Genomic DNA, 72,089 nt, shown 5'->3' on the forward strand with positions numbered 1-72,089 from the left:
TCTAATGGCTACATCTGGCTTCGTTTTTTCTCCTTCCTAGTTTGTTTTAATTTTATTGTTCTAGTGATTAATTAACACACAGCTCTATTTACAAAAGAAAAGACTCGTTTTTCCCGACAGACGCCGAAAAAGCGCCATTTTCTAATGTTTTATCTATTTTTACCTGTAGGATCGCGTTATACCACTAGAAGGCGACAAAAGCAAAGATATTTCAGGGAACGCTATGCAGTTTTTTACTCCTCAACAGCCACATTACAGGATTTACTAACTGTATTTGCAGAAAATATATCAGATAAGTTACATCAAACGTTTGCAAACTATAACTAAAATTTAAATTTAAAAAAAAAATTAAAAAAAAAAAAAAAGAGATTTTCAAAAAACATTAAAAATGTTACTGTACAGGGAGCTGATCAACTATTCTATTTCTCTTTTTTATGCTTATTTTCAATTTATAATGTAATGTATGCCATGTAAAGAAAGATAAAAGGCAGAGCAGAGAACAGAAAAAAAGAAAAATTATATGAGGCAGACTATTCAAAATGTATAAATACAGTGATTTCCCCACCACATTGCAAAAGATATTTAAATCAAATCTAATTACATTTTTTTTCACTCATTTAATTTACATATGTTGCATTATTTAATGATCATGTGTCAGAATAAACAAAAAAATATTAAAATATTAAAAATACTTTCCACATGGAAAAAAACGTCAGCATTTTGCAAGCCAGATTTTTTTTTTTTTTTTGAGAAGGACCCTGTAAGGTCACACCTTCCCAAACCTGTAACACCTCAAACCCCATGGCGCCTCCACCGGGGTCCCTGTGCCAAACCTGCTTCTGTTTTGCTGAATGAAGCAGCCCAACTCACTGGTGCAGGAAAACTGAGGAGCTCAAGTGGAAAACCTGCAATGCAACAGCAAGGTTTCAGTAATCACATTTTCACAAGTCATTATTCTGTTTTCATATTACGCAGCTTTCCGACGTAATTCACTGTGATTGGTGACTTGCGGCATTCTGTGGTCAACTATGATTTTATAATGTGGTATATATTAAGCCATTAAGTAGACAAATGTAATTCACATTAAGAATATTCCCAGTAGCCTATAGTGAAAAAGTAAAACGAACTCAAACAAAATGCTAACTCCATGTTGATCCATTCTAGTAGTGACTGACCTGTGCGCCAGTTGTGCACCTGCATGTGGCCTTTGTCTTTGACCTTGTGTGGTTTCTCTCCCTCCCACTGACTCTAATCAAATGTGTGACCTGCCATCTCTGACTCTCCACAGGTGCAGTTCACACTCAATACTAATAAAGAGCCTCACTCCTGCCCCCTGCAGCCTGATGTGCACCTGCCCCCTCTGCATTAACTCACTCCCGCCGCCTGCATGTTGACTCCTGTGAACCACACACAGTAGATCTTCTCCCGGCATAACCACAAAACTGCTCCACTGAAACATCACGTCTTATTTAATGTGTTGAATCCACCAGTTTGAGAAGATTTTAGTGAATAATGGTTTAAATTATTCACACAAAGCTATCGTGTAACTTCAAAAGACGCAGACTAGAACACATAGTCATGGATTTCTTTCATGATATGTATTTTGGACAGAATCACAGCTGTTGCGGTGAAATCTGTGACTACAGGTTGTTTTCTATCAAATATTTGTGGTAAAATGTGCACATTATTGTTGAAGTGCTGCAGAGAATCAGTGGCGGCGAGTGAGCGGTGCTGTAAAACAGGTTAATTTAATCTTTTTAGACAAGCTGCAAGAGTGCTTCAGCTATATTTCATTCATAATGGCTTTAATGTTACACTTTCTGGTGATGTCTTACCTCATTTATTTTATATCTGAAAAAGCATTTTGGTCCGACTGGAGCGGACACAGATAGAGGGCCATCAAATCTGTCAAGACAGCATGACAGATTACCAGCATTCTTTATAATTTATTTCACACAGAATGGCTTGAATGTTAGCCAAATTTACTCTGCTGATGTCTGACTTTCTTTTATTTTATATCTTAGAAAGCATGAAGAGCTGCAGATCAAGCAATGAATGAGGGCTTGTGGCAAAAAGGCCACATAAATTCAAGACAAAAGAGCAAAAATTAAACAAAGTATTACAGCCGTCGCGATTAAAAGGGAAAATTATTGAAAAAGTGTCAATTCGCGGAATTACATTTACATTTGCCGTGGCTTGCTGTTTTGTGAAGCGCTGAGCTCTACAGCCAATCAAACGTGTTTCTGATGAACTTAGCAACGCATTGGCCAATCAGAAATCTTAGATTAGTCAGCACTGAAAACGCCGGAGCTGTTGATGAGTGCGCACCTTCGCGAATTCCCTCATCAAAACAACACAGTCAGTGGAGATACGATGTAAACAAAAGATTAATTTAGTAGCTTCAGTTCTTATAACACGAGTTTTTACATAACTTGTGCTAGACTTGTCTAACCGACATGTCTGTCTGTGAGTGAAGCCAGAATGCGACGTGCTTAAAACGAAACTGTTGATACTGTTTTCTATATCGATATTAATGATCATTATTATATAAAGAGCAATAATCTACAATAATGATTAATATTGCAGCCCTTTGAGCTCCTCGTTTTTACATGTGCAATTTAAATACAATTTTAAGCAGTCTATTCTTATTTACAACAGTTTAAAATATTGATTAAATTGGGTACAGTTAAGTGTTTGATATTAAAGACAACATATAGTTTTTATAATAAGGTGATTATAAAAATCTCTCACTAATGTAAAAATGACCCTGAAATCAGTTACATGAGGCAAATATTGTCCCTTAATGAAAAAGTTATTTGAAAAAGGACTATAAGAGTTTAAAATCTCCTCTGTTTCACAAAGAATGGCTTGAATGTTACCCAAAGTCATTCTGGTGATGTCTGGTTAATGTCTGACCTTCTCTATTTTATATCCTAGAACACATATTGGTCTGGTGTAAACAGTTGTTGATGTACAGAACGGCCTCTGAGGAGCAGAACAGGGTACCAAAGTTTGTTACACCTTTCTATTTCATACAGAGTTGTTGTAATGTTACTAAAATTCACTTGATGTCTAAACTCCTCTATTTCATGCTCTATAAAGCATTTTGGCTTGATTTGAACAGACACAGATCCAGCAGGGTCACCAAATCCGACATACAGCATTTAAGGTTACCAAAATCTGTTACCCCCACCCCCACATTTGACAGACATAATGGCTGTAATGTTACTTAAATTCACTCTGGCGATGTCTGACCACTTCTATTTTATATTCCAGAAAACATTTTGGTCTAATATGAACAGACGCAGATGTGCATTGGGGCACCAAATCAACACAGCATTAGAGACTACGGACGTCTGTACTGAAATCTGTCACACAGACTGGCTTTAATGTTACCCAAATTCACTGGTAATGTCTATGTCCTAGAAAACATTTTGGTCTGGTGTGAAAAGCTGCAGATATACAGCAGGGTCACCAAATCCGACAACACAACATTAGAGGATACCAAAATCAGTTACCTTCCTTTATTTCACACAGAATGGCTTTAATGTTACCGCATTCCCTTTGGTGATGTCTAACTTCCTGTATTTTATATCTCATAATGCATTTTGGCCTGATGTGAACAGACACAGATAGAGCAGGGTCACCAAATACAAGAAACACTGCATTAAAGGTTACAGAAATCCATTACTGTCATCATTTTCACACAGAATTGCTTTAATGTTACCCAAATTCACTCCGCTGATGTCTAACCTCCTCTGTTGTATTCTCTAGAAAGCCTTTTGGTCTGATGTGAACAGATACAGCAAATCTGACAAGGTAGTATTAAATATGTATCTTAAAAAATATAATAGCAATCTAGTGACACATTTCTCCTGGTCACTGATGTCGGCACAGCAAATACCACAGGTTTTTTTCCATTCCTTCTGATGTTCCTTCACGTTTATATTGTGCTATAAACTTGAAATAGAGAGGAAAACACATTTATAATTTGTATTTCGTGATAAAACTGACATTAGCTGAGCTGTTATATTAAATGCAACAAAGCACAAAATGATTGCGATTACTGGGTGGGTGGCATTCTACAAATTATGAATGGAAGATGTTAAATATTATTTCCAATAATTTACTGTATTATACCGTGAATAAAACAGCTTGTGAATAGTCACTTAAATATCTCAGAAAAGACAACAATATAACTTATGTTACCGGTTTGAGCCCTCTTCAACCTTTAGAACATTTTATCGTTGTTTTTAATTAAATAAATGAGAGGAATGAAAGATTGGATGCCACAGACGTTTTTGCGGAGTAGGTGTTGAAAGTCGCACAAAGAAAACAGTATAATTTAATGAAACAGAGATCTTATTGTATTGAAAAGATGATTGATTCACATGAATAAGCCATCTGTCCCACCACATTAAAGAACATGAAAAACACATTATTGCAGATTAGATTTTGAAAGCTGAGACTTTGTTTTATATTAAAAGTACCAAAAGCACAAAGTTATTGCTATTATTGGGTGGCTGGCACACTACAATTGTCACACCAGGCCAGCAGAGGGAGCCTTGCCCCTCACTGACTGTTGCTGCTCCCTCTGCTGCTTCGCTGGTTACTTCCTGTTTGTCAGCCATAAAAGCCAGCTCAGCACACACACTCACCGCAAAGTATTGTTTTGCTCCAGCGGACTCTACCGAGCGTTTTTCCTTGTTCCCAGGTTTTCCTAGTTTCCTTGTTGTTTTTCTCTAGCCCTAGCCACAGTTCTGTTTTTGTTTTCTCAGTCTTAGCCATAGTTTCCTAGTTTCTTGTTTTCATTTCATTTGTTTACTTTGGACTGCCCTCCTGGATTTTGACCCTCGCCTGTCTTATCGGATTACGCTTTTGTTTACCCCGGATGTTCCTGTTTGCTGGTGTTCGACCCTGTCTGTCTGACAACGATCTTCATAATAAAGCCTTGCATTTGGATCCTCACTCTCAGTCGTCCCGCTTGTTACAACAATGAATGCAATCGAAGATGTGAAATATTATTTCCAAGCATACTGTCCCTCTGAGTATAACACATGGTATGATTTCTGTTAATAATCCCACATATATTCAAATAAATTCTAGTGCCCTGGCAACTTCTCCCGGTGCTCCAAATCTGGGCCATTTGCATGCGCAGGCTATGCTCTCAAAATGTTATAACTTTAATTGCTACAATTTAATTCTCGAAACATTTCGACTTTTTTTGCGAAACATTTAGACTTTATTCTCTAAACATTTCAACTTTATTCTCTAAGCATTTCGACTTTATTCTCTAAACATTTCAACTTTTATTCTCAAAACATTTATCCAAACATTTTGAATTTATTCTGCTAATTTCAACTATATTCAGGTAATTTCAACTTTATTTGCGAAACATTGCGACTTTACTCTCGTAACATTGCGACTTTACTCTCGTAACATTGCGACTTTACTCTCGTAACATTCCGACTTTACTCTCGAAACATTTCGACTTTACTCTCGAAACATTGCGACTTTACTCTCGAAACATTGCGACCTTACTCTCGAAACATTCCGACTTTACTCTCGAAACATTTCGACTTTACTCTCGAAACATTGCGACTTTACTCTCGAAACATTGCGACCTTACTCTCGAAACATTGCGACTTTACTCTCGAAACATTGCGGCCTTACTCTCGAAACATTGCGGCCTTACTCTCGAAACATTGCGGCCTTACTCTCGAAACATTGCGACCTTACTCTCGAAACATTGCGACTTTACTCTCGAAACATTGCGACTTTACTCTCGAAACATTGCGGCCTTACTCTCGAAACATTGCGACCTTACTCTCGAAACATTGCGACCTTACTCTCGAAACATTGCGACCTTACTCTCGAAACATTGCGACTTTACTCTCGAAACATTGCGACTTTACTCTCGAAACATTCCGACTTTACTCTCGAAACATTCCGACTTTACTCTCGAAACATTCCGACCTTACTCTCGTAATTTAGACTTTATTCTTGAAACATTTCGACTTTGCAAAACATTTTGACTTTGTTCTCAAGACATTTCGACTTTATTCTCATAATTTCGACTTTTCTCGTAACATTTTGACTTTACTCTCGAAACATTTCGACTTCACTCTTGAAACATTTCGACTTTATTCTCAAAATTTCGACTTTATTCTTGAAACGTTTCAACTTTATTCTCAAAACATTTAGACTTTATTCTCAAAACACTTCGACTTTATTCTCAAAACATTTCGACTTTATTCTCAAAAACTTCGACTTTATTCTCAAAACATTTTGACTGTATTTCTTAAAACATTTCGACTTTATTATATTAATTTGATTTTCAGGAAAACACAAAGCTTGAATGCATTGTATAAGGCCTTTGTCAAATGTGTGAACCTTTAAATGAATTTTTTTCACCTTTGCACATTCCACTTAAGGGTTTGGTTTCTTTTTACGCCTGTGACTGAGCAGCTATGGCACAAACCCAGTCATGTAAAAGTTGATTTATTATCGATTGTCTTCTTTGCAGTAGGTAAAGAAACCAAATATAGTGTTTCTAGGAGCCACAGGGCACGTTGTTGTGTGTATAAACAGAATATGTGTTTCAGGCCTGACGTCATCGTAACCTGTTTGCATATGTCCTTCTGTGTGCACTATACCTGCAGTTGATGCCCTGGTAACAATAGATAAGCAAACAGAGTTGCACAATAACCTGAAATTTTCTTTTATCTGTACATCTTAAGGTAAGTGAACTTTACTTGTAGAGTGGCTTTGTACAGATACAGATTTGATAGATAAAATAGGTTAAGCTCCAGAAATTACTGCTGTTGACACTGTCAACTCTATTTTTTTTTCAGTAAAACTGGGTGTGGTCTGCTTCAGATTTAAATCAGCTGTATTCAAGCACAGTCTTGCGTGAACCCTAACAAATAGATAATCGGCTCATGTGCCCCAAAAGTAAACTTTTCGGATAGGCGGGCCACCTTGTTTTAAATGTCAGTGTGACGTCGAATCCTCATGAGATCTGCAGACATATGCAAAGCAGACAGGCTCGATGGGTTTTGACTGCATGGAGATGTAATAGATGGCTTACCTCTGTCTATTTTATAACATGACGCAAGAAGCCAGATGGACTTTGGCCTCACTGTAGGCTAACAGGTTATACAGGTGATTTGACGAAGAACGACTTGGGAGTGTTTCTCAATTTTACTGGATTAATAGAATTTTATGAGGTAAGATGTTGTTCATGGTCTTATTATAATAACATTTAAGTTCACAGTCACAAAAAGAGCAGTGTGTATTTAAATCTGAAAGCTGGAACCTGTTTTACCGGCTGTGTACAAAAAAAAAAGTGTAGTAGTGTTGGTAATATAGTGTATGCTCATGATAAAACTGTATTTTATTCATATTTATATACACTCCAAAATCTGCCCCAAAATATTAAAAAAAAGGAGGCAAAACAGAAATTAATACTTTAAAACATCTGCATTCACCATTAAAACAGAAAATAGTTTTTTAAATTGCAAAAATATGTAATATTTCTGTTTTTACCGTATTTTTGATCAAATAAATACAGCCTTTGTAAGCAACAGTGTTTTTATAAATATTCTGAAATATTTTTTTGTTCTATTTTAATTTTGGTTAGAGTTCAGAGATGTCTGTATAGCTTTTATTAATTTATTAATTTCAGTTTTAGCTTTTGTTATTTTAGTATATTTATAAGAAAATAAGAAAATAATAATTTGTTGGCAACTATCTGAATTAAACAGGTGTGTATTTGTTATATTTCAGTTGAAGGTTTATTATTTCAAGTAATATTTTTTATGTTTTCAGTTTTACTAGTATGGAAGTCCATTTCCACCACTGAAATAAACAAAAAATGGTTATTGCGACTTTATCTTAACTCTGACCTTTTTTCTCAGAAGTGTTATACAAACTCTCAATTCTGACTTTTTTTTCTTAGAATTCAAGTTATAAAGTCAAAATTGCGAGATATAAACTTGCAATTCTGAGAAATGAAGCCAGAATTGCAACATAAGCAATTCTGATTATTTTCACGCAATTGTATCTCGCAGTTCTGACTTTTGTTTCTTGCAATTATAATTGCAAACCCTATTATGATTGCTGACCAGCTTTTTGCAAGTCTCCACTGGTATTTTTGCCCATTCATCTTTAGCGATGAGCTCAAACTCTTTCAGGTTTGAGGGTCTCCTTGCCATCGCCCTGATCTTTAGCTCCCTCCACAGACTCTCAGTTGGATTTAAGTCAGGACTCTGGCTGGGCCACTGCAAAACGTTAATCTTTTTGTCTGCTAACTATTACTTCACCACTTTTGCTGTGTGTTTTGGGTCGTTGTTGTGCTGAAATGTCCACTGGTGCCCAAGGCCAAGTTTCTCTGCAGACTGCCTGATGTTGTTGTTGGGAATTTTGATGTATTGCTCCTTTTTCATGGTGCCATTTACTGTGATTAGGTTCCCTGGTCCACCGGCTGAAAAACACCCCCAACATTAGGTTCCCACCACCATGTTGGACAGTGGGGATGATGTACTTAGGGTTGAAGGCTTCTCCATTTTTATACCAAATGAAGGGTACACCATTGTGGCCAAACAATTCAATTTTTGTTTCATCTGACCATAAAACAGAAGACCAGAAGTTGTCTTCTTTGTCCAGATGAGCATTTGCAAAGGCCAATTGGGCTTTTGTGTGCCTTATCTGGAGAAGTGGTGTCCTCCTTGGTCTGCGTTTGTGGAACCCAGCGGTTTGCAGTGTCCGTTGGACTGTCTGCCTTGAGATGTTGCCACCAGCAGAGCCCAGATTTATCAGGATTGCCTTGGTGGTGAGCTCGTTTGTCTTAGCCATGACTGTCCACCAGTGATGGGAATAACGGCGCTATAAATAAACGGCGTTACTAACGGCGATACTTTTTTCAGTAACGGGTAATCAAACGAATTACTGTTTCCCCCGTTACAACGCCGTTACCGTTACTGACAAAAAAAAATTTGCGTTACTATAACTGAGAACACTGAAGCGGTTTTCCTGCAAGCAGCATCTCTCTCAGCCACGGCCTCTCTTTCTCTGGGGTGTGTGTGTGTGTTTGTTTGGGGCCGGGGCGGGACATATAACCAATGATGATGATTGGTGTGTTTGTTAACGTGGTGTAACTGAGAACGCGATGATTGGCTTAGATTGAGTAAATTTCCATTGTTTGCCAATCAGAGGCAGAGTAGTACGAGTGTTCACACACAAGCGCGCGCACGGTTAGTCGCACACACACATATTCCACAACATCACAACGATGGTAAGTCCAACAAGTTCAAAGGTAGCTTTTGCAAACTGGAAGTATAAGCACTATTTTCCCTCCCTGAGGTGAAAGGCAAAATTATTTAAGTAACGTGCAATTTATGCCCAGTTAAAAAGAGTCTCTCTGCGTCGGTGACAAGTAATACAAATCTATAGAAGCACCTCGTCACGTGCCGCCACAAAATTAGTGGCTAAGAACGCAGTTGATAACGATATTTAAAGTTCTAAATCATCTATTGTGCTTTATAGTTCCACTATAGTAATGATAATATTTATAATAATATGTTGAATTTGATAGTTGTCTCTCACGTTGTCCCACAACAACATTAATATAGTGTAGACTAGTGTACAATGTTTTATATTTATTTTACAGTTATATTTAATTATATTTTTTTAAGTAACGCAATAGTTACTTTGCCTGGTAATTAGTTACTTTTATAATGATGTAACTCAGTTACTATTTGTGAGAAGTAACTAGTAACTGTAACTAATTACTTTTTTAAAGGTATGTGCCCAACACTGCTGTCCACAAACCAACAGCAGAGAGCTTCTCTTTTTCACCTGTTGAGTTGATTAAAACAGCTGTTCCCAATGAATCAGGGTAATTAGGATGCTTTAGAACAGTTTGGACTATTTGGAATGGTATAGAACTTTGGATTTTCCCATAGACTGACAGTTTGCAAAGGGTATGAATAATTTTGGACATGCCACTTTTTGTTCAAATGTAAATAAAAGCTGAGAAATATTTTTTTCCACAATGGTGCCTCTTGTACATCGTCTTATTATCTTTTGGGAAAAGCCTGTGTCATTTCCGGTCAAAAAAAAAACTTGCTGGTTCAATAAAAGTAACTAAGTCAGAAGTTGCCAGGGGTATGAATAATTTTGGGCTTGACTGTACATGGCAACTACGAAATTAGCTTCTTGCGAAAAAGTTTCCAGAGGTACGTTTTCGTCATGAGACCAGGTTGAATAACTCCCTACTGCATGCTATAAAGTCAGAATTGCGAGATGCAAACTTTGCAATTTTGAGAAAAAAGTCAAGAATCGTGAGATAAGAAGTTGCAACTACCTTTTTTTTTAATTCAGTGGCAGAAACAGGCTTGCATACATAAGTGACTTATTTCAAAAACAAACTAACAATACATGCTTCTGAAATTGAAACTCGACCTGTAGCGGTCTTTAGTTTAGATGCACAAAAGGCCTTTGATCGGGTCAGTTGGGAGTATCTTTGGATAGTTCTAGAGGAATTTGGCTTCGGAAAAACATTCATATCTATGGTCAGAACACTCTATACTAATCCTTATGCAGTAGTATCAACAGGTAACATTTTGTCAAAGTCATTTCCTCTGCATCGTGGCACCCGTCAGGGCTGCCCACTTTCCCCCCTACTTTTTGCATTGTCATTAGAACCACTAGCACAATCAATTCGACTTGATTCTCTAATATCACCCATAATCATACAAGGAACTCAGCATAAAATTATTTTGAGGAGCTGCAGTCTCGAATCTCTAATTTTATTTGGGATGGTAAAAAACCCTGTATCCGTCTTAGTACTCTTCAACGGATGAAATTGTCTGGTGGTCTTGCACTGCCTGACTTTAAATTGTATTATTGGTCCTTTCAGGTGAAATAATTTACAAATTGGTGGGACAAAGACTCTGTACTTCCCTGGCGTCAGATAGAACGAGAAATTGTAAGACCACATAGAATTGAAGATCTGTTATTTGCTGGACTTAAACCTAAATCTGCACATAAGATGTTTGGGCCAATTATAGGCAACTCTCTGCAGGTTTGGACAGCTGTTCAGAGTCAAAAGGGCTGCACTACTAAACTTTGTGATCGCTCCCCTGTATGGCATAATTATAATCTATTGCAGAAGTATGGTTCATATTTCAACACAAGTTGGGCCTCAAAGGAGTTTACACTCTGCAGGATCTATATGGACAAAATGGCTTAAAATAATTTCAGGACCTTCAAGAAACATGCTCTCTCCCTGGATTTTCCTGGTTTTTGTACCTGCAACTAAGGTCAGCTATCAAAGCTCATGGAGTTCCCTGGGACTCTCCCCTCTGTGCTCACCCTCTGAGTCTGTGGATTTATCCAGGAACATCGTGCAGTGGACTGGTGTCTAGAATATATACACAGTTAATCTCAAAACGTGATAAACCCCTGGGAGTGATTAAACCGTGGAATCATGAACTTAAAGAGAGAGACATGGAACTGGACTGAAACAATGTATGGAACAATCTGTTTTTTTCATCAAAGAATCCTGCACACCAACTAATCCATTTTAAGTTTGTGCAGAAATTTTACTTTTCCCCATACAGACGTTTTAAAATGAAGCTTACAGATACCCCAAATTGTGAAAAATGTAATTTGAATGCGGTTGGTACTTACTTGCATATCTTCTGGGACTGTCCAGATGTCTCTAAGCTTTGGTCTCAAGTGGCAGTTTTTCTTGAAGGTATATTGGAGTTCCCAATTCCTAAACGGCTTACTTTATTTTTATTTAACGATGATTCATTACTTATTATTGGTACTAATTTGGCTTCTAAGAAAATTATATTTGCAGGTTTAACTGCTGCAAAAAAAGACCATAATTAATTCCTGGTTTTCTTCTGGATCCACATCAATAAAAGAATGGTATAACTACTTCAGAGATATTGTTCTTATAGAAAGATCACTGTCTGTCATTCATAAAGCACGAAGTTCAACTTTAAATGTTTGGAACAAAGTTATTGTCGCACTTTTGGAACCACCTGTTTTTCCTCAGGTTTAATGCACAATTTAAATGGGTCTTAACAATGCCACAAATGGCATTTTATTTATTTTGCATCTATTACTATTATTATTTACTTTTTCTTTTGTCTCAAGGCTTTGGCAAATGTAAATAGTTTTATTTTTGATGCTTTATATACTTGGTGTATAACAACGCAAAATGTATACCTCATGTGGAAGTGAAATAAAAAGATAAATCACAACAAAAAAAAACTAACAAGAAAAATAGAATTATTTCATACTTTTTGCTGATAGTGAATAGTTTATAATTCTTTTATACTGATACTTTGACTCAGTGAGAGAATAAATGGATTGTCTGGAAGCATTTTAAAAATTACTATTTACCTAACAAGACAATAAGATACTTGCGCACAGTCTTCATGTCAAAGACACACCTACAAAAACAAAATAGGAATTCCTTACATGTGAAGACAATCAGCTGTACATACCGATCATTTCAGGGTTGTGTCTCATCAGTTGCTCTGCCTGTTTTACAATGATATGCGTTTACTTTAGGGTTGTGGATGCTGGTGTGACAACAACTGAAAAAACATGGATGTTTTTAGACTGGGTCTTTTTCTTCTGATAACTACGGGTGAGTTTTCATATTCACTTATTCACCCTCACGCATTGAAAAAAACTTCTTAGTGAGTAAAAATATCTAAATATCTTTAAATCAACACACATTTGTGATCCTGGACCACAAAACTAGTCTTAAGTAGCACAGGTATTTTTGTAACAATAGCTAAAAATACATTTTATGTCAAAATCAATAGGATATTAAGTAAAGTTCATGTTCCATGAAGATATTTTGTAAATTTTCTATCATAAATATATCAAAACTTAATTTTTGATTAGTAATATGCATTGCTAAGAACTTCATTTGGACAACTTTAAAGGCAATTTTCTCTATATTTAGAGCTTTTTCCACCCTCAGTTCCAGATTTTCAAATAGTTTTTCGACCCTCATGACTGGTTTTGTGATCCAGGGTCACATTTGCTTGTTTGTTTCACCCACTGACGAATAATCTTATAATAATAAAATAATATATATTTTTTATATATAATAATGTATCATAATAAAAATGTATTCTAAAATTAAATTGTTTGAAACAAGTCTCGCATGGATGAATGGACGATTGATTAAGTAAAACTTTTTTTGGAGTGTGGAAGTATGAGAGAATTTTAAAATCGTACAAATCGTATAATATTACAAAAGTATTTCTGAATTATTATGGGAATTTAGACCAGGGCAAGTTGTCGCACTATGTTCCAGTCAGTATTTCTCAGGATAGTTTTATATTTGATTTTGTCACATTATATCAATTAAGTAAAAAAAAAAATAAAATAAAAAAATTATTATATATATATATATATAAATTCAATTAAATTTGTAAAACTTAAATCATGTGTCAACTTGTCATTTAAGAAAAGTATTATGACATTGGTTGATTCACTGCTAGAACAAAAACACACACAAAAGCACCTAACTTGTGTAATTTACTAATGACTTTCAGCTTAAAATATCATATTTATTGAGATACAGCCATTGTGACAACTAGCCCCGGTCTGTATATTATGTAGTTTTACTCAGCTCTATGTTAATGCTCTTTTGTATTATTAAAAAAAAAAAAAAGTAGACCAATAAAATATTTCATAATTACCATGCTTTGAAAAACTGGATCTATACAAATCCAATCCTGTGGAAAGTGTTTTTGAATGATTTGTTACTTGTGTGTCCTTGACTGCAGTGGTGTCCGCTCAGGTGCAGCTACAGCCTCTAAATGCAGTGGTGCTCCGCGGTTCAAAGGCTCGGTTCAACTGCAGCACAACTAGGCCCCCATCCGTCATGAACTTCATTGTCAATGAACGCTTGGTCATGACCGTTCTGGAAGCAACTGGGCCAGTGAACAGCACTGAACAGCGCTTTTCTGCCGTAAATTTCACCACGCCTGGAGATTACAAATGGGAGTTTGTAATTAGCAATGTGCAGAGAGGAGATGCGGGTAAAATCACCTGTCTGGTTTTTAGTGAAACGTCTCAATTGGCCACACTGTCTGTACAAGGTGAGCAATGTTTGAAGTTCCATTGTGACTCATTTTCTCTGATGCATGCCACGTGACAGAAATGAGCAGCAAATCAGCATATTAGAATGATTTCTCGAGGACCATGTGACATTGAAGACTGGAGTAATGATGCTGAAAATCAGCAATAATATCACAGGAATAAATACAACTTCAAATAATTTTAAAATATAAAATAGTTTCTTGAAATTGTAATAATATTTCACAATATAACTGTTTTGTATGGAAGCCCGTTTCCGCCACTGAAGGATAAAAGGATTAAAGAATAAAAAAGGTTATTGCGACTTCTCACAATTTTGACTTTTTTATCAGAATTGCATGATACAAACTCACGATTATGACTTTCTTCTCAGAATTGTGATATAAACAATTGAGTTATAAAGAAAGAATTCCACGATATAAACTCGTAATTCTGCGAACAACTTTTTTCTCCTCAGAACTGGACTTTATAATTCGTAAATTTCAAGTTTATATCTTACGATTTTGAGAAAAAAAAAGACAGAACTGCGAGATACAAAATCACAAATGCGAGTTATAAAGTAAAAAAAGTCAGAATTGCGAGATACAAACTCACAAATGCGAGTTATAAAGTCAAAATATAAAGTTAGAGATATAAACTCGCAATTCTGAGAAACGAACTCAGAATTGTGTGATATAAACTCGTAATTCTGTGAACATATCAGTCTTTTATTTCTAAGAACTGGACTTTCACTGGATTTTCACAATTGCAAGTTTATATCTCTAACTTTATATCTCGCAATTCTGACTTTTTTTGCAATTGCGAGTTTATATCCCGCAATTCTGACTTTATAACTCACAATTGTGCATTTATATCTCACAGTTCTGAGAAAAAAGTCAGAATTGTGAGTTTATGATGCAATTCTGAGAAAAAAAAAATCTGAATTGTGAGATTTGACAATTGCGAGTATATATCTTATAATTCTGAAAAAAAAATTCAGAATTGCAAGATACAAAGTCGCAGTTGCATGAAAAAAGTTATTTTTCGCAATTATGAGTTTTTATCCTGCAATTCTGACTTCATATCTAGCAATTCTGACCTTATAACTCGCAATTGTGTGTTTATCTCTCAGTTCTGAGGAAAAAAAGTCAAAATTGTGAGATGTAAACTATTTACTAATTACCTTTTTTATTTTTTAATCAGTGGCGGAAACAGGGTTCCATAGTTTTTACTGTTTTTAATGAAAAAAAAAATGCATTGGTGAGCATAAGAAACATATTTGAAAAACATGCACTGACTCTGAACTTCAAGAGTTAATGAAAGAAAGAAAACCAAACGTTTATTAACTGCTTAATCCAGTTTTTTTAGGATTTAAGTAAACAATTAAAAGCAGACAGACACAAATGAATCATTTGATCTCTCTTTAGCTTTATAATTAGCTTTATTTTTCTCTCAGTTCCACTGTGTTGTTTATTATTCCTGGGTTGCATTTTGCACAGGATGCCTTTGGGTTTACAGTCAGTTTATTAAAAGGCTCTGTGTTCAACCTACTGCTTCTCAGATGCAAAGCTGCATCCTTAATGATTTTTGGCATGGGTTGAATGTTAAATTACACTCTTCAACAGTGCCTACCTTCTTGCTTTAGGCTTCGTCTTTGAGCCTAAGTGAGTTCCAGCACCTACATCCATATGCTGATCTGTTTTACAACCTTTAAGCATTACTCAGCAATTTTATGCATGACAGAGCGTAAAATTTAGCTAGAACATTCCCAGAGACTGTCTCCTTAAATACATCTGTACTAACTAATGCTCCCATCAGCACTAAAATAACCTTTGTGGAGCAAATAAACATCCATCAACTAAATAACAGGAGTAAGTGTTTCTCCTAATCAACAATGAAATTAAAGGGGTCATATGATGCGGTTTCTTGTTTTCCTTCGTCTTTGGGGTGTTACAAGCTGTTTGTGCATCTGTAAAGTTGCAAAGAGATATTTATTATAAAAGTTAAGATACCGCCACACCTCCCTAAAACGGCTCGTTCAAACATGCCCCCATTTGTCCACGTCAAGGGGTGAGTAGATTAGCATAACACTGCCCATATGTATATGGAAAGATATGTTTCATTGGAAAGCAAAAGTGAGAGTACTTTGTTTTCATTCCAAACAAGGACACAACTAGAAATCAGTGGTTAAGTTATATTTACAACACTGTTCTGGAACAGTACAATGCAAATATTTGAGTGGGTGATGCACATTTCATGGAGGACTGTTTCCTGAACCTGGGAGAGCAGCTTACAATTCCAGCTGTACACAAAGGGTTAAGGCTATAAAGTGGGGCAATTCCAATGTTGCAAGGACAGTCTGAGCTTCTGACTGACAGCCTGTAACTACATTTTCATATTTAAAGAATTCAGTACTGACTATTCAAACGTGAGTTTTGAGCAGTGTAGAGTAGTGCTTGTTGTTTCTCGTTCTACGACAGCAAAAGCAGACATGGTGTTATGTTTACGCGGTGCGGTGCAATGCGTAAAAAGATAGTATGAGACATTATAATCAGTAGTTATGTCCCGACTGGATGCAACAAATGCCTCATTTATAATGGGTTTTATTGTTCCTGTCTCGCCGCATTGAGAAACAGCATAAACAACATAAGGGGCGTAACATTTCCGTCACACACTTAAGGTATTCGGCCAATCACAACGCACTGAATAGCTGTGATGAGTTTTGTAAAAATCTAAGCGTTTCACAAAGGTGGGGCAGGGTGGAGCAACAATGTACAGTATGTGGAAAATATGTTTTTTGAACCTCAAACTGCATAAACACATTGCAAGGTCTGAAACTGAGGTAAGATTTGCCAAGATACATAAAGTCAAAGGTCTCAAAAGGAATTCAAATGTTCCCCAATCTATATGATATTCAAAATTACTTTAATAGCTCTATATGTATGTCTAATTTCTATCTATCTATCTATAAACATTAGTGAATTGATTTGAAGAAAACGTAGATGTTTATATGTGGGCGATATACTGATTCAAACGGTAATGTAAATTAAATTCTACATAATTAAAAATATATTTACACTACCAGTCAAAAGTTTTTGAACAGTAATATTTTTAATGTTCTGTTCACCAAGCCTGCATTTATTTGATCCAAAATACAGCAAAAGCAGTAATATTGTGAAAAAGTTTTACTATTTAAAATAACTGCTTTCTATTCGAATATTTTGTAAAATGTAATTAGTTTATTTTCAGCATCATTAATCCAGTCTTCAGTGTTGCGTGATCCTTCAGAAATCATTCTAATATGCTGATTTGCTGTTCAAGAAACATTTATTATTGTTATTATTATCAACAATTTTTAAACCAGTCATATATATTTTTTTTAGGTTATGTTGCTTATTCTACTTGGTAATATTTTGATAGTAAATTTTATATTATTATTTTTAATATACTGTGTTAGAATATTCAATATCAGATAGCTTGGAAATGTATCAACAGAAAGCCAAATTCTTTGATGCACTGTAAGCGAATGTAGTTTCGCCTTACAAGATCTGTCTGTGCTTTTATGACAGACCACAAAAAAGTACAAAGTGCAGCACAAAGCAAAACAAAACCTAGATATTATCAGCCACACCTGGGAGTCGCAGCTTTCACCTGTCCTGCTCTCCCATGGGAAATTATCCGATTACATCTCAAAGTGCAGATAATCAATAATAATCTACTTCTTAATTAAAGTGGACCATGTTTCAAGACAGGCCCAACCATCATTAAAGCAAACTCTCAAATCCATAGTGATTAAGGCCGAATGTGTGTTCAAAGAGATAATTCTCCTCTGTTCTTTTCCAGAACGAGGCAGCGTGGAGATCGTAGGTGGAAATCAGACCAAAACAGAAGGAACTCAGACGGAGTTCCAGTGTCGGGCCGTGGGCTGGTTTCCTGAACCCAACCTGACCTGGTCTGTAAATGGAGTGGTCAGTTATTGCAACTCAAGCTCTGTAGCACAAGGAAATGTGTTTAACTCCAACTGCACGCTGACGGTCACTGCTGTCAAAAATTCTTCTGTTCAGTGTCTGGTTACAATACCTGCCCTGAGCACACCGGACAGCAGAACAGTCTTTCTGACCGTCGGTAAGAATGCTTTTTATAAGTAACCAACAAACATAATTCTATGGCTTTAAAAGATTAGTTCACTTCCAGAACGAAAATTTCCTGATAATTTACTCACCCCCGACGTCATCCAAGACATTCATGTCTTTCCTTCTTCAGTCGCAAAAAACTACATTTTTTGAGGAAAACATTCCAGGATTTTTCTCCATATAGTACACTCTAAAAAGTGCTGGGTTAAAAAATAACCCAACCATAACCCAGCTGCTGGGTAACTATGGGACAGAACACGCGTTGGGTTGTTTTGACCCAAGTGCTGGGTTAAATCATTTGACCCAAAATGCTGGGTTGTTTATTTGACCCAACCAGTGGGTCAGATTAACTGTGTTGCTGGGTTAAACACTACCTAAATATTGGGTTATTTGTTGTCTAATTGCCTTGCTACCTTTATATTTACCAATAATAATATATAAATCACAAAAGAATGTAAAATTATTATTGTTTTCCTGTAATACAGTTACACAACACAAAAAAATGCATCTGTAAATGTCAATTTAATGAGTTTTCATATTTCTTTTTAATAGTTTTCAAATAGGTGCAGCTGTCACACATTTTGTCCAACCCTTACAGACACAAATAACGGTTTTAGTAGATCAGTTTATTTTAAACACAAAACTGTAAACAAGGCACAATATATTCCTATTCTTTATGTCAACATTGCAGCAGCAGAACACTCAAAAATGAATTATTACCACATTAGAATCATTCCAAACATCGTGCCATTAAAACTAAGCCAAACAAAGAGTCCACCAGACAATTCTTACAATTTAAAACATGTTACAAGTGGCCAAGAAAAAAAACTTTTGCCCTCAAAAACTTCACACATGAAGACTTATGTCCATCAATATGATATACTGCAAGCTGGAGAAATTCCCAGGCAACAAGTCCGCTTCAATGGCATGGCCTGGAACAATGGCGAAGGTCTAGAAATGTTGTTGTCTCATCCCAAGGCCCAAATCCACCATGTTGGTCCCCACCTGTTAATTATACGGCATTTAGTCTTGCAACATAACTAACATTTTAAGTTAAGTGTATTTTATGAACATAAACACAGAGGCATGAAATAAATGCTCATTTTGCTTCTCAACTTTTCATACAGTTGTGGTCAAAATTATTAGAACACTAGTATTTTCACCTGCTAAATAAGGTTTTAAGTCAGTGATTTCTCTTTTGCTGTAGTGTGTCAGTAGGAAATATCGGTTTACATTTCCATTCATTTTGCCATTAATTGTGATAATCCAGTGACATTTTTGTTTGCACAACAGCCAGTGCTCCACACAGAGATCTGATCTCATCATCATCCAGAAGAACTGTGACAGCGTCTCCAAGATGCTCCAAGAGACCTAACTGCAAAGCTACAGTACTGTTAAAAGTTTTAAGCACTTGTCTAAAAATGTCATAAAATGATGCTGTCAAAAATAATGCCATAAATAAATGTTCTTTATCAATTAACCTTGATTAACTAAATTAAATCAACATTTGGTTTGACCATCCTTTTGCGTTTAAAGCAACTTTTGCCCTACACTAGGTGCACTTGCACATAAGTTTTTCAGGTAGCTTTGCAGGTAGGTCTTTTGAAGCATCTTGGAGACGTTGTCACAGTTCTTCTGGATTTAGTCTGTCTCAGTTTGTTCTGTTTCTTCATGTCATTCCAGACGGACTGGATGATGATGAGATCAGATCTCTGTCTGAAGGATTGGCTGTTGTGCAAACAAAAACCTCACTGGATTATCACAATTAAAGGCAAAATGAATGTTTGGAAATGTAAACTGATATTTCTTACTGACACACTACAGCAAAAGATAACAAACACTGACTTAAAATCATTTTTTAGCTGGTGAAAATACAACAGTTATAATAATTTTGGCCACCACTGTGTTTATATATATATATATATATATATATATATATATATATATATATATATATATATATATATATATATATACATACACACACCCTTATTAGAGCAGAAAACGTAAAACAAAACTTACAGGTTGTACGTCAATGAATGGCCTCCGGGATTCCGTGGTTGTGGGTCTGAAGACCTTTTCTCCAGAGTGGGCAGGACTTTGAAAGCACTTTCCCCGTTAGCATCTAAACCATAGGAATAATATGCAAACTGTGAAACATATTTTATAATCAAAACAACAAACTGAAACACTTTCATATGAAGATTTCTTCATTCCTTTAAATAATGCAAATTAATTCCCACCCTCATTCAACTACTGCAGGTTAAGTATAGGTATGGGGTCAGATTCAGGGATGTAGAATATGCTCATGCAGAATAAGGCATCAGTATGTGCTTCATAAGTACTAATTAACAGCCAATATACAAGCTAATAAGCAACTAGTTAAGTGTTACTGTACCATTGTATTTACCAGTTGATGTGTGTCAAATACAGTTGCATATTGTTTTTATAGATTGACATATTATAAGAAAAAGCTTACCTTAATTCATGTCACCCAGGAATGTCCCTTGCTGAGCGCTGGCAAGAATTAGGTCTGCAACTGTAGCCCAGTCTTCAAAAAGTCTGCCTCTGGATATAGCTTCCTAAAATCTTGTGAAATCTGATCAAATCTGAAAAACAAATGTGGTTCAATTAGTTTAAGGTTTATACTGGTCTCCTAGTTTGTAATGCAACACAGGCATTCACTAAAACAGAGGAAGAGTAAGGGGCCGTTCACATGCCGCGCCTAAAAACGCGTGAAAACGCAAGACGCGTCGCTTTCTCATCAGTTTCTCATTCTTTCCAAAACGCAGCTTGCTCTCACATGGCGTCTGCCGTTGCTAAGCAACCATGTCCCGCGCCTGGAAAAAAACGAGCTTCCATTATGAGCGTATATTGGCATCTACATTTGAAATTACTAAAAAAAGGCAAAAAACGCGACACGTGAACGGCCACACACACCACGAGAGATTCAGTCTAACTTTACATACTGTAGCTAAGACAACATTACATTTAAGTAATAAACAATATTACATACCAGTCATATTGTGGTTTAACATTATTAAAGTAAGGGACATAGCGTTTTAGCTAATGCAAGTTACCTCAAGGAAAAAAGCGCGAAAATGCTCAACATAAAACATGGATCTATCGTTGGATTCGGCACGTCGCAGACATTTACTTGAAAAAATATGCCCTTAAAAGAACAATTTTTGTATGAAATTATCTAATTTTGACAAAACATTACAAAGCCATACATACAGTATGCAGACAGTAAAGGAACTTAACGTTACCCCCGTATTTCTGACCTACTCTATCCATAAGGCGTTAAAATAAAGGCCATATGTATACTGTAAGTTATACAAATAACACTACACACACACACACACACACACACACACACACACACACTTTATATAACAATAAAGCGATTGTTGAGGCAAAAAAGTACATCGCTAGGCTGCTTAAGTTACAACGGTCGTCATTCACGGAATAAAATGCCAACCCCGCACAGCGACATATCAAATTTGGCATTAAACAGTGAAATCAGTGTGCTCTAAAACACAACTTATTAAAAATAAAGGTAAATAATTATATAATCATATTATTAATTTACCTTATAATCCTGCTTGCTGCGAGGTGCGTGACCGCCTGGGGAGGAGACGAGTGAAGAATCCAGAATGTTCGATGAAGTGAAAAAAATAAACAAACCGGTTGGGTCAAAATAACCCAACCCAGGTGTTCATAGTGAAAGAACCCCTCATAGTCCATTTGACCCAGCATGATCAACCCAACTGTGTGTTTACAGTGCCTCAAACAACCCAATATTTTGACCCAGCACAATTAACCCAGCAATGTGTTTACAAAAATAAACCAGCACTTTTTAGAGTGTAGACTTTAATGGCGACCAATTACGTTTTTTTTATGGTTTTATGGTCCAAACGGCTTCAGAAGGGCTCTAGCAAAACGATTGCCCATTTTCTTTTTTATATATACTTTTTTAATGACATCTTGGGTCATTTTAAGGAAGTTTTCATCCTGGATATGAACTTTTCCTTTAGCACAAATCAGAGTTACAGTCAAGCCTGAAATTATTCATACCCCTGGCAAAATTTGACTTAAAGTTACTTTTATTCAACCAGCAAGTTTTTTTTTTTTTTTTTGACCGGAAATGACACAGGCTTCTCCCAAAAGATAATAAGACGATGTACAAGAGGCATCATTGTGGAAAAAAATATTTCTCAGCTTTTATTTACATTTGAACAAAAAGTGGCATGTCCAAAATTATTCACCTTGGATTAATAATAATAAAAAAAAAACTTGCTGGTTGAATAAAAGTAAGAAAAACTCAGAATTTGCCAGGGGTATGAATAATTTGACTATACATTCAGCGACAGCTAGGAGGCACTGCAAACACCAATCCAGCCACAAGTTTAATATTATAATCAAAGCCAATTGCATAACTTTGCTGTCTTGTTTGGCACAGGATGAAGAGAATGCCTGATTCTCTTATCTCTTTGTGTTCAAGAAAAGCTTGTTAAAACAGACTGGACAGTGTTGATCGCTGTCACCGTGGCCTTCAGCGCAGCGGCTTTATTGTTTCTAATCATCTATGGAATTGTTTTCTTCTGCAAGAGAAGGAAGAAAAGTGAGTATCTGTGGGGATGAATCCCAGATTATTTGCTTTAGTGCAAGCCTTTTAAATTATTGATGCAATTCTGGTCTTAATTTGTAATCAGATCGTTTTATTTCTGCTTTCCACAGAGTCGGGCTACCAAGAGGAGATCAGGAGGTGAGAAATGAGCTCCAGTGTGTTTTTTGCATTTAGGAGCAATTGAAAATGCAGTAATGTGAAATTGAGAAAACATTTCTTTCAAAGCTTTTATTACTGCTTTTATTGAGTGTTTGTTAACAGGTCTGGGCTTCCATTTCAGGGCACGAATCCAGTCCCAGAATAGGACACCTGCCACAGAAAATGTGCAAGGATGGGACAACCGAGGATATAATAGAGATGGACGTGACGGTGTGTTTTTATTTTCCTTTACTGCCATCTATTACAATGCAATGATTCAGGAAAACATGAATGAACTCTGTACTATGAACTATCATGTGCTTCTCTTTATTGCAGGACGCACCAACGGTGGAGTCTGGTACACAAACCATTCTAACAAACATCAGGTGATGCCTCAAATTAAGTTAAAGCTTCTTGATAATTTACTCACCCCCATGTCATTCAAGATGTTCATGTCTTTCTTTCTTCAGTCGAAAAGAATTGAAGGTTTTTGAGGAAAACACTTCATGAATTTTCTCTATGTAGTAGACTTCAGTGGGAGCCAAGGTCCAAATTGGGTTCTACACGAGGAAAAAGGGTCTTATTAGGGGTGGGCCATATGACCTAAAATTAATATCATGGTATTTTTCATCTTTTGAACGGTGACGGTATAATATCACGGTATTACTTTTTTTTTTTGGTACATTTTGGGAGGAGTAGCCTGTCCTGTCCCTTTAGTATGTGAATAAAGTTAATATTTGTATAATATAATAAGTAAATGGTAGGTATCCTTATCAAAAAGAGACATGGGAGAGTATTATGCATTCTCAACATATTTATTTAGCAAAAAACCTAAAGATCTTACTTAACAGTGTACAACAAAACAAAGATATTTTTTTATTGAAATTTAATTTCTGCAATATTTAAAACCTTTAAATAACTGGGGGAAATCAACCCATGGCAACAGTTTAAAAGTAGACCAATTCTGGGTGGAAAAACACGGACTTGGCAACCCTGCATCCAACACGAGCTGCTGGAGTTAATGTCATTGCACACATGAGTACGAAATTTTCGTCCGAGATTTTTGCATGTAAAAAAAAATACAGGTTATGTTAATCGAGTTTACACACTTCCTCTGAAACTTTCGTCCGTCATAAAAAATTTGGATCGTGTTTGATTTTCTGCATTTTCGCATCCATAATAAGCAATTTGATAAGGATGGCGAATATGAGAAAACTAATAAAAAATGCATACGAAAATCAGACTCAGTGTACAATGACCTTTAGATTTGAATGATCACGGGTCGAAAGTAAAGAGAGATGACAAAATAGACTGGAGGATTTGCTGCAATCTTGTGCTCACTGACAAATATCTATTATAAGATGTGCTGCTCCCTTTACACAGAGTGTGCGTTATCGCAAAATCGAAAGTAAAAGTAAACAGCGCGAGCACTCATTTAAAAGCGATTTCTATACCCTGCATATTGAAAGTGCGAAAATTATATACAATATTAGAATATTTGCGGGTGCGCCGATAAGAAAAAAATATGGAGCTCAACTAAATATCGCGCCAATTTTGTGATATGGCTATGTAGTGTGGGGCTGTATCCGAAATCGCCCCCTATAACCTATTCACTATTCCCTACATTAGTCCACTCATACAGTCCACTTGAAGGAGTGAATGAAAATGAGTGAGTGAATTCGGACACTAAGTGCACCGGAAGGATTGCCGCTTTTGCATAGTATTGCTATACTGTTTAACAATCATTTAAAACGGATAGTTCGAGTAGTAAGATTAAAGGATTTATCTTGAACTATGTCAAGGAGTTTACGTATAAACCTTGGTTAAACAATTTAATAATCAATTTACAACGAATTTGTACCTGTGTTGTACGCTGTATTACGCAGTGGACGAGCGCGTTGTAAAATGAACAGATGGATGATTCAGCTGCGGGCGCCATCGTCTGGAGAGACGCGGGAATTCAGTCAGCGCGCGACTCTCACAGTGCATTATGGGTTATCTCTAGCTGTTGAGCGTACATCGGTTGTACACTCGTTTTCGCGGTGCATTGTGGGATTGAATGAGTGCACTCGGGAACGTTCACTATGGTTTCGAACACCACTTAAAATGGCTGTCCCCTCAAATAGTGCCCTATTTGAGGGTATAGGGGGCGATTTCGGATACAGCCTGGGGCTCGGGTTGGGTGGGCCAAGCTTCTGATTGGGTGGCCCGTGGAGCCGGGCCTGTAAGGAACTAAGAGCATTCTAGAAAGAGCTTTGTGATTGGATGGAAATTTCAAGGACATGCAACTGATATAAATATTGGTTGGACGTTTAGGGGGGAGTATGTGGGAGTATTTGGCCGCTATTCACAGAGAATTTAGTAACGTCAATGATTCTAATAAGCTCAGGCCGGTCGTCCCAATTGCCACTCTGCCCCTGGTATAGGCTACAGGCCAGACCTTTCTTCACGATGTTTCACCAGTCGTTTAATGGCCACTCCCCTTTACCCTACCACCTGCAAAGCTGATACGAATATGTTTTACTTTTTTATTTACAAGATATATAGTATAAAGACAGGTATTCAGACCACAATTGAACGTTTGAAGAAAATGTAATGCCTTATTATTTTGAATTAGCTATTATTGATATAAATGCAACCGTTCAAGGCACTTAATTGATTTATTACGGTATTGACAGTATTTAAAAATCCATGTCGTGGCGCAACATCACACCGGTGATGACTATGATACCGGTGTAGTAGGGCTGCACGATTAATCGCACGATGTTGTGAGGCGCGTTTGGTCAATGAAGCTGGTACTTTGATTAGTAGTAAATCTCCATCACGTGCGTTCAGCTGGAGCGGCAATTAATACACAGAGATGTAAATCACTGACAAGCTACGCCAAATCGCGCTCAAAATCGCATTCGACATCGTGCGATTAATCGTGCAGCCCTACGGTGTACCGCCCACCCCTAGGTCTTATCTAAAAAAAGTATAAAAATTTATATACTTTGTAACCACAAATGCTTATCTTGGACTAGTTAGACCTCATGCATGACCTTGTCAATGATTACGTAATGCGTAAAGTCCCAGATGCGCATCGCAGAGCTCAGATGGGATTGTGTTGAGTCATTTGAAGCTCCATTGAAACTGCAATTTGGACCTTCAACCTACTGATCCCCCATTGAAGTCCACTATATGGAGAAAAATCCTGTAATGTTTTCCTCAAAAACCTTACTTTCTTTGACTGAAAAAAGAAAGACATGAACATCAAGACTCTAGATCTAATACAAATCTTTGGTTTTTCAGATGCCTGATGGCTTTTTTGATGATGGTCACAGGAATCACAGACACATGACGATCGTCTAAATGTTGGACTTTACAGACAGCAGGTGTTATGGTTGTCTGTCTTGTTTTTTCTTGCACATAAATCCATATCAGCACTTATGGTGATCTGTTTCACCCCCACTGGATTATTTATTGGAACACAGAAGGATTTTCTTGGTGGTCTCAAGACGTGAACACTGGGCTTTTGGGCTTTGGCAGACAAATGTGGTCAAAATGAGGACAGTCAATGGATCTGTTGGAAATCACTTGTCTGTTGCTAAACAAACTGATATGACAGAAGTGCTGATTCATTTTAAAACCCTTGCATGTGCATAATGCATTCATCACATGCTTGTTTCCACAGCAGGTTTGTTTGAATCAACATCTTCCTGTTTTCTCCAGAATGGTAAAATCATAAGCATATGGCACCACACACCCCACAGGAGTTTTGCTTCCTGTTTTTTATAGCTGCTTACAATTAAACCAAAGATTTTTCATGAGAAGTGTTTAGAAAAATCATCTTACGTGACACGTCATGCTTCACGAAGCATGATGCGGTTAAACAATTCATTTAAACCACTGATCTTTAACTCCCCACAGAGTGAAAACTGCGTAAAAGTGTCTTGAAATGAATTGGAACTCTGTGATGCTTATTAATACATCAATCAATCACTTTGTAATATCAAATTTATAAAGACCCTCTGTGTAGTTTTCACTTACACTCTTAAAAATAATCAATGCTTCCATGAAGAACCTTGAACATGCATGGAGTCTTTCAAATGCAGAAAAGGTTCTGCATTTGGTCAAATGTTCTTCAAAATGGTTCTTTGAAATGTTTACTGAAGGTTCTTTGGGGAGCCAAGAATGGCATGGCATTGCTGCAAATACATCCTTTTGGAACCATTATTTTTATGAGTGCACATGCGTTTCACACATTTTAACAGCACTAAAATCCATTAAATGGATAGGCATTTTGAACAAACCATTTTTTATAAACCTTTGGTGTAATGAATAACAAAACTGATTTTATGTTTTAATGCTTAAAACAAGAAAAATATGCTGCCTAAATAAGAAAAACTGTATTATACTTAATTCTCAATTAATTAACCATATACATTTTTTTCTACTAATTTTAAGGATATTTGTATATTTTATTCTAAAAAAGGGACAAAAGGCAAGATTAAAAACATTATTTTAAGCTTTTTTTGGTGTGACAGCATATTTATGTGGTCATAAATTCTTGTGTATGTAATAAATGATTTTTTCTACAATTATTGCTTGTTATGTGTCAAAATTCAATGATCTATCTATCTATATATCTACCTATCTATCTATCTATCTTAGCTGACTTCATTATTCCGTTTTTACAATATTTCAAAAATGCTTTCAGAAGCTGCAAAGCTGGAGAAATTTTAAATCAAAGAACAGCCACATAGATAACAGACAGAAACGCTCTGCTGCTCTTTTTCAAACGTTCCTTTAGTTTAGCAGAACATCTCGCTGCAGTGTGTATCTGACATTCTTATCCAAGCGCTCTGCAGTCAGTGTGTGTGAATATTAGCCCTCTTTCATCTTTTCCCTTAAAAAATAATGAATGCTCATAAATAAATAAATAAAGCACAGTTAATGGCCAGCTGTAGGCTGGCATCTATTCCCCTGTGGCTTGTTATGAGCTGTGGAGTCTTCCTCTAGCTCACGCCTCACTCCACCCAGCTCTGAGCTGGCTGAGCAGCTGATATTCTCCCACTCATTACGACCACACCAAAGACACTTCCTGTTATGTAACCAGCACTGTGTACCTCCAAGACACAGATATGGATCATCTCCAGTTTTATTCTAATATGAAACAAAATATCATGGCGAACCCTGTGGTGATGCCCTGGTGTATGATGGTATCAGCTGGTAATTTCAAAGAATACCATACAGCCATATATCACGGCTTCGGCGGTACGAGGGTGTAAATGCATAATAAACAACAACGGAACGTCTCTAAAAGCCCTCTTTTGTGCAAACTACTTCATTCCACCATGGCCGTCGGAAGCAAAATAAATGTGGGTGGGTCCTCCCCCAGAAAAAAATTACTGTAGTATATGCCATTTTCTGTAGTCTAGTGCCTTTTATTTAATGTATTTATTTACAATGCAAATAGGCCATATTTACAAATATTACAAAAGACGGTTATCTAAGCATGTTTTCAGTGGCGTAAGTGATAATACGTATAACACATTTTTTTTTTGACGCGGGAGACCCCAGTTCGCGTCCGCCTTTTGGTGAAATAATTTTCGAAATCGTCTCCCTTTTCACACATCGGAAAGGCATTTGTTTTCAATAAAAATTAATGAAATAATCGGAAACTTGAAATAAAGTATCAGCTAAGGTGAGGTGTATCTGAGCAGAAGTTACGCTGCTTTGTTTACTTTGCTGTGTCTCGGGAGTGCTGCAGGCGCTAGTGACTAGTGAAAACACAGAATGAATTTAATTTATATGGACTCTGAATAAGCCAAGTGGAATGAATTTGAGGAAACCACAGCATGTAATTTAAGGCTGTTTTGGAGTTTAATTTATTAATGCATACCTCATACAATGGATTTGACTGAGTCTGACGGCGCTCTGAAAAGTGCAAAGACATACTCGCTGAATAGAGACGGTAAAAGTGGGTGGGTCCAATATCATTGGTCTTCAAAAGTGGGTGGGTCCTGTCCCACCCAAGTACAATGGTTCCGACGCCCATGCATTCCACCATGGATTCAAATCTCAGTTTGACTATTTAACAGCTGAGTCCAAGCCTCAGTTACTAATTCGAAAATGTCCCTTTAGAACTAGTAACAAAGGAATGTTGAGTTGCTTCATTGAAAGTTTATTTTATTACTGTATTAAAACCTCACTTATGTAAGTATTATGAGAGAGAGATGGACTGAGTGAGTGTAATTACCTGCATTTGATACAGCATTCATTCTTCAGCTCAATCTCATATTCACAATAAAAAATTAGGGGTGGGGGAAAAAAAAAATCAATGCACCTAACTATCGCAATTCTTTTTGAAAAAAATCGACTGATTTATCTCAGAATCTATTTATATTTAATTATTTTACTTTTCCTGAGAGGCGTTGGGGAGAAGTTACTGCTTTTATGTATAATTATTTATACATAATTAATTTCAGGGTTTGTACAACCTTTGAGAGAGAAATTCAAGGACGTTTTTAATGACTTTCCAGCATTTAACATAACTATTTCCAGCATTTTAAAGCTCTAAAATGATCTAAAATGTAAAATTGGTTTTGCCGAGAAAACATGACTAAACATGACTAAAACGGTTTGCAAAGTAACATAGCGCTTTGTTTTATTTCAGAAAGTATTTTTTCTACTCATTTTGTTGAACATTTGAATCGGCAGACTAGCGTATCGCCCCAGCCCTAATAGCAGTATCGAATCGCAATACTTGTACACTGTAAAAAAAAAGCCGTAAAATTTACAGGAAAACCCTGGCAGCTGTGGTTACCAGAGTTTTACTGTAAAAAATACGGTAGCAATGTTTTACATTTTACGGTTTTCACTTAAATATACAGGTAAATACCGTAATTTCTGATTTTTGATAATTGATATAATGGTGATGTACCAACCTTTTGAAGTACTGAAATCTGTTTTGTACCTTTGCAATACACTGATAACCACCAAAAGCAGGTGGTGATGACAACATCACATGATCAACCAAAGCCCATTACAAGGAGATTTTAAATAATAGAATATATAGAAGGTGCACAGTGTCATTCACACAAACACTAAACACCATCATGGTAACACACATAAATCTGATTTAAGGCAAAAAACATTAATTTAACAGCATTATATGTAACATATAACCCTAATGTACAAAACTGGCAAGAAAAATCTAAGAAGAAAAAGTTATTTCCACAAAAAACATCGAAAAAAAAAAAAATAAAACACAGGGAATTCTGGGAATGTCAGTTTACGGTTATTCACAGTAAATTTTACCTTCTTTTTCACTTCAAAAAACGGTATACTGCCGTAAAATTACATGCAATGTCCAACACAGTTTTTTACCGTATATAGAAGGGGAACTTACCGTTAACCATATCACAGGTTTTTACCGTAGCATTTTTACAGTTTTTTACCGTTAAATTCACGGTCATTTTTTACAGTGTACAATCGAAATTCTAAAAACACAATACATATCGTATCGCCACCCAAATATTGTGATAGTATTGAATCAGGAGGTAGATGTATCGTCCCATCCCTATAAAACATTAATTTGAGTGTCTGCTGAGGAAAGGGATATCTTTGCCATAATATCGTTTCATTTGTGAAGTCTGATTTCCGATGACAGTGCTGCTCAGTGCATTTGTCGTCTGTGTCTTACAAGGTGTTGTTGAAAGTAAAAAACACTTTTGTTCAGCATTTCAGTCTCTTTAATATGAAAGTCTTTACCGCTGCCTCATAAAAACAGTTTCTTGTCGCCATCTAATTGGCGGAACAATGTAACAAAAATCACCATTATGAACACACCCAATACTAAATACTATTATTATTTATATAAAATATAATTTATTGAATAATAATAATATTTAAAAAGAAAAAACAGCCATCATAAAAGCTGCTAAGCATTTCAGTCAAAAGAACAAAGGCAGCGCTCTGATATACAGCATTGAAAATTAGCTCTGGGACAAATAATATATAAATGCAACCAAAGACCGGCTGTTAGATTTATGCAAAAGTAATTGTATATCATGTTTATCCACTATAGAGAGGTGAGGCTGCTCTCATCATTATCACTGAACAGCCGCTGAAGCCCTGAAGCTCACATCTCCAAAAAATGTTGAAGCTAATTTTCAAATGGACATTTTTATTAACAAACTGCATATTTAAAGCATATTTAAAGTATGTTCTTGCCTAAAAACCTCCCAAAACTACATTCCGTGACACAAACAGCAATTTTATCAAATTATTATTTATAAAATTCTTTATAAAATTATAGTGGATTTGGGCAACCACCATGACACTCGCTGTGAGAAATACTGCAAGCGGTGTGATACAAACAGTGAAACAATTAGAGCTCTATTATAAATAGAATATCGGACTCCTCTCAGCCAATCAGATTCAAGAAAATGCGTCTATGCAGGTTCAGAAAGCTCTCAGATTTCATCAAAAATATCTTAATTTGTATTCCGAAGGTGAACAAAGGTTTGGAACAACACAAGGGTGAGTAATTAATGACAGAATTTTTTTTTTTGGGGGGTAAACTATCCCTTTAAAAAGTCAAAAGCATTCTCACTTAAAAGAACACAGACCTTCAGAGTTGCCGTCATTAAATATTTAGAGTGTGAGCAGAAGTAAAGTTCTCCACAGATCTTGGCACACTATTAACAAGCTCTCAGAATAGCTGCTTAATGCAGTTGGTTTGAATGACTGTCTTCTCCTGAAGCAAATGATCATAGATGTGAGAAGCGTAAAGGTCAGCCAGACTCCGCAGTTTATTTGTCCACACAATCTAGCGGGATCTTTTGCTAAAGGCACTCTGGGAGTTAATGAACCACCGTTGTGTTTCGGAAAAAACCAGACAGAAATACGGCAACCTCTAAAACTGATACACCAGGGTGGTCTTGCCAGAAGACAAAGCCTGGTCTCAGGCAAAATTTAAGAGCTAATGATCGGAGAGGAAATATTATCACCTTTGCTCACAACCTTGCTTTTAAAGATTTATCACTTTCTCACAATAAAACCTCCAGAGACTGGCAAAACTGTCTGTTCTCTCTATATATACCCCTACAAGCCGATGGAAATGCTTCTGTTGTGGTTGCATGGTGGATACTCACTCGAGACCCATTTCTGTCTGTCTATTTTTTTTAAATAACATGCTATTTTTGTGCTTTAAAAGTTTCTTCACAGCGATGCCATGAAAGAACCATTTTTGGTTCCACAAACAACCATTCAGTCAAAGGTTCTTTAAAGAACCATCTCTTTCCTACCTTTTTATAATCTGAAGAAACTTCTTTCGCCACAAAGAACCTTTTGTGAAAAGAAAGGTTCTTCATGAAACCATTTAGACAAAAAGGTTCTTCTATGGCATTGTGAAGCACCTTTATAGATAATCATATTCGTTTAGGACTGTTTTTGCTTGTAAACAGTGTTTGATCTGTGCAACTTTTTCACAGGAAAAAGCAATATTATTGATAGAGCACTCTATTTTAGCTGAAAACAACAGTTTGAAATTTTGAAGATTTGTTTCTTACAAACACGCAGGTTTTCACTTCAAAGGATGCCAATTGATGGACTGGAGTTGTGTCAATATGCTTTTAGACAATTGCAATATTTTTATCAGCTCAAATTTGGACTCAAATACTGAAGATCCATTGTTAAGCAAGTGATGTAATGCTCAATGTGTCCAAATCTTCAAATGTTAATTATTGGGTGAACTGTTCCTTTAAGGTTTAATGTTAAGCTCAGATATTGCTTTATGTGGTTGGAATGTGACGCATAATGGTGGGCTCTCATCCTAACAATCACTAATGCATCCTAAAGCCCCGCCAATCCATTTTCATAAGCTCTTTTAGCCCAAATTAATGTATTTAATGAATAGTCAGGTAGATTTCAGCTCAGTGGCACAGTTGAGGTAAAGACTGCACTGATCCCATTGGCCTGTTTGCAATTAGTATTCATTCAGTGCATCATTCGTATTAAGAGAGATGTAAACTCTTATGTTTTAATCTAAATTTTCTAGTCCACTAAACACGCAGGCATACTGTAATCAAGATCTTTCTCTCATCAGCATTGAGGATCCATGTACACAACTCCAGCCTCTTGCCAATCAATAATATGCATCATTAGTTAGTGCCAATTAAAATTGTATTGTACATGTTTCCATGGAGTTATCTGAAGCGAGGAGCAACTCCAACAAAATGTTCCAAGTTTTCCAGGAGGCCAGTAATAATTCAGCGTGATTCAGTGTCAGAGAGCCATTTACTTCAAATGAGCCCACTGTGAGTTGAACACTTCATTACGGCAGGCAGCTAATGAAAGTCAAAGAGAGGTGCAAGTGCATGACAAGTGTAGTGTGGTGAGGTCACTGTAAAGTCCTCACTGAATAATTTAGGATAATTATTCATTATAAGGCTTAAAATAATTTGTATAATTATAATTTAGATGTTATGAAGAAGATAAGTGGTGTTTGTCAATGCGAAACTCACCACCATGATGCCAGGGAGTTGTTATGTGGTTGCCAACATGTTCTGAATGGATTTTAGTGGACTGCAATGCAGTTGCTACAGGGTTTTTTGGTTCTTTGCCATTTTATTAAAGAACAATAATCGTATCATTCCCCAATTCGCCAGGATAGGAACAAAACTTGGTGGGACTGTTTGACTCTTGGCCCTAAATGTCTATATTCATATCATACGATAGACCTCCTTATTCCGAACAACTTTGCCTCTAGAACCACTGCTGTTAATCAAACTGTTTGTTAAATGATTAAGAAAATGTAAAAAAAAAAAAAAAAAAAAACTTACATAAGTTTAAAAAAACATATGTAAGCACTGAATCTGAGGTCACTTGAAAAAAAGTCACTTAACTTGGCCACTTGGTGGGGAAAAAAAACATAAAAACAGTGTGTAGCGCTAAAACCCTATTGTAATTGTTAGAATGGCCAGGGATCAGCAAACTCCACATAAAACTGACCGGGCAGACCAAACTGTAAGTCGCAGAGACTTGAAACTTAAAGGGACAGTAGAACTCCATCTACAACGTCACCAAGGCTCTCCCCAATCAGCCTGATGGGGCACTACAGCAATCAAAAGTACAAAATCTCTCATAACTCCTACATTGTTTGTCGCAGGCTTATGTGTCTTATGTTGTTGGAATCCTCGGGCTGATGTCAGACAAAACTCACAGATTCATAGAAAAAATCTGATTATGTTTTGAATTTTTTGAATTGACCAACTTTTGAAAACTAGTCCTTGGGTTTTCACCCGATCAAACCAAACCAGTGCAGAAAGATTCTCTGGAGAGTGAATATCAATAATTATCAATAAAAAATTGAACTTTTGACACTCTGTTGCAAAGGGACGCCAAAACGTTTGAAAGGGACAGGGCTACCTTTACAATAAATGGCTATAACTTTTGAACGGAATGAGTTTTCTTAGCCAAACTCACAACACATATGTAAGAGCTGAATCTGAGGTCACATGAAAAAAGTCACAGAGCTTGGCCACTTGGTGGCGCTATAAGAGGGGAAAAACATACAAACGGCCATAACTATGCAACCATTTATCTTGGTCTGGTCCAAAGTGCCACAAGTGGCTATGAGGACATTTGCACATCTTTAAAAAAGGGCAGATGAAATTTGAGCACCTGTTAGACAAGGTTAACGGAGGTCCAACGGAACAAAACTTGGTGGGACTGTTTGACTCTTGGCTCTAAAGGTCTATGAGAAATCTGAAGGGAATTGGCCACTGGGGGACAATATCACATTTTTCACGGGATTGTATATTGGTTTTTCACACATACACATGAGATTCATATCAAACCGTTGTAGAAAATGTAAAAAACAAACAAACAAAAAAACTACTTTTGTGAACTAATCCTAGGTTTTTTTACTCAATCAGGGAAAAAAACACTGCAGTACAATTCTCTAGACTCTAGGTCAATAATTATCAAATAAATGTTAAAATGTACCTTTTGGGAAGCTATAACGGGTCGTTTAGAAAAGGGGCCTGGCCAAATATACCCAAAAACCTATAAATCCTAAACAAAAACTCAAAACTTCACGAAACCTGCTGAGCACACGCAACAGGTGATTCTAAACAAGCACGCAAAGTCTTAGGTAGATAAAAACAGCCATAACTATGCAACCGTTTGTCCTATCGACACACAGTCTTGGTCCAAAGTGCCACAAATGGCTATATTTTCTTATCTTAAAAAACATGGCCACCATAGGCCGATGAACTTTGAGCACCTGTTAGACAAGGTTAACGGTGGTTAACATCGGAATTGCAAACTAGGCCTGTTTTTTTCTGGGGCTGCCTTTACTAAAACGGCTAAAACTTTTTAATGGAATAAGATGTCTTCGGCAAACTTACGACGCATTATGTAAGAGCTGAATCTGAGGTCACATGAAAAAAGTCACTGAACTTGGCCACTTGGTGGTGCTATAAGATGGAAAAAACCATTGACTGTAAAAAAATATGGACGTAGTGTTTGTGACGTCACCCATAAGTTTCTGAAGAGCGTTTTTGAAGCCTATAGTGGGCGGGATTCGGCCGTCGCCATCTTGAAATCGCGTCATCGCTCGTCACTCACGGATAATCGAAAATGGGCAAAGAGGCGGAACGTGGGTGTAGCTGTTTGCTGAAACCACACCAGCCTAGCGCGACAGTGGTGACAGCAGCAGCAATCCCCCTGTCACTCAAGTGGCCACGCCCTTAATTATGCAGAACTTTAAGGCTTAATATAACTTAAGGAAAGGAAGGAAAGGAAAGGGGGTGAGTGAGGCCAAGTATGGTGACCCATACAAGCAATTTGTGCTCTGCATTTAACCCATCCAAGTGCACACACACAGTAGTGAACACACACACACCGTGAACACACACCCGGAGCAGTGGGCAGCCATTGCTGCGGCGCCCGGGGAGCAGTTGGGGGATCGGTGCCTTGCTCAAGGGACTCACCTCAGTCGTGGTATTGAGGGTGGAGAGAGTGCTGCACATTCACTCCCCCCACCTACAATCCCTGCCGGACCTGAGACTCGAACCTGCAACCTTTGGGTTACAAGTCCGAATCTCTAACCATTAGGCCACGGCTGCCCCCCCTTAAACGGATGAGTTATAAAAAAAAAATTTACCCACCTCACAGTTGACAAGAAGGGCGAAATGAGCTATATAGACCAAAATCACTTTTTGTACCAGGCTGTAAACATATTTTTTTCTGCTGTAAAGTTGGGCATTTTAATATGGGGCATCTATAGAATTGACTCCCTTTTGCAGCCAGTCTCTAGCGGCCAGTCGATGAATTGCAGTTTAAGACACTTCCGTGTTGGTTTTAATAGAGAGAGCGGGAGGTTGCCGCTTGGAAAAAAAACATAAAAACGACCATAACTATGCAATAACACAAGTGGCTATAAGGACATTTGCGTATCTTAAAAACATGGGCTGATGAATTTGAGCACCTGTTAGACAAGGTTAATGGAGATTGATTGGAACAAAACTCGGTGGGACTGTTTGACTCCCAGCCCTAAAGGTCTGAGAAATTTGATAGGAATTGGTCACTGGGGGAGAGGGGGGGTTGGCGATGTTGCATTTTCAAGAGCGTAAACGACTGTATATTGCATGTTTTTTTACACATAGACATGATATTCATATTGTATGATAGACCTCCTCATTGTCAACAACTTTGCCTGTCTAGAACCTCTGCTGTCAATCAAACTGTTTCTTAAATGATTGAGAAAATTTAAAAAACCTACTTTTAGTCACAGGTTTTTTGCTCAATACAATTCTCTGGACTCTCTAGGTCAATAATCATCAAAAAATGTTGAAATACAACATTTTCGCTACAACGATCAAAAAGCACAAAATCGCCCATAACTCCTAAACCTCTCGGCACAGGCTCAAGTGTCTTATAGAACCACATCGGACAAAACACACACATCAGATTCACCCATGGCAAGATTTTCTGATATTTAGCATTTTTTGTAAAGCATCCTTTTGTGAACTAGTCCTAGGTTATTTGCCCGATCAGAACCAAACCAGTGCAGGAAGATTCTCTGGAGAGTGAATATCAATAATTATCAAAAAAGTAAAACTTTCAACTCTTAGTTGCAGAAACACCAAAACATTCAAAAGGGCCAGGGCTGCCTTTACTAAAATGGCTATAACTTTTGAACGGAGTGAGATATATTTGCCAAACTCACAACTTATATGTAAGAGCTGAATTTAAGGTCACATGAAAAAAGTCATGAAGCTTGGCCCCTTGGTGGCGCTATAAGAGGGGAAAAAAAAAAAACATGGTCGCCATAGGCCGATGGATTTTGAGCACCTGTTAGACAAGGTTAACTGAGGTCAGTTGGAACAAAACTCAGCCAAGGGAATTGGCCACTGAACAACTTTGCCTCTAGAACCACTGCTGTTAATCAAACCATTTGTTAAATGATTAAGAAAATGTAAAAAAAAAAAAAAAAAAAAAATACATTTGCAAACTTGTCATAGGCAGTATAATAATTCTCTGCACTCTATGTCGATAATTATCAAATAAATGTATCCTTTAGGAAGCTATAACGGGGTTGTTTAAAAAAGGGGCATGTCCAAATATATCCCTAAAAGCCTATAAAACCTAAATGAAAACGTCTCAAGGTTACGTATGTAACCTCAGTTCCCTGAGAATAGGGAACGAGACACTGCGTCCTCTAGAGGGCGCTTTGGGGAACGCTGCAGCATGACTCGTGTCTGAAGAATACATAGAAAAACTACATGAAATGGCCGGCCCTATTCTCAGGGAACTGAGGTTACATACGTAACCTTGAGACGTTCCCTTTCGAAGGGAACTCTCACTGCGTCCTCTAGAGGGCGCTTTGGGGAACGGATATACCCACGCTGCCATGCTGAGGGGAGTGCATGCTATGCCAGCGAGCACTAAGCAACAATTCTGAGAGGAATTGCCCCTACTAGGACGTGGTGACGGCTGTCAAAACGTTATCCCCCACGGCCAGAGGCCTGAACTGTTACCCACTTACCTGGACTGGGTTAGAACCCAGGGCACAGCTCTAGGCTTGGAATTAGAGTAATTCCTTCTGAGGGAAACGGCTAAGTTTCAATGGAAACTTAGACTTGTCAGAACAAGGAACTACTGCAACATAGGGCCTAGTTCCCTCAGGAACTGGCTCCCATGTGAGGGCAGCAAACCTGTCCTGGGTCCGTTCAAAGGGCCACTAGTAGTGGCACGCCCTGATAGTGGATGGTCGGTAGACATCAACAGTGATATCTAAAGAGTTGAACCCAGGGGACCGGGGTTTTAGGCCAACTCCAATAAATGGGAACGAGGCGAGACGCGTGACCCATACCATAAAGGGTTTAAGGAAGAACCCAAGACTTGGTGGGAACTTACCACACATGTGGATTTCATAGAAGTGCCCCAGGTGTATGTGCACTTACCACTCTTGTGGATTTTATGAAAGATGCCCAGGCGTAGTGTGGGACACCTACCGAAATAATCGGATTTAAGGAGAGTGTTTTCCCAGGGGGTTTCACTACCAGCTCCATGCCGTCTAAAGAGACGGAAGAAGGGGATAACCCTCACGATGAGGGGATTGCCATGCTGCACCCTACTCCGGACAGAAGCTCGCAAGCTATCTGTCAACAGAGAAAAACATGGAGCTGAGACCATCCTGTAATAGTGGACGATAGTAGAGGACAAATTCCTAACCCTGATCCACAGGGAGCATCGCTCTCCAGAAGGGGGAACTGCTATCAGGAAACCCTTAATGAGAAGGGGGAGCGTGCACAGCCCGGTCCACACGACCTGTATAAAGGTCCGGCAATCTCACGAAGGTGGGTTGGCGCTCATAGAGGACCCTTCCAAAGAAGGGGAGCTGCGTAACCCAACAGGAGCGAATGCTCTCACTGTTACCCTTCATAGAGGGGAGCATACATCCAGAATACAAGGCTGGAGAGTAAAAACCTGAAGTATGAAGGTCAAGCTCCTCACCCTGAAGCACAGGGAGGAAAACTTGGCCACCAAGGAGTGGTGCTCTTATTTAGTGAACCCTTGAGAAAGGGGGCACGCCAACATCCTTGCAGAAGGTCAGTAACTCTCAATAGTCTACCCGGGGTAGACTCCCACCCTAAGAAGGGAGGAAGACTTTCCGACCTGGGATGGTGCTCTGAAGGGAACCCTAGACAGCAGGGGAGCTATAAGGTCGGCTCCAAAACCCTGCACACAGGGAGGAACGCGAGTTCTTACGCTCTAAAGGATCCTTTCCTCAGAAAGGGGAGCACTGGGTGCCTTATAGAATTCTGGGTTCACTCCAGAATTAAACCATGAGGACAGCTCCCTAGCCCTGAGACCAGGGGGAAAAACCATCCTATGATTTGACACTTCGTAAAACCTTTCTTCGGAAAGGGAAGTGAAATGAGGCCTGAGGAGCGAGAATCGACCCTAAGGTGCCAGCTTTCTGAGGTGTTTTAACACCAAAAGATGCTCAAGCCCTTCCACAGAGAGGGAGGCATCCGTCAACCTGGGTGTAGATTCTACATCAAGCATTACCCCGGCCCTCAGGCTAGAATGAGGTGGCTTGAGATGAGTCACAGAGTGACGCTCAGTTAGTAGAACCCTTTCCGCAGAAAGGGGAGCGTTCACATAAGTAAACTGGAATCATAACCCAAAATTGGAAAGTGGTCACCAGGTGGTGCTCAATTTAAACCTTTTTCCACAGAAAAGGGAGCATCCTTTAGTTGTTCGAGTCTGCAGCGAGCACTTCCCCCGCCCTCAGGCGTATTGTAAAAAAGGGGGGTGGCCTGCCAGCACTCCTATTCAAGCGAACTCCTATCTCAACAGGTTAGAGAAGCTCTGTCTCCATGGAAACCAGATGCTAAAAGAGGAAGTTTCCTCTGGGTTACCTAAACAGGGTCCAACGGAATCCTGTAGTTCACTTAGGAGAGGACACGAAGGGGATTCTCGTACACAGGCTATCTGCAACAGAGTTAAACATGCTAGGGCAATCCTAAAATGTATTTTTAAGACGCTTACCTAGGTGAAGGGAAAAACTCCCACGTTTAACCACTGAAAGGGAGGAAACCTGTTCTGTAGGCTGTCCTTTCTGGATCGAAGTGTTGGAAGACAAACACCACCATACGACCGGAGGGAGGGGTGCTTCGTTGAATTATAAATATTCCTTCCTAAGGAATAAACACAACACACAAAAACAGATCCAGAATAACATCTTGTAAGTCATGAGGACAAATTCCTAACCCTGAAGGCCAGGGAGGAACGCCCGTCCTGGCGAGGGGGCGCTCATTGGGGACCCTTTCCTCGGAAATGGGAGAGCCCAGCTCGTGCGTGAGGCCTGAAGAGTGAGAATCAGCCTGGACAAGAAGGACAGGCCCTTAACCCAGATGAACCGGGAGGAAAACCTGGCTCTGTCAGCGAGAAACGGTACTCTGAATAAACCCTTTCCGCGGAAAGGGGAGTACTACCTCGGTCGAACCGACCCTGCCTTCGTTTTTTTTTTTTTTTTTTAACTAACAGGGGGATCAACAGACCCCCGTCCAGGTGGATTTATGTTCCTGCCTCAACGGGACATAAATTCCCCAGAGCATTGCTCACACGCAGGTCTCCGATGAGAGAATACATGCACTCCTAGACAAAGAGAAGCTGAAGACAGCGAAGATGTATTGTGTTGCACGGGCGCCTCTTTATGTTATGGTCGCCCGGTAGTGACGCAGCGGCAGCGACGTGCGCGCCGCGGTGACGTCATACGCTGTCGCTGGCCATTTCATGTAGTTTTTCTATGTATTCTTCAGACACGAGTCACGCTGCAGCGTTCCCCAAAGCGCCCTCTAGAGGACGCAGTGAGAGTTCCCTTCGAAAGGGAACTCAAAACTTCACGAAACCTGGTGAGCACATGCGACAGGTGATACTAAACTAGCATGCAAAGTTTTAGGGAGGTCGGACCACAGCTGGTGCTATCAGAGTCATAAACATTAAAAATCATGTTAAAATGGCAAATGACCTGTATTTGCCAAAATGCTTTTATAAAATCATTGATTTAGGTGGTTACAGGCTTGCTAAATATGTGCTTAAATGCCTTAAAGCACTTGAACTTCGGTAATCGCTGCTTGCAGCTATATTTATTGTTTGAATTTCGTACAAAATAACATTTGAAAGCCGATACGTTGTTTCATACCAAAAGTAACCTGCTCAGTCTTGTCTGTCGGCACTTTGTCAGTGTCATCTTTGCTCCGTGATGTATACTTTACTGCGTGAGAACATGATGTGAGTGTGAGAGCTCCATGGCTTGTCGGACGTAGCATCAGCAACAAAAGGGTGGGTCTTGGCGAAGGATCAATTGGATTGAATCAGATTGAAAAGTTCATAAGATTGTTACAGTCATATAAGCAGAAGCAATGACAGAATAACACTGGGCAGACGGTCTGAGAGGGGTTTCCTCTATAGTTGCAGGGCTAATACATAAGTAGGTTCACTATAAGCCAAGCTGTATCAATGCCAATGAATGTTTCCCCTCCTCCTCCTCTATCTCCTGCACTCATCTCGATGTAGGCACTTTCTGTGCCAGCAATGCATTGGAGATGATTCATAGGATTCTGCTAATGGTCATTGATAGTCTATCAGGAATAGCCTTAATTAAGGCTTAAGCATTCTCAAAGCCTTGTCAGTGTAATGAATAGCTGAAAAGTAATCACAAGTAGTAGACTTTAATTAAGCATTTGCTTGAATATGTACAGTAATGTGCTATTGCTGTCAGGTTCGGCTTGATAACTCTTATGTCTTTACATGAACCGGGAAAATTCTAGAGACTGCTTTTAAAAACACAGTCAGTGGTTTCTCTGGATCTTACTAAAGTGTTGCAGTGTGGGTCATTATCAAATTCAGAGCTCGGGGGCAGCAGAGACATTATATGACACCATGCAGCGCCATTAAACAGGGACTGTCTGCGGCACTGTTTACTCAGGAAAGACCAAAAATACAGAGACCCGAGCACAATTCTCTTATGTAAAGAAAAGAGCAGTGACCTTCTGCATGGCTGTGTTTGAATTAAAGTAATAGTTCACCCCAAAAAACTAAAAATGTACTCACAATCAGGCCATCCAAGATGAAGATGAGATTTAGGGAAATTTAGCATTATATCACTTGCTCACCAATGGATTCTCTGCAGTGAATGGAATTTTTGCTGAAAAAAAAAAATTATAAGTAATCCACACCACTGCAGTCCATCAATTAATGTCTTCCGAAGTGAAAAGCTGAGCATTTGTAAGAAACAAATCTATTATTACAGTAATTTTAACTTCAAACCGTTGCTTCCTGCTAAAATACGAATACTCAATCCATAACATCCCTGTTAAAAAAACAGCATATGCTGGTTAGGTATGTTTTGAAGCATGGCTGCTGGTTTGAGCTGGTCCTTGGTTTGTCCTGAGCTGTTCTTCAGAAAAATCCTTCAGTTTTTTTTTTTTTTCCCTCAGTTGTCCTCAGTGTGAAAAGATGGATCTTAAAACCATAAAGTCATTGTTGGAAAGGGTTCAAATACACTAAAATGCTGAAAAAAACTAAGAATTTGTGGGACCTGATGGATTTTTCTGAAGAACAGTGGACAGTTAAACTCTTTAGGACAAACAAGGAACTCATTAACAACTATCACTAAACAAAAAACAAACAAACAAACAAAAAAACAAACAAAAAGCTGTGAATCATTCAGGTAACAACAACACTGTATTAAGAATCAAGTGTATGTAAACTTTTAAATTGGGTAATTTTTATAAATTCAACTATTATTTTCTCATGTGGGCTATATGTAAAAGTCTTTTATGTGAAATATCTTATTCATGTCAGTACAAAATAAAAAATAACATGCATTTTGTATGATCCCTCATATTTTGGTAAAATAATTAACATTTTGCAGATTTTGTAAGGTGTATGTAAACTTTTGACTTCAACTGTATGCACAGATCAAGCACTGTTTTCAAAAATAGCTCTAAACAAATATGTTGGTTGATTTTAATGTGAGAGGACAACAGGCGATGTACTTTTTACTGAAGGAAGTGTTATAATGGTTCATGGACTCATATTTTTACTAGAAGTTATGGTTTCAAAACACCTTATACATACAAACAAAGCTTTTCACAAGATGTTAATTTCTGAACTATCGCCACGTTGTGGATTATTGATGTTTTTATCAGCTGTTTGAACTCTCATTTTGACGGCACTCATTCACTGCAGAGGATCCTTTGTTGAGCAAGTGACGCAATGCTAAATTTCTCCAAATCTGTTCTTGGATGGCCTGAGGGTGAGTACATTTTCAACAAAAAACTGTTCCTTTAAAGCGGTGAAAACGCAAAAGCAAGAAAATAAGTGTTTTCTTCCATTTATACACAGTTTATCATGAAATCCACGGTGACAAGTGCCCTGTAAGGCCTGTTTAGCCAAGTGTGAGTTAACAGCGAACACCAAGGACCGCCTTTAAATTTCCAATCTCCATTACAACGTCTCTTTTAAAGCTGATCTTCCAGCTTGTGTTAAAACAAGGCCATCGATTGTCATTTAACAAGCCAGCACATAAAATTTTTTTATGGGAGTACAAGGAACAAAGACAGAGATGTCACACAATTCTGATCTGGCTGCATTTGCAACGCTCGAGCTGGTTTTCACCCTGCATGGCACCAGAGAAATAGCTTGTGTTTAATGGAGCTCATCTGTTGAGAGAGATGATAACATCTGTGATAACCAAACTCGCTGCTCAGCGATTATAAAGAGCGTATGTGATGCACCAAGCCCCAAAACGCTTCGAAATTGTGTTAGTTTGTGGGTGGCTGCATGCAAACAGCAATTCTCCCCAAGCTCACATGATGCAGCGAAGGAGAAAACTGCACACTTTCCACTGATAAATGCATATGCTAATACACAAATGATTTATTAAGATAGCCTCTTATCAAGGACCATTCTCTTCATCACTAGGCACTAGGTCTTTTGCTGGTGAGGCATCTTCCTGCTGCTGTTTTAAAGATTACATTGATCCAAACTTCATTTATGCCAAGAACCACTGCTGCAGTGAAGCTTTTGCACCGGCGTTCATCTGAATCTATGCGAGTCAAGGGCTGCATGCTCTCTTTCTGCACAAACACGTTTGCCATCAGGTTGTGGAGGGAATACCTTAAAACAGTCTCATTTCTACAAACTGTAATGCAAACTGAATATATGTTTTTGTTTTACCTTAAATTTAACACTATATAGATACAAATGGACGATGTTAAATACGTTGATAGAAATATGTAGTGTAAGCAATATGTTTAAATGCATTGAAGGCTGCGTACACATATGTTTGTAAGTACACTCAAAATATGTAATTTATCATACTGTACACTTGTATAGGGCTGCAATTGTGCGCTTCAGTGATTATTCGGAAGATAAAAGTGGTGACATCAGGAGCGTTGACACCGGCAGCTTTCCATTGGTTTAGTGCAAACGTGATGACATGAAAGGGAGTTGGAGCTCCAAGTATAAAACTCCAGCAGGCGCACAAACCCACGCAGCGCACGGACTGAAGGACTGCATCACTGCTGCTCTTCTGCCGATTCCACCCTCTTCATCATCATACTCATCATCCAGCATGAGTGAGGTGAGCTTTCCTCATATAGCTACTATAACCCTCTCCGTGCACGATGCATTACTCTACTGTAACGAGCTAATGGGGTTTCCCTAGGAGGAAATTCTCTTTCAGTGTTGGGGAGACCTAAAAAATGCAACATTTAGACAATGCTTTGAACTTGCAGTCAGATATATTCCGCGTTTGTGGAGTTTGAGTGCGTGTTTTATTCACCACAGCCGCAAAAAATCGGTTTAAAAACTGAAATTGCACCTATTTATTAGAACAACATGCTTAGGAAAGCTTAGAAGAGCGCGACGGATTGGGAATATTGTTTTGTTGGATGTGTGCGCGCTGGCAGATTGTCGAATCAGCATTATCCACGCGATGATTAATGATGCAACAAATGACATCTGTCAGTTAAGTCTCAAGACTAACCTCGAATGACACTGAGATGATAAGCTAGTAGTAAATTTGCTCTCTTGATTTTTAATTCGAATTAGTAGGCTATGTTGTTGCATCAAATGCTTTTAATTTGCACATACGTTTAGAATTCCCTGGCGTTTTTACCATCCACATGATAGTAATAGTTTCATTTTTTACGCATTTTCGCGAACCTTTCTGTTAGAGCTTTTTAGAATTTGTCTTTCAATTATGGCTATATTAAACACGTTTGTGTCTAATGCAGTTTAGTAATTCGTTGGGATCTTTTAATAAACTGAATTGGTTTACAGAACAGGTTCGTTCGCATGATTCTGTTCTCGAGTCAACAATGCACTAATTCACTGAATCAGTTTCTTGTGGAAATTTTCGACTCGTAATGGTCCAGATTAACAGTTCACTGAATCATTGAATCAAAAATCGTCTTTTTCGGTTATTATTCCCGTAATTCCCCTTATGTATCCTCACTGACAATCGAAAAACATTTGACATGTTAGATTCACAATGATCTGTGATTCACGGAACTCACCGACTCATTGAACTAATATGACAACAAGCAGCAATGTTAACCAATGAAAGTAAATTATGACAGTTTTATCCACCTTATTTTTTCCGTAAGAGCGGGTGTGGCCATTTATAAATTTAATGTGTCTGGCTTTTGGTTGTATCCGCTTCCAGCTGTTTTTAACTGTAGAAAACAGCTTGTTTTGCTGCTTGATACTGCAAACTGGGGTGTCTTACCATATTATTTTAATGTATTATCTTAATTATGAACACAATGGTTTGTAGTTCATGGTTTTAATGTTAAGTTGCTTTCAGTATGGCTATAATTTCTCGCAATATGATATTCAAACTCACATTAGACATTTTGAACATTGAAATATATAAAGCACATAATCAGTATCTGAGATTGTAATTGTCATACTTTGTATGTTTTTGTTTCAGCCGTGACATCGCAGAAACAGAAACATTTTCTGAAATAGAATTGTTGTGTGTCGCCAGCACAGCTAGTTAGGACAAAAATATTGAAAAGATACCTTTAATCGCGTGTCGTGGCATTGCGTGTAGTTAGGACACTGTGTAACATTACCAGAAAACAGCTTACTTCCGCATTGAAAAGTAAAGTGGATAAACAGAGTCGGTTTTATTAACAAAATTTTAATAAACGTCTAAAATTATATAAATAAAAACAGCTTTCGCTATTGAATTACATACAAAGGTTTTAAATGGATGTTATTATTTTAACATGTTCCTTGGGGTTTACTTACAACATTAATAAAGTTCTTGGCACACACACACACACACAAAAAAAAAAAAAAAAAAAATTATGTGGAAAAATTATTATTGTCAACCCTGTTTTTAAGGGGTGGGTCCTTTAAGGTTTGTCAGTAATTGGCCACTGTTATGATTGGCTAACATCATTGCATAGGAAACAGTATCAATTCCCTCTCGCTATTGCATGCGAGTGTTTTGACAACATCAAAATAAAACACTCATTTCCAGACGAAGCGTTATGAAATAATTTACTTATAGTTTGTGATGCAGCTGCAGTCAGATCTAATACTGCTTCATTCTACAACAAATGTTTCTTTGTAAACTCTCCATGACTGTACCTTGTTTACAAAACAAAGTCCTCAGAATCGTCTAACATGATCTGGGGTGCCATTAAATATAAACTATCCACTTGTTTCATTATGCTGGGATCCTTTTGATATCACAAACAAAACTATTTAAACCAAACATGTCAATACGACCATTCTTTAAATCCTTTTGTCCTACTGACGACAGACTCGAGCGCGAGACTGTGTCAGAAAGCGAACGCGCAGTTGTATTCAGTGTAGACAAGATAGTGGTGATTGTAATTTCTATTTGCTTTTGACAATGCGACACTTAGCATAATCAATTGTCAGCAGTTAAGCATCTGAACGCAAGTAGGCGGGGCCTATGACAATGTCTTGCTCTGGAGGCAGGGTTTATGCAAATGACTGCATCCGGGTGACATAATCTGGCACCTCGGATCCAAACAAGCCACTTTCTGATGGTTTTTACTGTACATAAATGCTTTTTTATTGATGATGAGACTTGCATTAAGCATACAAAAACCTCAAAAGGTCAAAAGATCAAGTTAATTTGGTTCCTCATGTCATGACGCCTTCAATCGTGGCTCCAATGAACCTAACTATCAGACATAAAATGACAAACCTTATATATGACTACTGGAATGTTACAACACCTAATATGCCACGCCATGGATCATGACACAAAGAACCACTGATTTGGTTTTATTTTGAGTGTTCGAAAGAACCGATTCCAGAAATGATTCTGACTTGCCATCACTACTGCCTTGCACGCACTTGAAATGCCCGAAGCCCGCGCGTCTTGTCTTTGATAGTGAGCGTGCATGTGCATTTTTGCATAGTGCGCGTCAACCCACTGCAGCAGCAGTCGATGCGAAGCCGCTTCCCTCACAGCAGGAGCAGGAAATGTAGGAATGTTATATAAATGATCATTTTGGTCTCCATTAGAAACATGCCTGAATGTAGTACTGCTAAATAAGCTTAATAAGGCTTGTGGTGCACAGCACATCTTCAAACAAATCCGCTGCCAGTTAAATGAACAGAGGAAGTACGCAGAATCCAGAAATGCTGGATAGGGGCAACATATTCTGGGAATTCCTCCATGCAGGTGCTAGTGGAATATGGACTTCAAACAACACTCATGAATAATTTAAGATATTCCCTTGACCTGTCCCAGTAGTACTTTCTTCTCACTATAAAGAAGCAAAAGAAATATTTCTATGGTCTCTTGCTAATTTAGACTGGCTGAAGTGCTTGGAATTCCAGCAATATTTCTGGTCATGCAGAGATGTGGGTGGGAATGAGGGAAAACGCAGAGTAGATAGAGTAGACAGAGTAGATATGCTCATTATGGTCTCATAACAATATAACATGTTAACACTAAAGCTGGTATTTTATTCTTAAAGGATAATTCACCCAAAAATGAAAATTCTGTCATTAATTACTCACCCTCATGTCGTTCCAAACCCATAAGACTTTTGTTCATCTACGCAACACAAATTAAGATATTTTTGATAAAATCCGAGAGCCGTCTGACCCTCCATATACATCAAGGGTCCTACCATGTTCACAGTCCAGAAAGGTACCAAGAATATCAACAAAACAGTCCACATGACATAAGTGGTTCAACCGTAATTTTATGAAGCTATGAGAATACTTTTTGTGCGCAAAAAACTTAAAACAGACATTTTGTCAATGTTCTTGGTACCTTAATGGACCTTTAACGTGATCAGAGAGCTCTTAGATTTCATCAAAAATATCTTAATTTGTGTTCCGAAGACAAACAAAGGTCTTACGGGTTTGGAACGACATGAGGGTGAGCAATTAATGACAGAATTTTCTTGTTTGGGTGAACTATCCCTTTAAAGGAGTTTTCTATTTTGGGGTTTGGTAGTCCCAGTTTCATAGTGGAAACATGAGGATGAGTTAAAAAAAATAAAAATAAATTCTGAGACTGCAAAACAAAACAGCTGTCCTGTTTACAATCAGAGGGGGAGCGCCAGGAGCATTAGGATTTGTTGTTGTTTTGGAGTGTAATCTCTTATGCCTGAAATTGGCTCTGTGACACATTTACCTGATTAGGTATCTGAGTCATTGTTTAAACAGGGATTTAATATATACACCGCACAGACTGATGAGCTCAGACAAAGAGATCAGGATTAGGCACGATCAGCGGTGACCTCCACTGATGTTTGTATGGATTGATTGGTCTTTCCGACATTTGAGAGTGGAGAAATCACTTTTTCCTCTTTGTTGTCCCATTATTCCCAGAACAGCTACTGCTGTGTATTGGTGAGCAAATCTATACATGAAGCTACATGATACTAAATCCAGATTTGGTCCAGATTTGGAGGGCAGACCAGAGATTGAACTGCTGTCCGAGATATTAAGCGGATTTGTAGATGACTTGTTGCTGTGTAGGATTATGTAACACAGGATGGATCTGGATCCGAACCATAATAGGGGTCTTCTGACATCTGGCATAAAGGCCGTCTTCAAGCGCTCCTGGGAAGTTCTTGCATGTGGGCTGCAAGTCGTAGTTGCGGTGTGAAGTGTACTCAAGTGGTTTTAGTCAAAATAAAATGCAGACGAACTTGTGGAATTTAACATACCGTATAACATGGAATGTCACATATTTTTTAAATTTTGGATGGATAAAATCAATCAATTAATTAGAGATGCTGTTGACTATTAAAATGTAATGAAACCATTAAAACAGAATACAGAAAATAAATAGAAAACTGTATTTGGAAAAATAAATAAATAAAATAAAGCCTTTTTATGAAAAAAAATTGTTGGGCCATTAAAATGTCATTTTTGTTCAACTTTTCATAAATTGCTAGTTAACTGTGTAAGTTTTATGATTTCAGTTAGTTAGACATGCTTTTTGAATAATAAGATTTAATTTAACCTTTAAAACAGAGTCTAGAAAAATTAAAATGGAAAACAACAATTTCATAGGCTTTTATAGGCTTTAAATTAAAATGGAAAATAAAAATTTCATATATTTTTTTTAATATTTACAGAAAAACTTAAATATATACACAGGAATTAAAAAAACATTGTATAAAATCAATTAATTAGTGATGCTATTGATTATTAAAATTTAATAAAACCATTAACATGAAATAGAAAAAAAATAATAATAAAACAAAGCTAAATTTAAGAAGAAAAAAACATTTTGTTGGGCCATTAAAATGTCATTTTTGTTAAAATTTTATTGAATTGCTAGTAAATTGTGTCAGTTTTATGATTTCTATTATATAGACATGCTTTTTGATTCATTTAATTTAACCGTTAAAACAAAGTCTAGAAAATGAAAACTTTCTGTTGTTTTATTTTACCAAGAGATGAGGCATTTTTTAGAAGGAAAAAGATTACATTTGAATATAAGTTTATATTATAAAATTTATATTTAGATTTTATTTGCTTACAAATGATGTTTTCCTAAAATCAAAATATATTTAAAAGCCTTTAAATATTAATTTAATAAGAAAATATTTAATGAATAATAATACATTTTAGATTAGATAGATAGATAGATAGATAGATAGATAGATAGATAGATAGATAGATAGATAGATAGATAGATAGATAGATAGATAGATAGATAGATAGATAGATAGATTTCTTGTTAAGAAATATATTTTTTTCCATTCCATTGCACTTACAACTGTGCCTGGTTAGATTGTACAATATGACCCTGCAGTGAGATTTTCAAGTTGAAGTCATGGCAGACTGTACAGCTTTTTATCTTTTGTGATACTGTGTGAAATACAGTCTTAGCTTCGGGCCATGTTGGTAATATCTGCAGTATTTTATGGCTGGTAAAAGTGTACATCTGTGCTCATTGTTTAGACTAAAAGGTGATTTTGATATTGAGCTGCTGCAGGGCTCAAAATACCGATGCAAGACTTTTTACAGAATAAGGGTTACCATTTGAAAATAACACAAAATGACTTCGTTACCCTCGTAAACCTAAACAACACGCTTGATCTATTTGGAGCTACATCTGAACTGAGCAGCTCCATGTGCTGTGGTGAACGCAGCTATGAACTTGACGGAGATCAAAAGCAACTTATGGCCCTTGAGGTGCAAACACTGGATGTAATCAGGCCTGACAATTGATTTTTATACATTACGGCCCAGCGCTTCTGCATCTTCCACACGGATAAAGAGGAAATGCGCGCTCGACCGTGCGCATGGGGGAACCAGACTGCACACGCATAAACAACGACCCCCCAAATGTGCGCACGTTTTTTTTTTTTTTTCTCTTGCTCGCTTACGTCTTCATCTTCCTCTCGCCGCATTAAACATCTGACGGCGCGGCACTAGTTCTCGGATCCCGCATTGCACGGGAGCAGATTTACTGTTTATTTCCTTGGTCAGTTGCCCTGAGCAGACTCCAGAGCAAACTCTCCTGCAGGAGTCTCCTGCAACTCAGCACTGCACTTGTTTCCCTGATGTATCAGCAATGTGTACACAGTATTGAACCGCCTGTCAGAACCTGGAGCCATTATCGGCAGAAAGGGATTTGTGCCGCTCGCTCCTCAGGAGAGGCTTGGAGTCTGAAGGGTTATTGATTCATGGAAAGCGGCAATGTTGAAATAGTGGCATAAGAAAGGATGGTTGGCTGACTGTGTCCGTCTCACCTTTTTGAATGTCCAATCTCCAGATTAAAGCGTCTGTAAGTGAATTACATCCAGCCTTGGCAAACAGTGATGGACAAATTTGAGCATACAGCAATTCTGAGACAGGCGCTCACATGCAAATTTGATCTAGCTGCTGACACCAGAATACAAGACCAGTTCTTAAGCCAAACGCCTACAAAACTACTCAATCACCAGAGGGGCTGTAACGTTCACCAGTTGATAAAGTGTTTTGCCTCCAAAGGATGAAGCAAATGACTGAAATCTATTTTTAAATGGCATATTTATTAACAAATAAATAAATGTATAAATCATTATTTTCTAGTGAAGCAAAATTTGAAGAAATTAACCCTGTAAAACCTGACATATGAAATAATAGTCAGAAAATAACAGAAATAATAGTTTACTTTTAACAAAATGGAACTTTTTATTATGAAAGCACATTTCCACTACTAAATATATAATATAATTATAAATAATATATATAATTATAATAATATAAGATATAATTATATATCAAATATAACTGCAAGATATAAACTCGCATTTGTGAGAAAAAAGTCAGAATTCTTTTCTCGCAACTGTGAGTTTATATCACGCGATTCTGAGGACAAAAAGTATTTTTTAACACAATTGTGAGTTTATAGAAAAAAGTTTAGAGAAAAAAGTCAGAATTGTGAGATATAAACTTGCAATTTTAAGAAAAAAGTCAGAATTTGACTTATCTACCAATTCTGTTTTTCTCAGAATTGAGTGATATACCTGTAGTTGCGAGTACAAAAATCCGAATTGCAAGAAATTGCATTTGTGAGAAAAAAAAAATCAGAATTCTGACTTTATTTCTCGCGATTGTAAGTTAATATCACGATTCTAATAGGGATGTGCACGAGTACTCGATTAATCGATTACTCGAACCCATCAGCGACGATCGAGCATGAAAATGACGATCGATTGACTCTAAAAATTTGCGGGGCTTCAATTGCTGTTGTTTTAAAGAAACGGGAGAAGCGCATCCACTACTTTATGCTTGGCACGTAGTTCAAGCTCACATGCATTTTGTGTAGATAAATACAATTTGTAATATAACATTTACATATTTATGTATCTAGGCTATGTGATTAATTTTATATACAATGCGTCATGTAGAAAAAGCGCTTCAGCTTCACCTCATGCTGTTATTTCTTTTAAATGTTTACTGTATACTGTGATGCAAACGCCCCGCCCCTTGCTTAAACTCCACCCCCGATTAATCGAGTACTCGTTTCTCAAACCTGTGGATTAATCGAAATGAAATATGATCAGAAATGCCCATCCCTAGATTCTAAGGACAAAAAGTAGGAAATTTATGAAGTTTATATCTTGCAATTCTGACTTTATATCTCGCAATTGTGAGTTTATATAACACAATTCTGAGAAAAAAGTATTGCGAGATATAAACTTGCAATTTCAAGAAAAAAGTCAGAATTTGAGTTCTCGCAATTCTGACTGTTTCTCACAAATGTAAGTTATCATGCAATTTTGAAAAAAAAAGGAATTTTGAGTTTATATCTCACAATTCTGACTTTATAACTCACAATTGTGAGTTATCTTGCAATTCTGACTTTATTTCTCATAATTGCAATTTATATCACACAATTCTGAGAAAAAAGGTCAGAATTGCGAGTACAAAAGTCCGAATTGTGAGTTGACATGATATAAATTAAGTTTATATCATGTGATTCTAAGAAAAAAAAGTAGGAATTTTGATGAGTTTATAACTCACTATTTCGAGTTTTTAATCGCACAATTCGAAGAATAAAAAAAGTCAGAATTGCAAGATATATACTTGAATATACGAGAAAAAAAGTGAGAATTGTGAGTTATCTCACAATTCTGAATTGAGTTATCTCACAATTCTGACTTTATTTCTCGCAATTAGAAATTTGTCAAAATTCTGAGAAAAAAAGTCAGAATCAGAAGTTTATATCTCGCAATTTTGAGTTTATAACTCACCATTTCGAGTTCATGTCGCACAATTCTGAGAATAAAAGTCATAATTGCAAATGAAAAAAGTCAGAATTACGAGATATAAACTTGCATATGCAGGAAAATAAATCTGAATTGAGTTATCTTGCAATTTTGACTTTATTTCTCCCAATTGTGAGTTTATATCATGCAATTCTAAGAAAAGAGTTTTGAGTTTATATATCAAAATTTTGAATTTATAACTCACAATTTTGAGTTTATATCACGCAACTCTGAGAAAAATAGTCAGAATTGTCAGATAAGAAGTCAGTTACCTCTTTTATTTATTTTTATTCAGTGGCCGAAACTGGCTTCCATAGTATATTGAGCCTTTAGATAAAATATAAAAAAAATATAGTTATAAAAAAAATGTACATATGTGTTTTGTTTATTATTATTTTGTTTATATTTAATACATGAGGCTTTTATGGCCTATATACTCCTTTTCGAATGAAGGAAAAAGCACCTCTTTTTTTTATTCAGAGGCCCAAAATTAACAAAAAAATGCAATTTGGTGCAATTGCTGATATTCTTTAGACCAAAAGGTTAGATGAAATTCTTATAGCAAGTAATGCAAATCAATAAGTTATTTATATCAGGGTTATTATAGTTAACTAAAACTTGATCTAAAATTACCATTACAATTTTTTGTTACTTAATTTATTATATACAATTTATTTTTTTATTTTAGGTAGTCGCCAATGCAACATTTCTATTCATTTAGTTTAACCGAATGTACTAAAATTAAAACTGAAAAAAAAAGAAAGAATAAAAACTATATAGAAATATTAAAAAAACTACTAAAAATGAAAAAAAAAACTTAAAATGAAAATATAAAATATAAAAAATATATATATACACATTCAAGTAATGAATTAAAACTATTATAGTATATCAATATCTAGGTTTCCATCACCCTGTTTTGATGTGCATTTTTGAAGTATTGCATCAGAAACAAGTGATGGTGCTCGCTTAAGGTGGTTTTTGACTTGCGCGAAAAAGGGTTAATGCGAATAATGGGAAATGGAAACAAAAGTCATGTGACTGTGCGATAGAATGGGTTAATCTGACTAAACAGCGGATAAATCTCATTGCACAGCATCTGAAATGTTATTATGGTCATTCTGAAATTCCTAAACAAAGTCTGTTGCAGTATTTGTCTGCACGCTTTATGAAAATAATTATATTCAGTGGCTTCTCCTACTATTCTTAGTGCCAGTTTATCAAGAACAGATGATTTTGTTCTCTTTGACATGTTTTATGCAATATTTATTCACAACTTTAGATAGAAATCCAACTAATGACACTAAGATAACACTGCTTTATAGCACATAAATCTTGTATAATATAATGTTTTGTTTTTTTTACCCCAGATTGTCTAATTTCATGCTAAAACGAAGATTTGATTTGTTGCAAAAGCAATTAATCAGCGACTGCATAAAAACTGTATGACATGCACCTGGCTTTAGGGCTGTTATATGATTATAGGTTGTATAAATATCTCCCAACACGTCAAACGATACAGTGTCGGATGTGATCCGTTCCGCTTTAAAGCTCATGAAATGGTCCCTGTATCTCTGCGCCTGCTTCATGATGTCTGATGCATCACCTGCATCCGCTCTGTGATGAATTACGTCCACTGTAATGTGTCTGCTGTTTATCACAGTCATGTTTGTGATTCACCATCCCCTCAAACCATAATCATTCTGACAACACGCACAGATTCCGCTCGGATCCCCGGTAATCCCTCTAAACTGTCAGAGAGAGTCTGACCGCAGCTCTCTGCCCAGCCTCACCGGTTGAGCGGTAATCCCTGCAGCCGCTCTGAAAGGGAAATGTCACTGAACAGGATAGAAAGAGGGATGAATGAATGAAAGAAGGCATATTAGGGCAAGAGGAGGATTAGATGTGGATAGAGAGAAAAAAAAAATAGCCCACTAAAGAGTCCATGAAGGAGATTTTACCGCACACTTCTAGTGTCTGGCTTAAGTTTAAAGCTGCAGTTTCACTGCTCCCTGCACACTGAGGAATGGATATCTCAGTAGAAGTTGACAGAATTTGGTTGTTTGGACTATAAATACACACACACACACACACACACACAACAGTTCTTTCTGGTACTCCAGCACTGAGGTAAAACTCTGTTCTATTGGCTGATAAGAGTGTGATATTCTAGTGATAACAGAACTCCAACCGTTTCACCGTTTGTATTACTCCGCTTGCAGCATTTCTTACAGCGAGTGTAATGGCAGACGCCCAAATCTGCTATATTTAAAAAATAATACTGTTTTAGTGTCACAAAACGGAGTTTTAAGAGGTTTTTTTTTTTTTTAGGTGAGACAAATATGCAGTTTGTAAATAAAGATAACACCTATTTAACACACTTTAATAAAAACAATGTTAATTGTTATAATTATTTAAAGATTTGTCATACATTTTTTATACATTTTATTATAAAATATATACTTAAACTTTTATAATTTATTTATAATTGTTTGAATAGTTGCTATATATTTTTATATAATAGAAAAATATATACTTTAAGTTAAATTACGATACTTTAATATAATTATTGTTGTAACTGTTTAAATAGTTGTACTATATTTTTATATAATATAAGAAATATACTTTTGAAAATAATTACAATACTTAAAATAATTGTTATAATTGTTTAAAATAGTTGTACTATATTTTTATATAATATAAAAATACATACTTTTGAAAAAAAATGTATTACAATACTAATATAATTGTTTAAATAGTTTTTATATATTCTTATATAGTATAAAAACATACTTTTGAAAATAATTACAATACTTCATATAATTACTGTTATAATTGTTTAAATACTTGTACTTTAATTTTATATAATATAAAAAACTTTTATCCAAATTACAATATAATAAATATACATATGTGTGTGTGTGTGTGTGTGTGTGTGTGTGTATGTATGTATATATATATATAATTATTATTATTATTAAACACTGCAGAAGTTATTCATCACTAAAATATGTTTTATTTTAAGTCATTTTTATATAAAAAGTTTGTGTAAAAAAATTATGTACTTATATATGTGTGTGTGTGTGTGTGTATGTATGCATATATATCTATATATACTTTATATATAAAATTAACAATATTTTATAGCATTTGCAAACAGTCATGAATTATTTTTGGTTTCATATATATTCATTGTAAAATAAAAATGAGTTTAAAAACTTTGTGTGTTACTTGCTAAAAAGTGAAAATAAAGTAATAAATTTTTTTCATTGGATATATAATAATATTGTAATTTGGATAAAAGGATTTATTATATTATATAAAATTATAGTACAAGTATTTAAACAATTATAACAATAATTATATACTGTGTATATATATATATATATATATATATATATATATATATATATATATATATATATATATATATATATATAAATTATTTTTATAATTGTTTAAATACTTGTACTATAATTTTATATAATATAAAAAATTTTGATATAAAATAATATATATATATATATATATATGTGTGTGTGTGTGTAATGTGTGGGTTTTTTGGACAAACATTTTGTGTAGTACTGAGGTGGCATGTAGTGATTGGCTCCACGTCCACTTCCTGTGAAGAGTGATATTAACATAAACTTCGGACTAAGTGTGAAAGTGTTCTACGTTTTGAAATATCTCATAAGATGGCGGAAAGGGCGAAAGGGGGTCCTTTATTTTTCTAACTTGTTCTGCCGGGTGGTCAAATCTTCCTGCCCACAGACATGTGCCGCGTGAAGGGTGGCCGCAGGGGACGGCATTTCACGTGTCGGGGCAGAAGGAAATACCCCTGCAGTGGTGTCCTCCTCTTCTGCGGGAAAAGGCAGGCGCGTGGTGGGAGGCGCCTGAAGGCAGGCTGCTGCCACCGCTAATGTCGCTAAATATTTGATGAGGAGTCCTTGCATTCGCCGTCATTAGTCTTGCTTGGATTATCTCAGCAGGAAAAATAGATCCCATTATCGCGAAATTCATGTACAGGATGGTGGAAAATGAAGCAAGACTATGAAACAACATGTACATGTAACAAGATGGCCAATAAAAGCAGCTGCCAATCATTTGTATTTGTTTCCTCAAGTGTGATTAGCTATTCACCTGTCTTTCCCAGTGTTTTCTACTGATTTAGTGTTCTCAATCTGTTTTCCCCATCGTAATGTTTATTCATTAGGCTTGTTGAACAATAAAACAGAGGCATAGCTTTCTGGAACAGAATGTTACCTCAGCACTAGAGAGATTCCTGGAGATTTTATTGTAAATCACACAAACTCTTCTGCATTGTGCAGCATATCATTTTAGTCGAGTCATAAACAGAGCTCAGAAGACACCAGAGTAAAATGCCCAGATATATGAGTTCATATCAATATGCAAATTTGCTTCAGCACAAGTATAACTGACCTTTCAGAATGTTGTGGCTAGAAAATTGATATATGGACATCTAGTCGAAACATTAGGAATATATTGCAGATGTACAATGTTCACATGGGGAGTAATAAAATAGAAAAATCACACAGATTTACATCCACCTAGAAATCAATCTAGCAACCACCTAGAAATGTGTCTAACAACCACTCATAACATTTTGATACACAACTGCGTATCAATATGCTAAAACAGAGAATACCTTAGCAACTAAATAGCAACCTCTTAGAAACCACATTTGGGTCGTTTGTTAAATCAACACCATTCACATTTTCTTTAGAAAACATTTAGCTAAATAAAAAAATAAATAAATACATAGCTTCTTTTATAATTTAGAACATAGACTATACCAGTCAAAAGTTTTTGAACAGTAAGATTTTCAGAAGTCTCTTCTGCTCACCAAGCCTGCATTTATTTGATTCAAAGTACAGCAAACACTGTTTTCTATTTGAATATATTTTAAAATGTAACTTTTTCCTGTGATCAAAGCTAAATATTCAGCATCACTACTGCAGTCTTCAGTGTCACATGATCCTTCAGAAATCATTCTAATATGCTGATTTGCTGTTCAGGATTTTTTTTTTTTTTTTATTCTAATTATTATCAATATTTAAAACAGTTAAGTGATTTCTTTCAGGATTCTTTGATGAATAGAAAAATCCAAAGATCAGCATTTATCAGAAATTAATACTTTTATCTAGCAAGGATGTTTTAAATTGACCAAAAGTGATGATAAAGACATTTACATTTTAAAATATATTGAAATAGAAAACTGTTATTTTAAATAGTAAAAATATTGAAACATTTTACTGTTTTGCTGTACTACTGACTGGTAGTGTAAAAGCATAATAACGAATTAAGTTATATGTATAAAAAAGTATTATTTACAATATAAAAAATATAATATACAAAAAATAATTTCGATTTATATATATATATATATATATATATATATATATATATATATATATATATATATATATTTTATAACTGATAAAATTACAATTATAAGACCATGATCTAAATGAAAGATTATCATTTATTATAAACCTATATACACACAATAAAATTGTTTTAAAAATTGTGTATGTATACATATATACACATATATCGGCCATTTTCAAAACCGATTTGCCAATAAAATATTTTACTATATATTTTACAGCAACGGGTATACAATACAATTTTAAAATATGTATTAATACATAAAAATATAAACCAAGCAGCTTTATGTTTACCTTTTGTAAATAAGAGGTTGCATTAATTTATTTCTGTTAATCTAGACGTTTAAAGACGTCATTTTAAGAGATAAAATGCAAGACAGAAAACCATTTCAACTATGGCATGTCTATTTTCCTGTTTTTAACCAGGAGATTTAATAATCAAATAATAAACAGGTAATTATAAAACAAATTTATTCTTGTTATTCTATTGTGGCCACTGAATAAATTGCCCACCAAAATAGAGTTTTATTACGGAGGTGCCATGTAAATTTATTTTTACAGACATGAGAAACAATTACCACTCGAAAAGGGTTTTAGAGTACCCTTGTTTTGTTTTTCCCTTCCCTCGTTATTTATATAGCGCTTTTTAGAATACAGATTGTGTCAAAGCAGCTTTACAGTATTAAACAGGAAAACAGTGTGTTGAAGGAACCAAAACTTCATCGGTGAGATAAACGGAGCAAAAAAAATTGCATTTGATAAGAATACTGTGAAATACAAGATGCTTCCATGCCAGAAATCTGTCTTTAACCATTGGCAACGAGCAAATCCTGTACACAATCATTAAAGATTCTGGACGGCATATAATATGAATGCCGTGCAACACACGAAGTTTCTGTGCCAAAAATAAGTTGCGATTCACTCCAGCAGCGAGATCTGCTCAGAGATAATCATTTATGGAATCATCAGCGTGTGGCTTCACACATTCATCAGTTCCAGTATTTACGTCCTGCAGTGTTTTCTGGTGGCGAGGCGCTCAAATAAAAGCCACCGTTTGAGTTCCCATCCTCCAGCCTGTTTCCTACACTCAGTCGAGCATCTGTTAGCCTTCAAATGTGACGCATCGGATCCCAGTTTTTTCCTCTTTAGCCGTCTGTGTCCTAGTTGTGTGTTTCTCCCTTAAATTCTTAATAGATGTTGAGAACAGCACGGAAGCCTTTCCAAGATCGCGAGCTGCCAAATGAATCTAAAATAGCTCTCCAAATGGCTTCGAATAAAAAAAGACAGAATACAGTTTTTTTGGTAAATTCCTCAGACATTCAACACAGCAAGAATTTGGGAGAGGTGGGTGTAAAGCTTTAGTAGAGGGTGTTTGATTCGCATTTTTATAGATGCAGCTATCAGCTGCGTGATTAGTACTCGCTGTTGGTTCAAAAAAGCTTTTTAGAATCCACAAGCATGTCCATAAATCACCTTTGAGCAGGAAGCTGTCAGCGTTCGGTTCAATGATCGTCTGTAAATGGGGTTTAAAATGCATTTCTATTAATTAGTGAATCCAGCTGTCAGAGTGAGTGGAAATAAATGAGGTTGTTCATTAGCGTCGCAGCAGTGCATGCTCAAACTGCGAGGAGAGGGATGCTGTGGCGGCATCGGGTGGCAGTGCCAAGCGCTGCTCTGAAGGACACTGGTGTGCTGAGCTCAGGGCATCTCTGTGGCATTAAGTGTGGCATCTTGGTTCCGCAGTGCATTTGCAGAAGTCTGCGAGTTTGGGATGTTTGGGACGAGATTTATCCACCCCTGACATTAAGTGCCAAGTAAAAGGGTTTTTATTAATGTTTTTACGTGCCGTAATTCTCATCCGCTGTAGTCCTTTGGGTCTGAGCGTGTTTGTCCACTGAGAAGCACCAAACATCCTGTTCTCTTAAAATTTTAATTGCCCCGTGATGTACACATGGGTTTCATTGCCAATCCTCGCTTCACTGCGGCTAATGAAGTTTATGATTACAATCATCGTTTTCATCATTGTTCATAATGAACACACAATATGGGGGAGGCATATGGCTGTAGAGAGAGAGAGAGAGGGAGGGAGGAAAATGCTTTATCCAAAACGGCTCCTCTCTGCTCGCCACTTCCAAATCAAGCCGGTGTTTATGCATTAACTAATTATTTCCTGCAGTCATTCTCTCATTAATGTGATTTTGTGTCCCTAATTTTCTCTCGGATAACTAAGATTGTCGTTTATACTGTTGGACTGCAGAGGTGAGCCCAGCAGTGCCAGCTAACAGGGAATGTTCTTCAAACTTAGGCTAATGTTCTGGCAAGGTTCTTTGAAAGTTATGAACCAAAGTTCTTCTAGTAATGTTCATAAAATGTTCACTCAAATTTATCTGGTCTTTAAAGGATTAGTTCAACATTCAAGATGTTCATGTCTGTCTGTCTCTACACACAAAGAATTTTTTTTTTATTTTTTTTTTTGAGAAAAACATTTCAGGATTTTGATCCATATAGCGGATATCAATGGTGGGCAATGGTTTGAAGTAGGGCTGCACGATTAATCGCACGATGTTGTGAGGCGCATTTAGTCAATGAAGCCGGTACTTTGATTAGTAGTAAATCTCCATCACGTGCGTTCAGCTGGCGTAGCTTGTCAGTGATTTACGGCTCTGTGTATTAACTGCCGCTCCAGCTGAACGCATGTGATGGAGATTTACTACTAATCAAAGTACCGGCTTCATTGACTAAATGCACCTCACAACAACATCATGCGATTAATCGCGCAGCCCTAGTTTGAAGGTCCAAATTGCAGTTTCAATGGAGCTTCAAAGGACTCTACACGATCCCAGCTGAGGAATAAGGGTCTTATCTAGTGAAACCATCGTTCATTTTCTTAAAACAATAAATATTTACTTTTTAATCACAAATGCTCATCTTGCACCAGCTCAACCTCACGCATAAAGTAATCGCGTTGGAAAGGTCATGCATGGTTAGTTCTTTGTGTACTCTGGTTCAAAAAGGAAGGGTAGGGTGAAAAACTCCATCTAATTTTCTTCTCCAACTTCAAAATCGTCCGACATTGTTGTTTTACCTTTTTTTGTAAAAGGCATTTGATTTTCTTTGCACGTTCGCTTTGTAAACACCGGGTTGTTACTTGCACCTATGTAACGCGTGACCTTTCCAACATGATTACATAATGCGTGAGGTCGGGCTGGTGCAAGATGAGCATTTGTGGTTAAAAAGTATATAAATATTTATTGTTTTAAGAAAATGACCAATAGTTTCACTAGACAAGACCCACAGTTTGCATTCCGGAAGTAAACTTCTCCTTTAGTAATGTTCTCAAAACGTTGGCACAAAAACATTATGTATACATTGTTCCTGGAACATTTTTTCTAAAACATTTTAGTTGGATGTTCATCTGACACTTTTAAAATACTTTTTCAGAATGTTCAGAGAAGTAACATTGCCATAATGTTTTCAAAATGATAAAACTGAAACGTTCCCTTAACGTTCGCATAACCAGGAATAACATTTTTGAAACATTTAAAGGGATAGTTCAGCCAAAAATGAAAATTCTATTATTAATTACTCACCCTTTTGTTGTTCAAAACCCATAAGACCTTCACTAATCTTCGGAACACAAATCAAGATATTTTTGATGAAATTTAATGACATCCTTACTACCTTTCTGGACCTTGAACATGGTTGTATGCAGGTTCAGAAAGCTCTCAGTTTAAGTACTGAAATTAATAAAACTTTAATTAAAAAACATAGCTGCTAGCAGCAATTACCAGGTTTCAAGCGTTTTAAGACTCTTGAGCAATTATAAACATTTTAAGATTATTTTACCCAAAAAGAAAAAAATCATAAATAAAATCACTAGAAATAGTATTTAATGATTTCTCACATTTTGACCAATAGGTGGCACTAATTCTAAATTGATGTGATGTGGTTAACTAGGGGTGACACAGACACACATATAGATTGGTGCCAGTATAACAAAGAATTGTGAAAAAACAGGCTTAGATGCATTTTGGCATTTTCATATCTCCAGACCACTAGGTGGCACTGTGCCAAAAATGTGCAGGTAACCTCAGGACATGGTTGTCATAATAAACTCCAAGTTTGGTGTATACACGATAAAATGTTGAGGAGATACAGGGCCAGATTTACTAAACAGGGCAAATTAGCATTAAAGCGCAATTCCATAAAAATGCCGATGGGAGGGGGAAATTCTGTGTGGGATTTACTAACAATGTGCACAATAAAGAACACAGATGAAGCCAGATCATTTCCATAATGACCCGCACAATCTACCTAAAGCAGTTTAAATTACTGCCTGCTTTAAGGCATGCTTTATTGGGCGTTAAATAATGCCACAAATACCAGTAATTTGAAGAGTGCTAATGTTTGTAATTCACGTTGCGTAATTTATTTTAATACTCTCCTCCCATAAATTTTGCGTCTGAAAGGGAAACTCCTACAAATGCATATTCAATAAGGTCAGGTGCAAAAATAACTGTCCACGTCTTTTCAGCATGTGAAAATCAGACAAACCATCTAGGACAAGTACGAAAAAGTAGCTTTTATATAACATCAAATATTTAACAAACAGTTAGATTGACAGCAGTGGCTCTAGAGGCAAAATTGTTCAGAATGAAGAGATCTAATATATGATATGAATATTGTGTATATGTGAAAAACATCATGTGAAATATGTAGTGTAAAACATGATAGCGCCACCTAGTGGCCGGTTTCTTTCAAACTACCTCTAGGGCCATGAGTCAAACAGGCCCATCAAATTTTGTTCCAATCAGCCTTTGGTCCAATAGGTGCTTAAATGTGATTGGCTAATAGTGGCAATGTTTTACAAGAGACACCAAAGCTATATACAAATATTTAAGAAAAAAAAAAAGTCAACAACCCATGAAAAAAAAAAGGCTAATTCAAATTATAAATAAATACTATAATAGTAGCACTAAAATGATATTAAAACAACACTGATTAAAATTAAATTTTGAGAAACAGACTTCTGTACATGACTTAAATCCTTGCCTACATAGATAGCTGGGCGCTGAGTGAACTGACTTGCCTTAAAGTGGCTATGCTCAGATGTCCATCTAATTAGCTAAATAAATTGAATAAAATCTCTCTCTCGCCCTTATTTGACCACACTCAGACTCGCATCTTCTCATGCCGCACCACTGACTGACACTTCACTCCAATTAATGCGTTTGTTTGTGCCTCCCCGGAGCCCAATGTAATATTCCAAGTTTAATGGCATTAGCTCAGAGTCTGTGTGGTTTGAGACTGTCAGGACAGAGGGATGTAACCCTGCTGATATTGATGCTGCCGGAAAATGTCTCCCCCTGCTCCTCGCTCCAGAGTTTCCTCACATAAACAGGATTAGAAACAGGAGAGCGTTCCTCTGCAGTGAGGAGATTTCCCTCATTTCACCCCTTTCCAAGCAGAAACTGAAGCGGGGCGGGGGTCTCACTGCGGGTTTGTACCTACAGCGCAGTTAGAAATGCGTTTGAAAATGAGAAGTGTCGGAGCAGAATAAAATGCCCTGACATACATTAATTTATCCTGACCTTTACACCGCAATAAGTGATTTTTGCGCTAACCAGCCACGACCAACGAGTCACAGGACACTTCGTCAGCAGCTTTTTTAGATCTGCAGTGTTACACTGGGTAGCCCTACCCACAGTAAAGGGTAGTTCACTCAAATATTGAAATTTTGTCATTATTTACTCACCCTCATGCCATTCCAAACCATAAGACCTTCATTCATCTTTGGAACACAAATTACGATATTTCTGATGCAATCCAAGAGCTTTCTGACCCTGCAGAGGCAGCAACGCAACTACTCCGTTTAAGACCAAGAAAGGTAGTAAAGACTAGGGCTGTCAAAAAAAAAAAAAAAAAAATCAAATTTTGAATATCCACATTTATAAACCAAATATATTATCTAAATTGCTTAAACAATTAGAAACAAAACAGCATCATATATGTATGCATAGTTTAAGTTACAAAGGACTGAAAACTAATCACAAAGAGTACTTTTTTTATTTAAAAACATGAGATGCAGTGGGGTGGGCAGAAACCCACCATAGAGTTCTCAGCTTTATGGAGCTTTTTAAGCTGCGTAAATGTGAATGTTTGACAAGAAATTAACAACATCAACAAAAACACCAACTGAGTTTCCATTACCCTTTAAATTGCGCAAATTGAAATTGCGAATTAAAAATACGCCTAATGGGGGCAGCGTGCCGACATACAGCGCTACAGGTGTCCCGTGTTCGAATCCCGACTTGAGGACCTTTCCCGATCCCGCCCCCTATCTCTCTCACACTTTGCTTCCTGTCATTCCTGATCTATCCTATTCACAATAAAGGCAAAAAATGCCAAAAATAAATCTTAAAAAAAGAAAACGGCTAATGGAAATGCGTAAATTGTGCAAAAACTCCTATATATCGCAAAAAAGTTTTTACGCTCGCATGGGGTGGTTTTTCAGACAATTCGAAAAAGGAATATTTCGCAAAACAGTAATGAAACTTTTTTTTAACATTTACATGATTATACATATTCGATTAATTATAGCCAAAAACCCATTGCCATGACTAATAGCGAGAGGAAAAAATTACGTTTCATAACATCGGTTAATGGAAACGTCGTCATTTTGCAATACTTTTCAATCGACATTTATAAAAAAGCGCCAAAGTTTGGCGCAAAGCTGTAATGGAAACACGCCTACTGACTGCGTATACCCCTTCAGGTTTACAAACACAACACTGGGACGCACAGCCATTTAGAGGTCATTTCTAGTATTGATGTCACAGAATTTACCGGTATTTTGAAACTGATTTGTGAATGGTGCTTTACCGGTAAAAAGACGGAATGTCGTTGCCAGTGTGAACACATTTTTGTATTTACCGGTAAAGTCTTTCCAGTAATTTTATTTGCATTTCTGCATGAAATGGGCTAATGACAATAGGGCTGTCATTAACGATTATTTAGTAATCGAGTAATCTGTCAATTATTTTAATCGGATAATTATTATTCATTTTATGTGGTAAAGTTAGTAAAAATAGACCTGAGCAACAATAGCCTTAATGACTTAAAATACATATATAATAGCAATGAGGTAACACTAATTAGTTCAAATAAAGTATGGAAGGCAGGTAATCATTTGTTTTTATTGAACATAACTGTTAAAATACATAATGTATTATGAACAATAGAGCTAACGTACATTAAGCATTTTAACAAATGACTGCAGAGAGCGTCAACGGCCTGACGATTGTTTTTACACTTTTTATTGTGTGATATAATCCTTGTTCAATACTGACTAAACGGCATTTAAATAAAATGTCCACTTAATCTTTAATATTTGGCCATTTCTTTACGACAGAAATGCTACAGCCATTTTAATTTCTTGAATATGTGGACATCAAAACATGTAAACTCAGAGCGAGGGTTTAAACTTTTATTTTGAAATCACCATTAACAGTTAGCATATTCAGAAAGATATTGATGTATTCTGTGTTTGCGTAGGTTTACGCATGATTTACCTTACAAATCTGATGTAATGGCGGACGTTGCGTTGCCAGTTGAACGTTATAATAAACCCAAACTCACAGCAATATGCAGAGATGAAGTTTGAGAGCTCCACACATGTAAATTATAACCGTTTGTGCGGAGCATCATTTACTGTGAACGGAGCTGCTCTACACGCATGCAAATAATTAAGCACATATTAAATCTTCATTGCATATATTTATTTGAATCATACTGTTTGTGAATTCACAATAGCATTATGCTTTATTATGATTTTAAATGGGTTTAACATATCACGCATCTTTGGAAAACTGACTAATAATGCATTTCATGGATTCTCGTACGTCCAGTATTTTGCAGGTTACTCTGAAGTTAAAATGTAAATAAGGATTTTTTAATACTCAAATCAAGGAATCGTGACAGCCCTACATAACACTATTGTTTTTTAGAGCTGCTTTACAGCAGAATTTTGTCTGAAATTTTATGAAGTTTCATCACTGATTCTTTTATTTACCTGTTTAAGTAATGCAGCTGCTTTGAACCAGCTTGACTTGACTGATTAGGAATTTGTGCTCACATTTTAGCATCTACTTAATTTCTCAAGCTTTAATCGTGCAATGTAGCACCGAGTGCCTGTGCGTTCAACTCTCTACGCTGTATGACATTTCAAATGACTGTAATTTATGCAGCAGCGCCCTTCACCATCCCCACAACAGCCACAAAACTATACGCTACACCATCCAGCAGGATGACTTCTTTGCATCAGCTCCTTAATGCAAAGCAATAACCGAGCGCTTTGTATTTGGGTGACGTGAAGCGTTCGCAGATTTTCCCCTGCCAAACATTCTTATGCAAATTCCACACGTTTATCAGAGCCTGTAAGACAAAGATAGAACTGAACGCAAGAGGATTGATTGAGGTAGAAGGAGAGAGAGACTAATATGATTAAATTGTGCCAGTGTGTGTGTGTGTGTATGTGTGTGTATGTATGTGTATGTGTGTGTAGAATAATCCTTCTGCATATAATGACACGCTTTCCACTGTAACCAGATCCATACAGAATGCCATCAGCAGAAAACGAGCGCCACGCGCACACACTCACACGCATGCAGAGGAAGATTGCTTTAGCGTCAAAGCATCAAAGCTCTTCTGAAGTGTTTGAAATTCATTGTACACACCGAGTTATTAATTCAGGATATGAAGCACTAAATTGTGATCAGCTAATGAGACAGAAAACTGACATCTTCAATGCCCGTCTCATCATTATTTAGCTATGGGAGTTTTTATTTATTTTTTTTCTGAATATATCCACAGACATTAATTTCTGTTCTATTTTTGTTTGTTTACAGAGACAAGAATCCGGATCAGTTGGAAGCATCAAACCCTCAGGTGGACAAGGTATAAGTGTGGCTACTCCACACTGGAACTGTGCATTTCATTATCTGGATAAAGTCATGACAGAGTCTTTTGCAAGTTTGCATTTCTTTCTCCTCCTCTCTAACACAGTGCAAACAATATTTGTAGAAAATGTTATATGATTTTTAGGCTTGAAGGTAAGTGTAGATTAGTAAAGAAACATGGGTCATTGTGTTTCAAATCAAGCAAATTTCAGAAACTTCCCTGGCTCATTGATTTTGCTAATTTTTTTCTGAAGAAAGATAAACAGTGATGAAAGCCAAAATATTAAGTGTCCCGGATAAATTTGTCAAAATGGGAATTTTTACCTGAGATTCAAAGCCAAATTACAAGGAGGTAAAAATGACTTCAGAAAACTGGCAGCATCATAATGTTATTTTATACAGAGATTGTTAATTCTATTAGTAAAATCTGTTGACTTTAGCAATCTTTGTTGCATTATGTGCCAATGGTGACCATTCAAAAATGGCGAAGCAGTACCTGGCAAGTTTTTCGCCCAAAGTTTTCATCCCTTTTAGATATTGGGTCTTGACAAACTTTCCTTTTGACATCATTTTTAAGGCTGTATATGGTTCGGTTCTAGAGATATTGAAACTTCAGTATGGCTCCATGGGTAAATCATAAAATTGTGCACAGTTTCAATGGTCAAATACCAAATGTAGGTCACTTTGCAAAAATATGATGCTTCCTTTTAAAAAGGCATGACTAAAGAACAAATAATGTTGAAACTAGAGATGTACATAGTTTCTTTCTGTCAAGACAACTGCATTGAACATACCCGTCTAAGTGCTTTTTCTAAAGTTTGCGTACATATAACTCAAGAAGTATTAAAGATATGATATGATTTTAGATTGTAACTTTTAATAAACATTTCTTTTTGGAATCTTCATTTTCAAACCCCTACGTCATTCAGTCCCAGAGATATGGGGAGCTCTATGAGGCTCCATTTTCAGATAGTTGAATATTACTTTTTTCAGTGATTGAAAACCAAATGTTGGTCACTTTGTATACTGCTGATACTTATTGTATTTAAAGATGAAAGTCTGAGGAACAAATAATGTTGACACTAGAGATGTATCTCGTTTCCTTTTGTCAAGACAACTGCATTGAACATACCTGTCTGAGTGCTTTTTCCAAAGTTTGAGTGTCTGTATCTCAAGAAGTATTAAAGATAACTCAATATGATTTTAGATTCTAGGTCTTAATAAACTTTTATTTGGCATCTTGTTTCCCTTTATTAAAACAATTCTATAGGATATACCTGTTTGAGTGTCATAATTATTTTTCCAAAATGTGTGTGCATGTAACTCAAGATATCTTAATATTATTTTAGATTCTGGTTCCTAAGAAACTTTACTTTTGGAATCTTTTATCGGAGTCTTTTCTGAGGAATCATTTTAAGGCCCTAAACGCTTGAACTCTTGGTAGCATCAGAAACTGTTAAAATGAACAAAACCCTCCTTCCAAATATACCTGAAGCTGATTCAAATATAGAATCATATGAATAGACTACAGAGAGCAAGGTAATGTGCCTCAACTTGACCATTTCTCATTGCATTTTAGCATTCAGACAGGTATGTTCTATGCAAATTGTTTTGATAGAGGGAAACAAGATGCAATTCTAATTTCAACATCATTTATTTTTCCGACATTGTTCTTTCAATAAAATAATTTGGTAGTATACAAAGTGACTAACATTTGGTTTTCGATTTACCCGTGGAGATATTGAAATTCCGATATCTCTGGAACTGAACCATATAAGGCCTTAAAAATGAAGATGCCAAAAGGAAAGTGGTAACTTTGGAGGAAAAAACTTGAAAAGAGCTGTTTCCCCAGTTTTGAATGTTCACTATTGGCACATAATGCAACAAAGATTGCTAAAGTCAACAGATTTTACTAATAGAAGTACCAATCTCTGTGTAAAAAGTAACATTGTGATGTTGCCAGACGTCTGAAATCATTTTCCCCCCTTCTAATTTGGCGCTGACTCTTAGGTGAAATTGCCATTTTGACCCTCTTCTACAAAATAGTGGATTACTCAGTAAATATTCATCCAGGACATTTAATATTTTTGGCTTTCATCACTATACAAGTGTATCTTTCTTCAGAAAACATATTAGCAAAATAAATAATTTGAGCTGGGGACCTCTGGTTGAGTTGACACGGAATGACCCACAATTAAAAGAATAGAACTAAAAAAATGAATTTACAATATTTACTCAACCTCATGTCATCTTAAATTACTTTATTTTTTATGATTATGGTAACACTTCATCATTGTAATGTTGTTTTAAACTCATGAGTAATGCTGGAAACACTTTAAAACTTTTAATGCATTAACATTTACTTAAGAGCAATTTGACATTTGTTGTTAACTTCATAGCAGTTTGACATTTGAGACATTTCTTTCAGTATTTAATTATTTTTATTAATGTTAGTTAGTAAATACAATTCTTCATTGTTAGTTCGTGTTAGCTCAGGTCTAATAACGCTTTCCAAAGTTACAAATTCAACATCTTTGATGAAATCCAAGAGCCTGCATAGACAGCAACGCAACTGACACGTTCAAAGCCCAGAAAAGTAGAAAGGATATCGATAAAGAATCCAAAATAGTCGTGGTACTCAAGTGATTTGTGTGTTGAAGACTGACCACTGATGTCACATGGACTATTTTAACAATGTCCTTACTACCTTTCTGGGTCTTGAATGTTTCAGTTGCATTGCTGTCTATGCAGGATCAGAAAGCTTTTGGATTTCATCAAAAATATCTTAATTTGCAGTCCGAAGATAAACTAAGGTCTTAACGTATAATAATCTAAGGAACCATATTTCCACTATAAAGAATCTTTGGTGCAATGAAAAGTTTTCATGCATGTCAAAGGTTCGTCGTGAAATCACAGATGCCACTAAAGAACCTATATTTTCAAGAATGTATAGCTTTTCATGTTGTACAGCTACTGCAGAGCACAAAGATCTAAGTAAAGGTCAAACCTGATCAACCATAAAAAGTGGTGTCAGGCCTGACTGCAGAACTGCAGCAGAAATACAGTGCAGAATATCGATCCAATACACAATGTGTCGTTCCCACAGACCCGTCCAAGAAGGACGTCCCAGCTGAGGACTTTGACATCGACATGGGCGCCCCCGAGACGGAGAAGGCAGCCGTCGCCATTCAATCGCAGTTCAGAAAGTTCCAAAAGAAGAAGCAGACAGTGAAATCATAATCGCGCCCATGCAGGGCGTCCCTGGCCCCAAGCGGGCCCAACGGCACCATTAGGGCAGGGAGTTGCATGTCTAATAAACTGCACTGTTCTCGGGTGGGGGGGTTAGGGGGGGTCATGGGTTGATTCTGGGTAAGGGTGGGGGCAGATGAGAGGTGAAGAGGCAATTTGCCTTTTGCTATCATCTGTCAGGAATAAAATGTGATATTTTGGTTCCCCTCTAGTATATAGATTTTTTCAATACAGTATTTTCCTTTTAAAATACTTTTGTTATTTTTTTGATAAATATGAACAGACTTGTCTCATTAAAGTCAAAGTGTTTGAAAATATCCACCTTAAAGTGTTAACCACTTGTGTGACAGTATTTCCTTTGTTTAAGACCAAAAACAAGGGGTATTTATGCCAAACGATCAAGAATGTTGCTCAAGGAAAACATCCTGTATGGCATCTAAAACTAAGATAATTAAGCTTCACACACTTATTTAATCTTTCACCTCCGTTGTGTTGTTTTGTCTGTATAGATGAACTGTTGTGTTTGCGGTTTATCATTATTTATCATTACCCAGTGTTTTTGTCAGAAAGCAGTGTATTGTAATATTCCTGACACTAAACTGTTGGAAATAATCATATGTGAACTCAATAAATATTGGGATGACCTCAATGACTGATGGATTATTTCACTATATTTGTATGCCATTTGTTTACCTTCCAACACTGGCTGTGTCCAAAACTTCAGAAATATAGAGTTTGTCCAATGTATGCATAAAATTATACTTCATCTGGTCAATTCTTGTCATGTTTTGTTATAACAAATCAAGGAGAAGAGTGCAAAAAACTGTCTGAGGAACAAAAGGTGTTTGTGGTTGGCCAAACTGAACCACGATTTCAGGGCACGAATCTTGACAACATTCATGTTTGTGCTTATTTCTGCTCAGGGAGGTGAAATATTAGGCTAATATCTAATTAATACAGCTTGTATGCATTTACCACCTATTAACTTTAGTTTGTCAAAATATTGCACCCTTTCCTGCTTACTAAGTCCTTCTCTATATGATTTTGCAGCTTCCACATGTTTTGTTAATGATTTCGACAGCATAAATTAGCAGAACAACATATTTATTAGTACATTAACTGTGCAGTCCATGCTGTTGTTTACATCTGTGTATATTTAA

The 72,089-nt window shown here is 36.7% G+C and overlaps 2 protein-coding genes across 2 annotated transcripts; both read left to right on the forward strand.

Moving 5' to 3' along the window:
- Positions 1-7,052: 7,052 nt before the first annotated feature.
- On the forward strand, positions 7,053-27,602 carry igsf5a (immunoglobulin superfamily, member 5a). Its single transcript, XM_073829989.1, has 9 exons — positions 7,053-7,229; positions 12,592-12,670; positions 13,827-14,141; positions 17,962-18,243; positions 22,756-22,875; positions 22,992-23,019; positions 23,162-23,250; positions 23,356-23,405; positions 26,311-27,602. Exons 2-9 carry the CDS (start codon positions 12,628-12,630, stop codon positions 26,368-26,370), a joined length of 987 nt encoding a protein of 328 aa, XP_073686090.1. The 5' UTR covers positions 7,053-7,229; positions 12,592-12,627; the 3' UTR covers positions 26,371-27,602.
- A 16,913-nt stretch (positions 27,603-44,515) lies between these two features.
- Positions 44,516-71,578, forward strand: pcp4a (Purkinje cell protein 4a). Its single transcript, XM_073829830.1, has 3 exons — positions 44,516-44,674; positions 67,630-67,678; positions 70,787-71,578. The coding sequence occupies exons 1-3, from the start codon at positions 44,531-44,533 to the stop codon at positions 70,918-70,920; spliced, it is 327 nt and encodes a 108-aa protein (XP_073685931.1). The 5' UTR covers positions 44,516-44,530; the 3' UTR covers positions 70,921-71,578.
- The last annotated feature ends 511 nt before the right edge of the window (positions 71,579-72,089 follow it).

This window comes from Garra rufa, chromosome 23 (genome assembly GCF_049309525.1).
Source record: "Garra rufa chromosome 23, GarRuf1.0, whole genome shotgun sequence".
NCBI classification, from domain to species: domain Eukaryota; kingdom Metazoa; phylum Chordata; class Actinopteri; order Cypriniformes; family Cyprinidae; genus Garra; species Garra rufa.

Excerpts from the sequence above, each read along its gene's own strand:
- igsf5a (XM_073829989.1), top strand. The coding sequence starts at position 12,628 with ATGGATGTTTTTAGACTGGGTCTTTTTCTTCTGATAACTACGG. Across the intron at positions 22,876-22,991 it reads CTGCAAGAGAAGGAAGAAAA|AGTCGGGCTACCAAGAGGAG; the intron begins GTGAGTATCTGT and ends TGCTTTCCACAG. Across the intron at positions 23,251-23,355 it reads TAATAGAGATGGACGTGACG|GACGCACCAACGGTGGAGTC; the intron begins GTGTGTTTTTAT and ends TCTTTATTGCAG.
- pcp4a (XM_073829830.1), top strand. The coding sequence starts at position 44,531 with ATGAAAGGGAGTTGGAGCTCCAAGTATAAAACTCCAGCAGGCGCACAA. Across the intron at positions 44,675-67,629 it reads CATCATCCAGCATGAGTGAG|AGACAAGAATCCGGATCAGT; the intron begins GTGAGCTTTCCT and ends GTTTGTTTACAG. Across the intron at positions 67,679-70,786 it reads CAAACCCTCAGGTGGACAAG|ACCCGTCCAAGAAGGACGTC; the intron begins GTATAAGTGTGG and ends TCGTTCCCACAG.